At 44.6% G+C, this 56,726-nt stretch overlaps 1 protein-coding gene across 1 annotated transcript; it reads right to left on the bottom strand.

The window, feature by feature from the left end:
• Positions 1-7,379: 7,379 nt before the first annotated feature.
• Positions 7,380-56,467, bottom strand: WDFY1 (WD repeat and FYVE domain containing 1). The gene is made up of 12 exons (XM_064587148.1): positions 56,228-56,467; positions 39,691-39,758; positions 33,794-33,867; positions 27,868-27,922; positions 25,995-26,145; positions 24,253-24,365; positions 22,393-22,519; positions 20,777-20,882; positions 14,605-14,706; positions 12,786-12,916; positions 11,537-11,645; positions 7,380-10,728 (listed from the first exon to the last, which is right to left on the bottom strand). Exons 1-12 carry the CDS (start codon positions 56,362-56,364, stop codon positions 10,669-10,671), a joined length of 1,233 nt encoding a protein of 410 aa, XP_064443218.1. The 5' UTR covers positions 56,365-56,467; the 3' UTR covers positions 7,380-10,668.
• Positions 56,468-56,726: the final 259 nt, after the last annotated feature.

Raw genomic sequence — 56,726 nt, forward strand, 5'->3', positions numbered from 1 at the left:
AAATGAAGAAAATAGTTTCTGATTATGATAAATACCAAGACAATTTAGGCAATGTGACTCAGGATGGGATTAGGGTACAGCCTGTGAGTCTCTGAGGGCAGAAAATTTAAGGAGTCAGGCTAGGCAAGCATCGATTTAATTAAATTATGATCAATTTTAATTTAAATTATAATTGGAAACAGGGAACCAAGATTAAAAAGCCTTGAGGCAGAGTCGGAAGTCCCTGAGGTTTTGCATGCACCCCACAAACCAAAGAGCTTACACTCGCAGTTGGTAACAAGAAAGGAACCATGGGCCTGGGTGGCTCAGTTGGTTAAGCAACTGCCTTCGGCTCAGGTCGTGATCCTGGAGTCCCCGGATCGAGTCCCGCATCAGGCTCCCTGCTCGGCAGGGAGTCTGCTTCTCCCTCTGACCCTCCTCCCTCTTGTGCTCTCTGTCTCTCATCCTCTCTCTCTCAAATAAATAAATAAAATCTTTAAAAAAAAATCTTTTGGGGCGCCTGGGTGGCTCAGTCGTTGGGCGTCTGCCTTCGGCTCAGGTCATGGTCCCAGGGTCCTGGGATCGAGCCCCATGTCGGGCTCTCTGCTCCGCGGGAGGCCTGCTTCTCCCTCTCCCACTCCCCCTGCTTGCGTTCCCTCTCTCGCTGTGTCTCTCTGTCAAATAAATAAAAATCTTTAAAAAAAAAAAAAAAGAAAAAGAAAGGAACCATGGACCCTTCATGGATCTAAAATGGTGTCTATGGAATGGCTATTCCACAATGGGACAGTAAAACATCTGCAGCCCCCTCTTCTCAGACGGGAGGACCTAGGCATCTAACAGAATGGTCTGGAGAAGTTCCCACCCCCACCCTTTGCCTAGGGCTGGACATTCCAACAGGCACAAGCATTTACAGAGCAGGAACAATGATGCTGGCATTTCCACATTTCACAATCTTCCTCCTTCTATGGAATATCTGCATATAATAGAAGCCTAGCGAGATGTCAAAATGTAGTTTTAGCAAGCATTCCTAATTAACAGATCATTTGGCACCAGAGTGAATCCACAATATTGCAACAATAAAATGGTTCCCAAGTCAGCACAACAGAGATGAAGAGAAACTATAGGTAACTCACATACCTCTGCTTGGAAGCCTAAGTTTTTACCAGTAATTAGAAATTATGTATCAATAATTAGAAAGCTACAGGTAGGACCAAAAGCAGCCTGCCTTCAACAGTCTTTGGCAGCAATGTTCAAGCTGCATCAGATGATAAACAAAAGAACAGAGTGCCGTTCAGACTGAATAAATAGGGTAAAGGAAGTCAAATAGGTCTGTAGGTAGAAGATACTGAAGTATCTACTGACTCAGGAGAGGGGAGGCTTAGAAAGCTGGGACACCCCTTGATCAATAATTAATTTTGTCTTCTACAACAACTGGGCAGTTAAGGAACACATTATGAAAACAAACCAGCAAATAGTAACAAGAAGTAACAAGACAGAATAACAGGCCTTGGGGGTGACATGGGTTTGCGTCCTGTCCTCGCTCCTCCGCTTACCAGGCTGGGCAAGTTCTCTGAACGGAAACTTCTCCGAACCTCACTGACCTTTAGTTTCCTTCACTGTAAAACGCAGATGCAGCCTCATTCATGGATGTGGTATGAAATAAAAAAATGCGTATAGAGTTTCGGAGTATTGGCTTGGTACCTGGTCGGTTCCGAACATGCTGCGTTCCTTTTCTAATGCAAATTTAGACCAGGGTTCCACGGCATCTACTTCTCAGTTCAACAACTGATCCCTGGTAATAATCCTGAGCTATACGGCAGCTCCACTCTTCCAGGTGCTTGGGGCAAACCTTGGAGTCCGTGTTCACTTGCCGATTTCTCTCGTACCTCCCATTCAGGGCCTGAGGAAGTCATGCTGGCTCCTCCATCAAAGTATGTACAGAATACAACCACTTCTCACCCCCTCGACATCATCGCTCCTGGGGGAGCTGCTGTCATTTGTCCTGGGTCACCCCACAGACTCTCCTGCAGCCTCCACGCCTCTACTCTTGCCTCCATGGGGTATGCACAGCATACCCTCCTAAGGTGCAAGTCAGATAAGATCACTCCTCTACTCACAGCCTTCTGATGGCTCCCACCTCACTCTTAGTAAAAGCCAATGTCCTTGCAAAGGCCTGCCAGGCCCTACGAGATCCAGCCCCCACCACGCTCTCACACCTTCTGTGCTAAAACTCTCGCCTTCCCTCATTCTGCTGCAGCCACTCTGGGCTCCTTGCTTTTCCTCGGACACATCCGGCTCACTCCTGTCTTGGAGCGTTTTGTCTAGCTATTTTCTCTGCCTGGGACCCTTTCCTTGATTTTCATTCCACTATCTTCCTCACCTCTTTCCAATTCTTTGAGCGTGTATCACCCCAATCACTCTAGTTGGCAAACTGCCCCCCACCCCTGCCCATAGGCATCTCCATTTCCAGGAACCTTTTTCTTTTCTCCATGGCGCTCATTACCTTCTAGAATACTGTAGAATCTACCTTTTTTTATTAGGCTTATGGTTTATTGTCTGTCTCCCTCTGCAAGAACGTGAACTCCACAAGAGTGGGGGTCTCTGTTTTGTTCACTAATGTTCTTTTAAGAATCTATTAGAATACCTATATATAAGTACTCAGTATTTTTTCTATGAATGGTGTTACGTCAATAAAAGCACTTTGTATGAAATAATAAACATCACACACAGTATAGGTATGCATCAGTGCTTGGAAACTGAAAATTCTGTTAATTCAGAACCTTCCATGCCCTAGTCACGGTGTACAGCTTGTGTTTACAGAATGCACAAAAACATGGAAAAATGTGAGCACCCTTAAATATGGCCGATATAAGAATCTAATATGCTTAGTCCAGGCTGGGTTAGTTCAAACCAAATTCAATGTGGTCAAAAGGAAAACCTCAAATAACAATTTGGAGTGGAGGCAGCAGGATGGCCATGGTGGACAGACACATGGAAGCCTGAAGAAAATAAGGAGGACCATGACTTATTGGCTACAGGCCCTTCGAGTACCCTTATGGGAAAATAACTTGCTCCTGAAGAAGCTCCCTGCTACGCTATTGCCTCAAGTTCATATCACTTCTCTTGTGTGGAGGTGGTGGGGAGGGGGCAGCGCTCTGCCCTTTGGCTCCCAGATGGGAACCTGGGTCCAGTGGCCCACTGCTCATGTTACTGTTGCTGTGAAAGAAATCACTCCACAACTTAGCAGCTTATAACAGCCATTTTATTTTGTTCACAATTTGGTGGGTCAGAAATTCAGGAAGGGCTCACCTGGGCAGCTTGGGGTCTCACCTGGGACTTGGGGCCTCTCCTGCTAATCCAGTGGTGGGCTGGATCTGCAGCCATCTGAACGCTCAACCGGGCCGATGTCCAAGATGGCACTCACGGGGCTGGCAGTTATGTGGGCTGTCAGCCAGAAGCTCAGCTCCACTGCTGACCAGGAGGTCTCAGGGGGCTGGCTTCCCCCAGAGAACCAAGTGGAAGCCACATGGCCTCTTCTGATCTGGTCTAAGACATTGTAGAGTCACTTCTGCCATATCCTATCAGTGGGTCACTAAGTTTGGCCCAGATTCAAGGGGGGGAACAGAAATCCCACCACTTGATAAGAGTGAGAATTTGCAGAAATAATTAAAACCTCTACACCCATCAAACATGAAGCTGCGAACTGGGGCTGTCTTAAAGTAGGTCTTAGGACGCTCAGACACCCAGAAGTGGCGTTTGAGGTTGCAGGAAGACAAGAACATCTCATCATGTCCCTTGTGTAACGTATTCTCTATAACCTCCCTACACTTTCCTCCAGGTGCTCCTTTCAGCCTCTGGAAATTTATTTATTTATTTATTTATTTTTAAAGATTTTATTTATTTATTTGACAGAAAGAGACACAGCGAGAGAGGGAACACAAGCAGGGGGAGTGGGAGAGGGAGAAGCAGGCTTCCCGCGGAGCAGGGAGCCCGATGCGGGGCTCGATCCCAGGACCCTGGGATCATGACCCGAGCGCCGAAGGAGACGCTCAATGACTGAGCCACCCAGGCACCCCCAGCCTCTGGAAACTTAAAAGTGGCTTGGTAGGTGGTGTGTGACGGGTGGGGGTGATGGTGTGTGGGGGGCAGCCGCCTCCCACCACAAACTTAAGGCAAATTCACACAAGTTCATTTATGCACATAGTACCCAAACTGTACACGTACAAGCATCATTTGTTAAGTACCTACTATATGCCTGACACTGAGCTCAATGCTATTGTGTGAACAACTGCCTCATCCCAATAGCAATTAGGAGGAAAGTGAGAACTGTGAGGGGAGATAGGAGGAAGCCAGAACACAGATATCGGGGAAGGAATGATGGGCCATTTTAGAACTTGGGCTTCGACTGAGTGGGATGAACTGGGAGGGTTTTGTGCACAGGAATGGCATAATCTGACTCATGTTTTAACAGGCGTGTTGGGAACAGGATGATAGGGGCAGGAGCAGGGAGACTGGGAAGGCTAATGGAATTCGGGGCACCTGGGTGGCTCAGTCGGGTAAGCGTCTGCCTTTGGCTCAGGTCATGATCTCAGGGTCCTGGGATCAAGCTCCGCATCAGGCTCCCTGTTTAGCGGGGAGTCTGCTTCTTCCTCTCCCTCTGCCCCTCCTCCCTGCTAATGTGCTCTCTCAAATAAATAAATAAAATCTTAAAAAAAAAAAAAAAAAAGGGAGGCTAATGGAATCATCCAGATAACACTGGACTGGACCATGGTAATAGCAGCTCAATGGTGCAAAGGGGCCATGTTGGGATACATTTGGAAGGTAGAGCCCATAGGCTTGTACTGAGGTTTGTCTGCAAGCTTGCCTGTTTTCAGCACACATGTGCAACTTGGAATCCATTTGATAAATGCTGCTAGGACTCCTGCAGCAAGATACTAAATGTCACATCTGTCACAGAGTCTACTGGAACTTTTGGGTGTGGGAAAATACGCCACATTGCCTTGCTAATGCTGTAACCAAGTGTCTATTACTATATCTTTCTCCAGAATGTCAAAACTCAGGATCTAAAATTACCTCAAATATGAACGAGCTGGATGGGGTAAGAGAAAAAAGGAGCATGGGCTTTGAGGTCAGACAGACTGAGCTGGAACCTTCAGTCTCCCAGTTGGGTTTGACCTGAGAGGTCATCTCAGGCCCCAGCTCTACATTATAGATGACAACACTGAAGGTGGGCCCAGAATGTGTTTGTCTGCTCTCATGAGAAACTGTATGTACCAATATGTAATGGGCTTCTGAGGGATAGTTTGCATGTACAGTGCAAAGATACAGAGAGAGATCTAAGGTATAGTCTTAAGGAACTGAAGAGTGAAGGGAAGGAAGGCTGGAACTCCAATACTTGAACCACTCCCCTGAGCATGCATTTTACAGATGAATGGTAAGCCAGATGAAATCTACAAAGGGAAGGCCAGAAACAAGAACTTGCTCATGCATTTCCACTGTCCAGCAACCTTAGCAATGAGCCCATCAGGTTCTCACGATGGCATCAGTCATCTAGCCAACCTTTCTCCTCTGTGTCCTTGGCTGTTAAGCAGCCTTCCAGTGATGACTTGGGTTCTCTCTAGACTGTCCTAAAGTTACGTGGTCTGGGGGCACCTGGGTGGCGCAGTCGGTTAAGCATCCAACTCTTGGTTTCAGCTCAGGTCGTGATCTCTGGGTCATGAGATCAAGTCCGACATCAGGCTCTGTGCTCGGTGCAAAGTCTGCTTGAGAGTCTCTCTCCCTCTCCCTCTGCCCCTTCTGCTCGTGCCCTCTAATAAATAAACAAACCTTAAAAAAAAAATACATGGTCTGTTTGGTAGACAGAATTCTTATTGTAAATTAATAAACTGGAATTCCATATATTAAGACATTAAGATGTGCCTTTTTATGCCCTATTCAAAGGAAGAAAATTCAAGTGCTGGCATGGTGTGAAGATATTAGCAGTAAGAATAAAAAACTTAAAATATGCATATTCTTTGACCTAGTAATTCCCATGTTGAAGTATTTATCCTATGAAAATAATTGGAAAAGTGGGCAAAGATGAACATACAAGCATGCTGAATTTAGTATTTCTAGTGTTTTAATTAAAATTATAAATATCCTAAAAATACATGGTCTAGCTTCCACATGGAATTGGTAAAATACTCGACAGTTTAGCCACACAACAGAACGATGGGATACTGCGGTCCAGGCTAGGTGATGCCGCAGGGCACACACACACGCACGTGCACACGCACAGACTCACGCAACCTCAGTGGATTGAAACAACAAAGATTTACTGATCTCCTATGCAAAGTCCACTGTGGGTCCAGGGCAGTCGGGCTCCACGGGATCTTCTCTATCAACATGCACTTCTGTGACCCCGGTGGGAAACCCATGGAGGGTAAGCCTCTCACCTGCCATTAAACGCTTCTGCCCGCACTTCACTGGCTAAAGCAAGTCACGTGCCCTCAACGACCCTGGAGGCGCTGGAGACCCGCGGCCTCAGCGCAGGTCCGACCACACGGAGCTCGCATCCACCACAACTGAAAATGCTCCCGTGGAGCTCTATTTTTTCATGCGGGCAAACGATCCATAAGACATCAGGTGGGGGGAGAAGTACAGCCCCTTAAAACTGTATCCATAGGTGTCTTTTACAGATGCATGCATGCATTTAAGAAAAACACTGGAAAGACATACAGCCCAGCTTTAACAGTGTTTTCTTTGGGTGGTGGGACAGAGGGCTTAAAACAAATCTTTTTAATACTTTTTGGTATTATCTTTTAATTTTCATTTTCTTTTTATTCTTTTTTAATTATATATTATTACATATTATTTATTAAATGAAGCTATATTGCTTTGAAGAAACACAGTAAACTGCCATGCTGGTTTCTAAGAAATCAACTTCCTATCAGCTAAGCGAAGGAATAACTTCTCCTGGGTCTGAACCACCCTGTGTTTATTCACAAAACTGAGCTGCTGATGTGGAGAACTGGGGCACAGATGCTGGTGTCCCCATGTGACTTGGGGAGCCTAGACACCCAGAGCAATTGGACTGGGGGGCTTCACAAACTTCAAAAGAGATAATAATACCTGACCCCTAACCCTTACAGGAAACACTCACTACACTCTAGCACGTGAAAGCAGGTGTATGGAGAAGGCAAGTGCTTTCGAGTCAGACAGATAAACGGACAGACGGACAGGATCTTGTTAGTTTTCTCACCTGTAAAACAGGGACAGTAATGCCCTGCGGAAGTGTTGCCAGGATCGAACAGCAGAATGCAGGTAGAGCACTCAGCACAGAGTGTGCTGAATACATGGTGGTTACTATTATTGCCCTATGTCCGTATCAAACATAACAAAAGCTAAATTAAGCAACAGAGTAACAAGCAAGGAACATTTTATTGTATATGTATATTCTCAAAAAAAAAAACACAACAACACAAAAACAGAACCCACAAACAGGAGCAAAAGAACAGTTTTCTAACTCTCTGGGATACACGGGGCACCATATCTTATAGAAACATAGCTAGTACAAGACAAAATGTACTAATCAACATTGCCCTTTGCTTCCCCAGTCAAAAAGGCTATAGAGTAAAACACTTTAAATTGTATTCTAATATAAATTTGTTGCACAATGAAACGATTTACTCAAAGAGTTACTGTATAGTAAACTGCAGAAAACAGAGTAGGCATTCAATAATCTGCTCACAATTAACAATTAAGCAATAGACACTTGAATAAATGGAGCATGTATTACTTATTTGTTAAATCTCACATTCATAATGAGCAGATGGTTTATCATTAATAGTAACTGGTTCCTTACATTTTAGAAGACACCAGATCCAGTATCGGAAGTAGTAAGTAACTGAATGAAACCTCATTTTAGAAAATATTTCCTCGGGTCTGAGTCACTATGGAATTTATTACATATTTAGGCCAGTTTCAACAGTTTAAAAATGTAGGTACAAGCAAACTGAATTCTTTAGGGGAGAACCAAGTGCGGCATTCTAGAGCACTATTTTTATTCATATCCTCCAGGCAGCAGGACAGAAGTAGGACATTGTAAACAGAGATTTACAGTATACTGAATAACCTGTTTCCAGCTAATGCCATGGGGGTGTTTCTATCATTTGCACTAAAAAAAAAAAAAAAAAAAAAGGGCAATCTGAGAACACGTCATGAATGAAGAATTGACATTTCCTTATTGCAGACATACTAGATCTAAAACGTAAGGATCTTCTCTAATATTCTGTACTTCTTAATCCCTAGTTGTAGAAATTAGCTGAGTATTCAGGAATGGAAAAACCATGAACTGGTACTTGAAGAGCTATTTTAAATGACCGGTTTAAGAGTAACACAGTCAAAATAAGGCAATAACTAGAAGCCTCACTGGATCGTCCTTATGTGTCCAGTCAGCAGAATTGAGAAAATAATTTTTGCCCACCTCTATAAAAAATATTACCCCATTTGCTCCCTTGTGTGTAGTAGAGACAAGACAAGCCCGCTACATGAGTTCTTAAAATGAAAAGTGCTAAGAGGCTCTGGTGCAGAGAAAAGTTAATTGAAACATTCTTTCCTTTTCCGGATGCCCCTCTCCAATTCTTCCTTACATAATGCCTTTCCTCTTTGATTTATATTAGCTTAACCCCTTAGGAGGTGCTCTCACAACCTTATATTCTCTCTAGAACACTGGGTTTTTCATTCAGAATTTTTTAAAATAAAAGAAGGCTAAAAGCTACAGTGTGAAATTGTGCTCAGTCTACCACAGACATTATAAAATCACATTTTACAGAAGTTAAAGGCAAACAAAACCACAGTTCAGTACTCATCAACATGGCAAGAAACAGATCATATCCTATTTTCCTTTCAGGATGTCATGAAATCCCCAGGATAGCACCTTTGTGTAAGCTGGACCATTAACTGAACAAGAGCTAACACTCAACACTGCCCTGTAAGATCCCATCCCCCCAGTGTCCTTCCAGCCTGTATTAGTATCCTACGTTTTGCAGAGAGCTGACAGGAAGTTTTTAAAGGAAACACCTCTTTCAGATGACAGAAAACAAAAATGACACAGAGAAACAAAACCCTTCAGTCTTACTCCTGAAAGCAAGTCAATTTTTAATGCAGATCATTCTAGAATATGAGGTGCCTGACCTCCTTTCCTTATTATTTGTGTCACTTGGCTAGTAAGATATCTTAGTTTAATTACCTGTCTTAAACATTATAGTCCCTCTCTGTTGTTAAAAAACAGATTTAATCCCTTCGTGGTATCACACATAACAACCATGCTGTCTTGATATGATCCCAACACAGTGACGCAGTAGTGAGTTTTTATCAATATCCACTAGTAAGACTAACAAAAATACAGTTGCTATCTATTTTAAAATTTGTCTTTAAGAAAAGTAGGCCTCTCTCCACTCACTCGCATAGCCCTAAAGTAATAGGTATGTGTACTATGGTTAAAAACAAAGAAATAAATATGGGAATATTAAAAGACAGGCTCTCCCATTCCCCACCTCTTCCCCATCTTGGTACTAAGTGGCCAAAAACTTTTAAAATGCCATTTGCTACAGGAGAATTCGCTAGTGGCTAGGAAAGCAATTTACAAGTTAGGAATGACTGCGCAGGACCTGCTTAACGCTTACTGCTCTGGGTTACTAATTCCCTTCTACGAGATGTTAATAATATTCCTTACAACAAAAAGTCAACATAGTTTGGAAAGTTGTGGAGTTCTTTTCTGAGGTGTATTATTATTAAACTGCCACAATACCGCAGGGGCCCATCATCGTGGAACTACAGACAGAATGCGTCCTTTTGGGACTGGGCCGTCCCATGGAGCAGCCTGATCATCTCCCTTCACCACCCCGAGTCGTTCCTGCCAGCAGTGAGACAGTCGGACGGCTTGTGTGACTCCCACGTTAACAGCACCATAAAAACGTTCTGTCCTCACAGCACACTTGGGGGAAAGGGAAGGATGCGCGCCGCCTCGGTTAATGCAGCAATTTTACGGCTCACTTAGTAACAACTGGGAAGGCTGGCCCCTGGCTTACTGGCTGGCCGGGAAGAGGAAATGAGCACTCCAAATACCAAGTGCAGGGAATGGTGCTACCTGCCGAGAACAGAGATCTTCAAGAAGAATCACTATGTGGAGAGAGGATTCTCATACTGCCAGCGGGGAAGGAGAGATCTCTGGGTTCTTGGGGTCCTCCTGCACCCCTCAAGAAAGAGACAGCAAGTCCTCCTCCCCTGAATCCCTGCTCTAACCACAGAGCCACAGGCGCCTGGGGAAGGTCGGCAAGTCTGAGGGGAGGGGTGTTTGCACTGGGAACTGCTTTAACACTTTCGTTCAACAGTTTTTCCTCTAAAACTCCCATTTGCCAAATGACTCCTTGAGCACACGTGAGCTCACTGTTCATGAGGAAGTCTCGCTGAAGTCATTCCTTTCCTCAGGGAACCACTACAGATGAACTTTTTTTTCCATATTCGTCCCCACAGGTAGTTCCACAAATGCCCCCAAACACACCTTACATTTTTTTCTCTTTAAAAATGTTGCTTTGTTTTTTTAGTGGCTACTGTCCGTTCCCGTGACTGTGACCGCGGAGCCACGGGGAAGGGCTGCGTTGGTAAAGGGAGCCACGGGGAAGGTGCAGACCTCGCCCAGCTCCCGGATCAACGTGGGGCAAACCCAGTTGCCAGACTGCAGCCCACCACGGGCGTCATGTCCCAGATCTGCAAGAGAAAGAACACGCCAGAAAGCAGCGCTCATCACAGGGTCCAGAAGCGGAGTTCACACCAAACCGCTGTTAAACGCGAAAAGGGGACAAAAGAACGCATTCTCTCATTCTTTCACTACAAAACCTTCTCAAGATCTATAGACGAACCCCTTAGTGCACTAAAATGTGAAAAAAGCTTGTGAGTGGTATCTTGACACCTGAAAATGCTGTAATAATGATGCTTTACTATAAATTTAATTTCATTTTTAGTAAGAAGCCTACTGGGAAAAGCCCCTATTTAAAAAAAAACTACGAAACAAAGTGTGTCATAGTTTCACAACTCTGGAGTGGTACTCAGTATAAAACACTTGCTTTTCGTTTCTGTATTAGTGACCCGAGGGATTTAATGAAAAAATGTGTGGTTATTTCCTACAACTAGGAAACCTGTCCAGGCTGAGGGGAACACCAGCCGGGGAAGGATGACCAGGGACAGGGGCCGGCTAAGCCCTGACCCGCTGGGGAGGCAGGACTGCCGGGCAGATGGCAACCCCCAGGTGTCAGGCCAGGCCCCAGCAGCGACTCTGAGAGATGGAGATGGCGCAGGAAACACCCCCGGAAGGAGTGGCCACTGCGCGCGGGACACCCGCAAGCATGCAGTGTGTTCCTCGGGGTCTTCATCCCGCTTCAGGCTGCATGGCTGCTTATAAAAAGGGAAGGCAAGCCTGCCGATGAGAAAGTGAGGCTGGACGAATGGCCGTCTGCTGGCAGCACAATCACGGAGCCCTCTATACACGGACGCTTGTCGGGACACGCGAGCAGGTTACCTTCACCATGCGGTCGGTCCCACAGGTCACCATCAGTCCCCGAGCAACGTCCATGGACATGTGGGAAATGTTATGTTTTCCTTCATGAAAGGTTGCTAGAGAAGTCCGACTGACAAAGAGAAAAGAGAGAAAAGAGACACCACTGAGAGCTGACTTGCAACATAAAGGAAACACAATGACAGTGTTAAAATTTCCTCCTAAAAATGTGGCTGCAGTTTGGAAAACTGTCAGGACAAGCTGCAAGATTGTTTTATATAAGGTTTGACAAAACTCTCCAAATAATGGATTTTTATTTTTTCAGTGGAAAGGCTGGTATATTCCTAGACATAAGACAAGGGCCTTTTTTTTTAAAATTTAATTTAATTTTATTATGTTATGTTAATCACCATACATTACATCATTAGTTTTTGATGTAGTGTTCCATGATTCACTGTTTGCGTATAACACCCAGTGCTCCATGCAGAACGTGCCCTCTTTAGTACCCATCACCAGGCTAACCCACCCCCCCACCCCCCTCCCCTTCTAGAACCCTCAGTTTGTTTCTCAGAGTCCATAGTCTCTCATGGATGATCTCCCCCTCCGATTCCCCCCCTTCATTTTTCCCTTCCTTCCCCTAATGTCCTCCATGCTATTCCTTATGTTGCACAAAAAACCAAGGGCCTTTAATTGTGCAGAGGAACTGCACCGCAGGAGCTCCTACTCCATGGGCAAGACCCTCGCGGGGAGGCTGCAGGCTCCCCGAAGCCTCTCTGCCCTCGGGGAGTGGCTCCTGGCATTGGCTCTCGCTCTGCTCCTGCGCCCGCAGCCCCAGCCTCCTCATGAGCGCGCATGGACTGACACAGTGATGCTGACTAGCCTTTCCAGGTGGGCCTCGGCCAAGGTTTGCCAGGCTAGCGCTTTCTAAGATGATTCAAAGGGAAGGCAAAGAAAATGAAATTCCCAGGCACGTGTGAGCCAAGGCTGGAGCACCGGATGGACCAGCTTGCCACTGCATCAGTGCGCTTTGGCCCTGACCCTGCGGGGGCTCAGGGATGCCCACTGCTCAACTGCCGCACCGGTCTTAGCAACGTCATTCCTCACACTGTTTGGGAGAAACTCGCTGAGGCCGTACAGCGAGGACAGAATTCCTTCCCCAGGAACGATTTATGAAGCTGGGAAGAGACGGCAGGTGGGCAGAAATACATCCTGTCATTTCTCAGGCTCTCCTCCCTGCGGGCACCCAGGAAGACAAAGACCCACACACACTCACTCCTCGTCTTTGATGGAGTCGTAGCAGGAATCGCACACGCGGACCTGGAACTCGAAGCCCATGACAGGGTAGCTGGAGCGCTTGCTGCTGCACTTCCCACACACAGCCTGCCCACATTTCCGGCAGTGATGCTTCAGGACCACCGAAGGAGGAAAAGGGGGAGTTTAGCTTTTGCTGTGGTGCTCCCGGCTTCCCTTTAGGGCAGGGGGTGGGAGTGCAGAGGAGTCGCCTTGAATTATAATCACCCCATTCAGTGTACCCGTTAACACAAAAGGCAGTGTCCACTCGTCAAGGATTTCCAAAGACCCTTGTCTTACTGGTCCAACACTGCTTTTTATTCATTCATATTATCTGTCTAGATGTCTACAAACAGCATTATTAAAACCAACTTCAAGTTCATTTAGGAGCTCAAACGACTAGAGGTTGCAGAAAAAAAATCTATTCCTATGTCAGAGAAAAGTTTTGAAATAATGTAGTATGCCCTCCTTAAGAAATAAATATCCAGGGACGCCTGGGTGGCTCAGTGGGTTAAGCATCTGCCTTCGGCCCGGGTCATGATCCCAGGGTCCTGGGATCGAGTCCCACATCGGGCTCCTTGCTCAGCAGGGAGCCTGCTTCTCTCTCTCTCTCCCTCTGCTTGTGCTCTCTCTGTCAAATAAATAAAATCTTAAAAAAAAAAAAAAAAAGAAAGAAATATCCATAATCATATGTTTTACTATTTCTTATAATCTTTCAATCACTCTGGACATAAGCTTCAAGAACCTTCAAAACAGTCCAGTTATTAATTTTGTCATATTCTTTTAACACTCAAAGTTTAGTGACCCCTACCTTTCCCCTCTCTTCTAGTAGTTAATTCATAAGATGGAAATTAATTTCTTCATGTTTCCCGTAGAAGCAGGGATTATCTGGCCCACCAATTATAATGCACTAGTTATCAGCAGACATGCATTGCGGGAAGCGGGCTAACCATGGAATTCGGGTTCCATTTCTGAGCATCAGAATGTTATAGGAATGCTAAGATCTCCCCTGTATTGCCTGCCGGTCTCCTATCAGACCTTGTGGGACAGAAGCTTTGTAAGTAACATTAAAGAAAGTTTATTAACACACACAGACTTTAGGCCAATCCCTCATAGAGGTGCAAAGAAATGAAATTAGCATTCTTTATTACTTACCTGCACCAATTCATATTCAATTGGAGTAGGCTACCTTCAAGGTTGCTGTAGAAATATGTTTTTTGTAGAACTTTAGAATTACATGAATATCTAGTGATAAGGGTGTCTCTGAAATCTACAGGCTATTTGGGACATGTTTCTTTAATCAAAAAAAAAAAAAAAAGAGTACCAGAAACATGCTTAATAAAAATGTTCCAGGTACACTTATATGGAACAATCTGTGAATAAGTTAAAGTTCTTAGTGTCACAGTATTCCAGTGAGGGCCAAATTGTTACATTTTTAACAAATAGTGAAAGCATAAGGTTTACAATCATATGACCGGCTTCACTCTTAGCACAGAACACTGACTTGAACAAGCAATACTCCTAACTGAAGAATCTTTCATGTATTTACAAATAGGCTCTCAGTGTTTTCCGTGCATCCTGCTTTTCCAACACTGGACAAGGGATGGAACACTTAAGTAATAATCTCGTTGGCCTCAGGAAAGGTCCCACTCATGGTTCGTTACACAGAGACAGTGATCTCAAAAATGCAGGAGTTCACAGCACTTACAGGAAAAAGTACGATTCCATACAAATGACAGATTAATGCCACAAAGAACAAGATACGTGATTAACCCAGTGACAGTTCAGTGTTGGCTACTCACCTGTCTCAACCCCAGTGTCTTTGTGTCCCACATCTGCTTTATATTCCAGAAAAAGGGCTGCTCGCATTTCTGGCAAGAATCACTCTCTAACCACTGAGGAGCCTGGGGGAGGAGAAAGTCGAGGCCATTGGAGCACCTGCTTGTTTACTAGGATTTCTCAGGGTTAATACAACAATTTCAGACCTTGTTGGTTGTTAGCATTTTTAAAAAACCCCTCAATACGTTATAGCTGTTGCCGTATTCAATATTATGTGTTTTCAGTAATCTCTATCATTTTAGCAATGCTGACAGGACTATTCGATTTTTAATCTATAGACAGGAAGGAGTAATTCAGTTTCCACTGTGAACTCCTCAGGGTTGTCTTCATATATTTCTTTTCTGTGCCAGAGTTGTTTAGTATCTATATCCAGTTGAGTGAAAACCCATTTCTTACAGAATCTGGTGAACTACCACTTGGGAAGTCTTGTGAGGTCACAGGGTGACCAACAGGAGAGTTCTTCCAGGTGCGTCTCGTGTCCGACAGATTTGTGCGCCCCCAACCCCCCGTTCCCAGGAATGGCACAGTCTCCTGTATGCACACACCTCCCCCAGACCTCCGCTCCAGCACTTGCCTCTCTGTGCTGTCATCCTTTACGCACACTTCCTTTCTACCACTAACCTGTTACTCACCACGCTCGCTCATCTTTGTGTAGGGATAGCCTGTCACAGACTAGGTTCTCAATGAATTTTTATTGAAACAGGATGATTAAAGTCTCAGCATTACTTTAACAAGAACTTAGAAAATATTTCTCTAAATAAACCATTACAAATTGTACCTGATTAGGGGCACCTGGGTGGCTCAGTGGTTAAGCGTCTGCCTTTGGCTCAGGTCATGATCCCAGGGTCCTGGGATGGAGCCCCATGTCACTGTTGGGCTCCCTGCTCATTGGGGAGCCTGCTTCTCCCTCTGCACCTTGCCACTCCTGCTCCCTCTCTCCCTCAAATAAATAAAATCTTTAAAAACAAAAAAAACAAAAAAAATAGGGGTGCCTGGGTGGCTCAGTCAACAAGCATCTGCCTTCGGCTCAGGTCATGATCCCGGGGTCCTGGGATCAAGCCCCACATCGGGCTCCCTGCTCGGCGGGAGGCCTGCTTCTCCCTCTCCCACTCCCCCTGCTTGTGTTCCCTCCTCACTTTGTCTCTGTCAAAAAAACAAATAAAATCTTTTTTTTTAATTTTTTTTAAAGATTTTATTTATTTATTTGACAAAGAAAGACACAACGAGAGAGGGAACACAAACGGGGAGTGGGAGAGGGAGAAGCAGACTCCCCGCCGAGCAGGGAGCCCGATGCGGGACTCAATCCCGGGACTCCAGGATCATGACCTGAGCCGAAGGCAGTCGCTTAACCAACTGAGCCACCCAGGCGCCCACAAATAAAATCTTAAAAAAATAAAAAAACGAAAAAAACAAATTGTTCCCTATTACAAGATGAAACTGTTCAAAGCTAATATTTAACCTCAATCACTTATCATTATGTATGTGCAGTAACAATGGAAAACAGGCATTTCTATCAATTAAACCAAAGACTATGACGAAATAATCCTTTTTTGATCTTGAAGTTGGGATGTCAAGAAAAATATCTGTGGTAAGAAGAGACAATGCTGGGAGAGCAGAGACCGTGCATCACATCAACGCTTCTAACACAGGCAGTAAAGACAGAGGGCTTTCAACACTCAAAACGGGATGTCTGGGGACTTCAAGGACCAGTGCCCCTACTTCCTTATTTTGCTTCCTATTGCATCAGAACTTTGGGCTTTCCTATTTCTCATTTTAGCTATGTCACTAGAAATATTTCTACACATGACAGCCATGACAAAGGTGTTTCTTGGTGGGGGCAGGGGGAGCACTCACAAATCGCATGAAGTGGGCTGAGACAGGAGAAATGTCCCTTTAAATGACCAGAGACACACTGGAAAGAAGGGAGGACAGAAAGAGCAACAGAGATGTGCACCTCCATGAGAAAGAGTACCGTCTGGATGCAGAAGCACCGCTTTGTTTCCGTGGTCCACAGGACAGGGAAGGTGGTTTGGGAACAGTGCTTGTGCACAACGTCCCCCACGGTGGGTCCTGTGGCCAACAGCACAGGGGAGGACATGCAGGTCCCACGGCATGGTCTCACGTCTGGGACCCACGCCGGAGGGACTCCCACAGTACCACACGCGTGTGGGACAAAGCGCAGGACGTGTTCACGGCAGCAAGATTCAAGCAGGAGTATCCCCCTTGCAAGGGTGTGAGGAGGGAATGAGTAAATATGGGCAAAGTGCTCTGCACGATGCCTGGTACGCCAAGTATCATCTAAGTCCAGGCCACGTATTGAGGATCTGCTATGCCTTATTTCACGCGATCTTCCACACAACCCCAGGAGATACGGAGCAACATTATCCTCATTTTGCAGGTGGAGAAACCGTGGCTCTGATCCTGGAGCACCTGTGCATGCTGAGAGCGTAGGTGGCGACCCCAGGAGACACCGCAGCACCGCCTGAGCCCCTCGGCCTGCCTACCACACTCCACACAGCAGCTGCACGTGGGGCTTCTGGGTTTGAACACGTGAGGTCTCCACATGTGGTTCTGGGGCGTGACCACCAACAGAACCAGGTCCTTAGCCTCAGGAGCATCATTCTGTCTAGGGGTTTCGGCAAGAATATTACTTTGCTGAGCTGCAGGGGAGAGGGACTCAAAGAAAGAAAGGTATGCTTGAAGTAATTTGAGATAACAAAAAACATCAGAAATAAACAGGCTTTCCGGAACAGTTTATTGCAAGAAATACCCGTCACTTTGTTGCTTTTAACAGGATGAAGTGCTATGCTCTACACTGTCAGGAACCATCCTGTTATATGCTTATTCCCTACAGAGAAAAAAATGTTCTTTCTGAAGAAGAGCAAAAGAGAACATTAATCAAGTATTTTTGTTTCACTCTTTTCTACATCCTGTTCCATCTGCCTCATCTGATCAAAGATGATGTAGCAAGAATAATTCCCCTGCCCCGCTATTAGCAATTGCTGCAATAATCTACACTGTGCTAATGTATACCATATACACTAATGTATGCCATTATACATCCTGTGATCTACTAGTTTAAAAGTTCTCTTTTAAAGAGGATTCATTCTAGGGGCACCTGGGTGGCTCAGTCGGTTAAGCATATGCCTTTGGCTCAGGGCATGATCCCAGGGTACTGGGATCGAACTCCGCATCGGGCTCCCTGCTCAGCGGGGAGCCTGCTTCTCCCTCCGCCTCTCCTCCTGGCTTGTGCTCTCACTCACCATTTCTCTCAAATGAAAAAAAAAAAAAAAGAGGATTCATTCTAATTAGTACTTGCTCATTTACATTTCACGCTTACTTCCAAAAAGGAGCCCCTCTAATTATGATCTGGCAGGGAGGCAACTGCCTCAATCAGTATTTCCAGGTGACTCAGAAATTCCAAGCAAGCAGTGTGGGGCTAGAGAATTTGGGACTAATTCTGCATGCCTTTGCCTAAGGAAGTCCTACAAATTGTACAAACCCTAACCCAGGGCCAAAACCTTATAGATCACAGGCTGTTTCCCTTTGCACTATACTCAGCTGGTTAAAAAACTTAATAAGACTACTAAAAATAATGCATTTTTAAAAAAGATTTATTTATTTTAGAGAGAGAGTGCGTGTGGAGGGGGAGGGGCAGATGGAGATGGAGAGAGAATCACAAGTGGACTTCGTACTGAGCACGGAGCCCGATGTGGGGCTCCATCTCAGGACCCTGAGATCACAACCTGAGCTGAAACCCAGGTGCCCCAATAATGCATCTTTCTGATATAATCTGCTTCCCCACCAACACTGTCAACTACCGAGAGAGAAAAGCTAGTAGAGTGCGATGTGTTACCAGCCAGCACGCGAGTGATCTGGGGTAATCTTGCACAAACAATTAAAAAGAGAATCGTCTACACAGGAAGCAGCCTGAGTGATGGGGCTGTCTTTTCTTTCCCTAGACATACAAATAAATTCCACAATTGTGTAACCCTGAAGGTGGGAATCTTGCTTTTATTTTGTCCCTTTTCTCCCCTAAAAGAATTTACCAAGGATAAGAACAGTGGATTGAAATCCAAGTGGGTAAAAGCCCTTAGGAGAACCATCAGCAGCACTGGCCCCAAGGGTCGCCCTCCCATGTGAGCCAGGGACACAGCCTCTGAGTTTTCTGTGTTCTCAGCAACAACAACACAAACAGGCCAAGGGTCCAGGAAACCGAACAGTATACTAGCTGTTCTCCATGCCTGTACCTAGCAGCTTTTGCAAAACACACTTAAAATAAAGCTTTGTAAGGAAAGTGTCCATAATTAATATTAAGCCAATGTTGTCTGTATTTAATAATGAGTTACCTAAGTCTTACCAAAATATTTTGCCAGCACACAGGTAATCAAGATTTCCTCTACTTAACTCGTCTCACAAGGCTCCTAGAAAAGCTAACAGTTACTACTTCTCCACATTATGGACTTCATTTTATTATTTATAGGACAGTCTATTTCCTTCATGAGATTACAAGCCTAGAAAAAGCAGGCACGAATCTGCATAAAGAGCATGGCAGCCATAAAGCCTGGGAATGAGTAATGTTGCCTGGATTATGTCTTCTGTGGTATGCTAAAGATGGAGGTTTAGTCAGTGAAAATGACACTCCCAAGCAATTGGAGGTGACACAAAACGGACGTATGCTCAGTGTGGTGGGAATGGCGCATCCACGCCTGGTGTTTGCTTCGATGGGCGTACCTGGTCTGCACCGTTCCTGTGACGTCACAGCACGTGTATGGTGCCATGCAGCGTCATAAGCCCTTTATGACGCATATGTACCTGCTTCCGGACCTGTGAGCCACCCTGTAGGGGCTCAGGAAATGTCTGAAGTTAAACTGTAAGTCCTTCGTCCCCCACACTAAAATCTCTCCTGAATCAACAAAAAGTCAACTCTTCTGCTATTTACATCACAGGTTGGAAAAGACAGATAATACCCATGCTGGTGGTCATGAGAATGGAAATCCTGCCTGGAAGTCATCTGACAACATCTATAAAAAGCCTTAAGAATGTACATCTCCCTGTCCCAGAAGGTCTATATTCAGAAATCTGTCTGAAATAAATAATTGAACAATCACACAATGACAAGGTCAAGAATGCTCACTGCAGCACTATTTAAAATAGAAAAAAAGACCGAGTTGCCCACGGATAAGAGAACAGACTGGTGGTTGCTAGAGGAGAAGGCTGGAGGTGGGGGAAATGGGTGAAGGGGGTCAAAAGGTACAAACTTCAGTTACAAGATACATAAGTCCTGGGGATGTGAAGTACAGTATGCTAAGTAAAGCTGCACTGTGTATTTCAAAGTTGCTAAGAGAGTAGATCTTAAAAGTTCTCATCACAAGAAACAGAAGTTTTGTAACGATGTGCGGTCCTGGACGCTAACTGGGCTCACTGTGGGGATCAGGTCCCAATACATACGAATGCTAAATTGCTGTTTCCACCTGAAGCTCATATAATGATATATGTCAAAAATTTCTCAATTTAAAAGATGATGGCAAGGTTGTTTAGACAATCAGCGTATCTGTCTCAAGAACTAGAAGAGGCTTTGGAAGTTGTGTCACTGAATGATTCCACTTTATGGATGCAGGAATGGACACTCAAGAGAGATAATGACACTCCTTTGAACAAGGTCTCACAACTAGTTAGTGGCCCCAACAAATGAGAACTCAGGGCTCCTGAGAAGAACACCATGTCGACATGAGCAGAGGACAGAGATACCCTTCCCCAGGAAAACGTGAGGCACCTGGCAAGGTCCCTGACACTAGTCACAGCAGGCCTCCCAGAGCTTTGGGTAACAGGGATGCCATGGGGCCACGACAGTGCTTCCCGGGGCTGGGCACAGCGCGTGCCCCAGTGACATGGGGGGCTGTCTCCAGACTGAAAACAGCCCACATGCTCCGTCTGTGGGCAATGCTTGTCACTGTGGAAACTCTCACATGGGGAGAGGACATGGGGCAGTGACACGCAGGACCTTGTTAGATGATAACCGGTAAGCACAAGGGAGAGGGGCTGGGGCTGTCTGTGAGCTGGTCAGCATCGAGAGCCAGCAGGGTGGGAAGCCAAGAAGCCAGGTTCTCAGCCTTGCCCTGCTCATTCTCTTACCTCCTCTCTGCTAACGTCCATGTTCCACACTGCAATCCCACCATCTGAGGAACAGGAGACCAGCTGCCTTGTGAGCTGCAGGTAACACAGGGACTGCACTCTGTCACTGCAAACAACACACATCGGTCACTTGTCTCAATATGGAGAAACACGGACTCTGTCTTCACTTAGGCTCTAATCTCCCCCCTTGCTGGAACCAGCCACTGGCATTTTATCACTGACAATTTGGTATGGTCTTATGGCTTCTAGTCTAAACTTGAATCAGCATTCTGTAACTTATTATACAGCTTAATAGTTTCTATGAAATAGACACTACTTTCAAGTCAGTCACTCAGAATTGCAGGCCACAGATAAGACGATGGCTACCGTTTTCAGGGCCAATTGCTGTGGTCCACTCCTTTTCAGGTCTGCAAGATTCACCTACCTGTGCATAACGAAGAACAAAGGAGGGGCGACTCCCTTACTGGAACACAACCCATAAGAACAGGTGATGAGATGCTACAGAGACTGATACACATACACATGCCCGTGCACTCACTCGTGCGCGTGCACACACACACACACACACACAAATGATGGGGCAAAATCTGCCCCCTTCCTGTGTGCTTGTCGGACTCCTCCTCTGGATGCCCTACGAAACAATCTCCTGCCCTGCAGACTTGGGTGAAGAATCTTTCCTTGGACGCCTGGGTGGCTCAGTTGGTTAAGCGTCTGCCTTCGGCTCAGGTCATGATCCCCGGGTCCGGGGATCAAGCCCCACATCGGGCTCCCTGCTCCGTGGGGAGCCTGCTTCTCCCTCTCCCACTCCCCATGTTTATGTTCCCTCTCTCACTGTCTCTCTCTGTCAAATAAAATCTTAAAAAAAAAAAAAAAAATAGGGGGCGCCTGGGTGGCTCAGTCGTTAAGCGTCTGCCTTCGGCTCAGGTCATGATCCCGGGGTCCTGGGATCGAGTCCCGCATCGGGCTCCCTGCTCAGCGGGGGGCCTGCTTCTCCCTCTCCCACTCCCCCTGCTTGTGCTCTCTCTCTCTGTCAAATAAATAATATCTTAAAAAAAAAAAATCTTTCCTTGGCTACTTTTCAACCTGATTCTGCTTATGGTAAATAGCAACAGCCTAACCAACGGGGAGGAAAGGAAAGGCCAATGTCCTCTTCCTCTCAAAACCAGAAGGCAAGAGCCTGGGCATTATGTTGCCCTAGCTCCGGTAACTGTGTCAAACCACACCCACACGTCAGAATAAAAGAACAAGTCGGGCACCCAGTTCGAGACAGGCTCAGCATGGCATTCCACGCAGTCTTCCATGGTGAAAGTCCTCATCTGCCCTCCTTAACCCGCCTGTGCCCTAGGCAGGTATTTTAACAGGGTGACTCCTCGGGAGAGGCAAGTGGCAAGTGCTCTTTGGACTAAGAAGGAAGAATACCCTGGGCTCTGTTTTGCTCTACAACATCAGACACTCAGGACTCACAGAAGAGCTATTAAAAGGGCCTGAGTGAGCCCCAGCAAATGGTTGTCTTAACAGATGGGGGTTTGAGAAAGCAGTAGCAGAATACGAATGCTGCCCTGCCCCCCCCCCCGCAGACTCCAATTCTGTCCCCACCCCCAAAAACAGTCACTCACTGATGGCCTTGCAGCAGGAGCGTGCGGCCTTTCCGTCCGCCGATGTCCCACATGATGATGCTGTTGTCAGAGGCTCCTGAGAAGAGTAGCCGCTGAATAGGGTCCCACCAGAGGCAGGCGATGCTACCTGCGGGGGAGAGAGAGAGGGCGGGGTTAGGTACAGCCCTACACCAGCACAGCTGGACTGAACGAGGACCAGCTGAGCCCCAAAGTAAAAATGTATCTTTGTTGTGCGAAAGGTCATCCAACCCTTTATCACAGATCACTGAGAAGACAGAGCACATCCATCCCTCAGAGTTGTAAGGTAATGATCTCCAACGCACATCAAACTACTTTGCAGACAAAGATGTTTAAAGAAATTTTTCTTCATTCTGTATCAAAAAAATGACACGATAGCTATATATGAGGGGTTAGTTCAGAAAAAGCTTTTGAAGGAAAAAAACAAAGCTAACACTAATGAGAAAAGACAGTGAAGATTACTGTGGTCAACTTAGGTAATCTAAAAACCTAGATTATTCCAGGTCTTCGGGACCTTGCAGGTGTTTTACCTCATGATGCATGTTTAAAAAAATTAAATTGAGGGTCTCAGAAAAAAAATGCTCTGTAGGTGTACCACACAATTATGCCAGAGAATTTATATCAGATTCAATATCCTTGGGAAATCTTTCTTTCTACAGATTTCTCTCTCAACAGATTTCTCTCTTCATAGTCTACTGATTACTGCTTGCCTAGAAAAAATTATTAACAAACTTAAAAACAGAGCCAGTCACACAAGTTAATAATATTTTTGGTGGTTATAGAGAAAACTGATGAAGTCATATTCAAAAGCAAACAACAGAAACTAGTTTCTCACAGAAACTTAAGGTAAGTGAAAAAAGAAGTGTTCTGCAAAACTTGCTTCAGGGAACAGTTAGGCATAAATTTAATCCTGTGCCCCATACACTTCAGCTAGAGGCCTGACAGCAGATAAACATAGGCCTTCGCTATAAACACTACTAAGCAGTTACCAGAACCCAGCCTGTCCTTAGCAACACAGAGAATACTTGGGAGCCTGGGGATCATGAGACCATTAGTCATAAACACAAGTGGTTTCCTTAGGGGCTGTGCTTTCCTGCCCAAGTACATTCTAACTTGCTATTCTTCTCCTCTCTCCTCTTTGCTCTACAAGGTCCCTGATTTGACACACTCGATTTCACCCAAATAAATTAGCTAGGAAGCACAGAGTACCTTTAACTCGTTATACTTAAAACACTGTTTTCATAAATAAGTTATTCATTAATTCTTTGAACAAATCCCCAATTCTTCAATCTAAACCAAACAGTGTCAAAACTTCTAATTTGTTACCCAATACAGCCAACTGAATTTTAAAACCATGAAAACTGGCCAACTCACTGTACTGTAGAAATAATAAAATTCCACCCATGCTTCCCCCTCAGTCCCTAACCAAGCAGAGGCAGAACCAGCCCAGACATTTCTCCTAATTGTATTGCTCCACCAGGTCTTGTTCAGTATCCTAGAAACTGACAAATTAAAAAAAAAAAAAAAAAAAAAAAATTCTTCTAAAGATCTCACCATTTACAAGAAATTTTCAAAGACCCTCTGAAAATAATTTAAACAGGCAAACAAAATAGAAAGTATTATCCACATGAGTAATCTGGAAGGGATTTTGACGACATGAAACCCAGCCCAACACCCGATCTTCAGTTCGCTTTCAGTCCTTTAGATCTAAATCCCACATCTGGCCAATCAAACTGAAACTGACAGGTCATAGGAGCTGATCATTCATGAAGCCGCAGAGCTGAGAACTGAATCTGGATGCCCAAATTAGGTGAAAAACCTGTGGGTGATCACACAGCCTACCTTCATGGCCTTTGAGGGTGGTAATGACTGAACAGGAGTTCTGTTCCAGCTTCAGCAGGGTGATCTGTCCAGAATAATCGCCAACAAAAGCATACTGAGTATCAAAATCGTATCTGTGGAGAAGCAGTCAAGGATATATAACACAATCCATCTAGAAGTTATAAAACAGAAAAAATGTGCATTTTAAAGACATAAGCACAAAACTATGAGACAGGAAGTACCCAACTGAAATTCAGGCAATATGTACATATTTAAGAAAACAAGCTTTCAAGTTGGAAATTTTCTTGGGAAAGTTAACATTCATTCATTCAACAAGAATTCATGGAGTACCTAGGACTATTCTAATCAATGCCCTAGGAATTAGCAGTAAAAAAGGTTAAGAGCTCACAGAGAAGTCAGACATGAAAAAAAGTAGTTATAATCAAATTATAATAAAGTATAAAAAGGTAAAATACTCAATAATGAAAACAGCAAGAAAGAACTGGAACAAAATGGCTGTTTACGAATTACCTCTGGAAATAATGTAAAACTGATAGCAAATACGAACACCTATCTTTCTTTGGCCTGGATGATGCAGCTTTAAATGAAAAGCATGGTTTATTTTAAATTGCCATGGAGAGTTTACTCATCCAAAAGGCAGTTATTTGGGGTAGTGGTAAATTTAAATTTTAAACTAACTATTGATAACAACTCATTACTTTCTCAGTCACTTAATGGCCATAGACATTTGTGGCCAATCTGCAGTTTAGACACATCAGGATAACCATTGCTTTAATTCCAAAACAAAGGTCAAAAGAAACATCACAGGCTGGGTCATGATTCTGTGATTCTGTGCCCTTTTCTATCAATCCATATGTAAAGCCTAATACATAACAGAAAGACTTATTTAGCAAATATCTGAGTGTTTTTCCCTTATTTGATTCTGAAGTGTATGGTACTGCTTTAACGCTTATTTTAAATATCTCATGCTGTGCATTCATTTGTAGCAAACATTTTTGTACAGAGGCTTTCAATGGAAAAAAAAAAAAAAAGAATTTGCTACACCAGACATCCAACTCTGAAAAAGAAACTACTATGGGGTATTTGCCTGTTGTTGACAGCCTTAATCTTGCTGTCACTAAGATAGCTACCACGGGGAGCCCTAAGCAAGGGCAAATTCTCCATGAAACAAATTCCATACACAGGTTAAAAAACTGTGAAAGCAGCAATTCATTAACATTCTGGGGATCCTGAGGCAACTCTGAGAATATGGAAAGGATTATGAACCTTCTCCATACACATTCACACAAACTGTAAAACTCCTGTAAGCCCATTTATGGACTCCAGGGTCACAAATCCTTATTCTATTCTCTTTCAGGGTCTGCCAATAACCAAATAAAAGATAGACTCCTTTTGGTCTTTCTTTATTCAACAGAAAAGTCTTTTCTTTCACCTTAAAATGCAAATACAAAGGAACGAAGGGGTGGGGTTTGCATTAATGAGGTTTAGGTTTCTAAGATATTGTATTAAAAATAGATTGTACCTCCCAATAAGAACAGTAATTCACCTAATTATTATTTTTAATACACCAATTTTATACCAAAGAAAAGCAGATACAGGAAGTCTTGCATTTCATGTGAAATACACAGGCATCCCTCAGTCTTTGGATCTCAACTGACAGTTTATGATCATCCTCAAAGCCAAGCCAACCACTGAGCCGAGGAGGTGCTAGGCAGGAGAAGGTCCAGCCCTTGGAAGGATACTGTAAGCACGAAGCCCAGGAAGTGAAGAAGTGTCTCCCCAGCATGTTCCCACTGCGTGTGCACATCCAGCTGACACACTTGTCGTGGCCGGTGCTGATCACCCACTCGGCGGCCAGGCTGAAGATGATGGCGGACACCCGGTTCTGATGAGCTGCGGGGACAGAAAGGGAAGTCTGCGCCCTGCACGAAGAAATGGGACCTTCCGAATCAAGACTGAGCCTCACCTTCTCCAGCTGCTTGGCCTGGAGACTCACGGTCTGAACAGTCGTACCACAGAAACGCCTGTCCCCTGTGAGCAGCTTTCAGATAAACTGCCCTACCCCACCTCACCACCACAGGCTTCCCGGCCGCCCTGTCTCCCTACCTGGTGGACAATCAGAAGCTGCAGGTCACTAAAGACTGATGCTCAAGGGGGATTCCAATAACTGATCAAAGACCAGGCCTTTTTTTTTTTTTGCTATACTCGAGAGAACATTTTTACTGTGCTCTTACTATCAATACGTTCCATATGGAAAGCAGTAGTCTTTTCTTAAAAGAGCAATGTTTTTTTATAGTCTATCACTTTAGTACTTTGACCTTTTAGAAAACACTGGCATTGTAAGGGCGCTTGGGTGGCTCAGTCGGTTAAACAGCGGACTCCTGGTCTTGGCTCAGGCTGTGATCTCAAGGTCGTGAGATGGAGCCCGGGCTGGGGAAGTGAGAAGTCCTCTTCTCTCCCTCTGCCCCCTCCCACCCTGCTCGCACATCGCTCTCTCCAAAATAAATACATAAATCTTAAAACACTGGCATTGTAAACAAGAGAACTTCAATTTTCCGAAATTAAAAAAAATAGTGTAAGCATTTTGTTTCTGGAACAATTTGTGTGTAACTTTTTATTATTTATAAAGACAAAGTATTTGTAGAGTTCTGTATTCCAAAATAATAGCTGAGAATGAGGAAGGTATTCTATTACCTAACTCCTGAAATGTCTGCATTTCCAGGCTGACTGCAAGCCACACCAGGACCCTGTCTACTTCATCTAGTACAGGACCTGGCATGCAGCAGGCGTTTAATAAACACCAGTCTGATGAATGAAGTCAGAGGCTAGGCAGAGAAGTTTCTGACCTTGCTCTCAGCTGTATAGGTTGCTTTGGAAGAACCAAGGGACTCTTTCTTATAAATTAATTAGAAAATACTACAACTCTGTAGGTATATGGGTAAAATCATGAACAGACATTCACCAAACATAACAAATGATCGACATTAAGCAAAGCTTAAATAATTTATAAATTGACTATTTTGACTATCAAACAGGCAAAAAAAACATTTGTAAGAGCAATGTTGGACAGACTGGATGACCAAATACTCTCAACCACCACTCATGGGACTGTAAAAATTCACAGTAATGCTGGGAAGAAGTTTGTAAAATAAATCTAGAGCATTAAAAAACTTTTTAATGTTTGACCCAGTTACTCCACTTTTAGGAATCTGTCTGACACAGAAGCAACCAGGGTTACAGGATTAGAGTCAGAGTCAAGGACACGTACACACATATGTATGTATATATGAAATATACACTCACAGATATATATACATTGTCATATATGTTAGTGTGTGTTACCAAAAAATGGAAGCAGCACATACGCTCAAAAATAAAATGGTTAAATTACATCTGATAATGCACCCAATGGAATAGTATACAAAAATTTAAACATTGATAAGCAGGAAAAGGATGGTAAATAACTGAAGAGTTGGCAGCATCCTATATAACTGGGGGAAACATATCCACAAAGTTAACGTGAAGACCTAATTTTGATCATGAGACAGTGTTCTCATTTTGTGTGTGTCTACCTACATGCATGTGTATGCAAGTACGTGTGTGTATTATAATTACCTGGGTAGGTCTTGATAAAGTTCATTTTATTAAAATCTTCAGAAACGTGAAATTCCTAAAAGTAAACACATGCAATAAGAAAACAGTTACGGTTTTAAAAACAGGAACTTAACTTTCAAAACAAAGTAAAATCCAAGACTAGCTATCACCAGACGAGGACCTTGAGATTAGCTATAAAATAATAATAATATGGACCCTCAGTTTGTTTTTCAGACTCCACAGTCACTCAAGGGAGACCTGGGTGTTATACGCAAACAATGAATCATGGAACACTACATCAAAAACTAACAATGTAACGTATGGTGATTAACACAATAATTAAAAAAAATAAATGAAGGGCTAAAAAAAAGAGTAATATGGGATGGCTTCTTTCATCAGACTTGTCCTCAGGCCACGATTTCTTCTGGGGACCAGACCGAATAAAGTTGCTGCAGACCAGCACAGCATTTTTGCTCAGTTCTTCCCCCACAAGCCCAAGCTTTGTAGTCCCTTTCCTTCTACTATAAAGGAGGGATCTTGTTAATTTTGCTCTCTTGGTTACACTGAGTATTCCTCAAGATGATACACATAAAGCAAAACTGCAAAGACCCTGTTACAAATAGGGTTCTCAGCTACAGTGAAAATAAGGCATTGGGAATCTCAGCAATGTAAAGGCGAAAATATACATATGTCATATAGAAAACACACAAAAAAGGGAAATTTACAGATTGTGAGTGGTTTGCTTCTTTTAATATTCTTGTATTTACAAAATTTTTATAGACTATGTAATACTTTATAAGTAGGAAAAAATAAAAGTATATGCTTTTTAATGAAAAAATCAGCTTCAGCATAAAACCAAGAAGACAAAACTCTAAAGAAAACGCACTAAATTCTATTGATCAATGCTAACTGGTAAGTTCTTAAGGCTCTAAAAAACATGGACATTATGAATTGTTAAACACACACACACACACACACACAGGAATACTGATTCCTTGCTCTCCATCCTGGTATTGCATAGTACAAATATGTATCAGTATATATGTGTGTATATATATGTATTAATATATATTGACTGTGTGTGTATACATATATACACATATATACATATTGGGGACAGTATAAATATAGCAGTATATATATCATTGTATATATACTGATCTGTTTTGGGTGGAAAATCAAAGATCAATTGCTGACGAACGATACACCGGATTTACATTGCCCCTTTGCACTGAAGAGCTATGAATTTTTATATGCTGTCCTATAATCACAGAGTCTACCCTTGACTCGGGAGCCACAAGTAGGGTCCCTAGAGAAATAAAGTGTGCAACCACTGGACAAACTGCTTCTTGGCTTCTGGTTATATATGTGCATGCACATCACCATGATATTCCTATAAAATTTCCAGAAGGAGAAAGACGAGGACACTTGCATCTACTACTACCACGGTATTTATAACAGTCCCAGGCTGATGGCAAAGAGCTGGGCGAGCCCAACCCTGCATCTGTCACCATCCGCCTACTGCTGAGTGAACTGCTTGGGCACAGAGCCTATCCTTTCCACTGGCTTTTTCCTTCCTGGCACTTAAACACACTCAAGGCTTCTTAGCCTTTAACTTCAGAAACAAAACAAGCAGAAAACAACACAACTCTTTTAGCAGTTCTACGACTTTCCTCAGCTCCTTCTCTAAAGATCAGCCCACATTGACGACCCACTGCACACACGCCACCATCACGGCAGGAAAAGGGCTGCCCTCGCTTAGCACCAGCTGCTAAGTGCCGCTCCCAAGGTCCTTTTCCAGGCCTGACCTCATCCTCTCCCTGCTGCCCCTGACACTGTGACTCACCCCCACGTGAAACTCACTGCCTCTCCGGCTTCCGTGGCCCAGCGTCCTGGCTGGCTCTCCTCCCACTGCCCATTCTGCCTCCGTCTCCCCCATGGGCTCCCAGTCTCTGAATTTCCCTTAAATACTGATATTCCTAGGGAGGGTAACCTTGGCTCTCTGCTCCTCTCAGTCTATCTGCTCTCCCTAGTTGAGGCCAACCACTGCTGCAGTTTTCACGGACTTCTGCATTCAGAGAACTCCCAACCCCTATTCCAGACCAAACCCTGAGGTTCAGGCCCATGTACCCAACTGTCAATATTGACCTCGTCACCTTTCCCTCTACATCACATCTTCTCTGTCTTAGAGCATAGCTGACCACTCACCACCACCATCCTGCTAAAACTCTAGAAGCCATCTTCACACTGTTCTCTACAAAACACCCACATCCAACTAGACATCAAGTCTGCTTCCCAGAAAGCTCTCAAAGCCAACACCTCTTCTCCAACACTACCCCAGCGTTTCACAGTGTCCCACTGGGAGTCCTGAAACAGACTCTTAACTGGGACGCCTCAGTTTCAGCCTTGTCCCCCCAAACTCCACACACTGGCACACTAAGCTCACAAAAACAGAAACCCAACCATTCTGTCGTCCCCCGCCTAATGCTCTTCAATGGCTCCCCCCTAATGCACTTGACCCTAAGGTTCACTGTTGAGAGAGGTCACTGACCTCTCTTGTTGACCCATGAGCTGGGCCCTGGCAGTCAGCCGTCAAGAGGCTCCTCAACCCTTCCCCGTCTTTGGCATGTGTGTCCCACTTGCCTTCCCTGTTCCAGAGGCTGCCCCAAGCACATAGCCTTGACAGTGATGTGGTGTTGGGGCCATCTGGACGATATACATGACTGAACCCAGCTAAGGCCTCTATATAAACTTTTAAGACTCTGGTGGGTGGGGGCAGAGATTTACTCATCTTGCAGCTACTCAAGACAAACTTCATATATAAGCTCCCTTGCTCATTAAACCTCCCACTCAGCAATCTGGAGTGGACTGCCTCTTTCTTCGGTCTCTCCCTGCCCTCCGAGTTTGGGGGCTGGTTTCAGATTTCACCTGGGAAGCTCCCAAGGTTGTGAGCCAACATTCACCTGGAAGACTTGCTAAAATACTGACTCCCAGACCCCCCACCAAGGGATTCTGAAGCTGTGGGTCTGGCGTGGAACCAGAGAACACGTATCCCATTTAGTTCCCTAAATGATGCGTAGGAGTATGTAAGTTGGGGTAACTTGCTTACAGGATATAGTCAGCTCCTTAACACACACAGAAGGATCATGATTTCCCCTTCTCCCTGGTGGGCTTCCCCACTAACCCCACTCCTAAATGCTGTTATTCAGGACACAGGCCTGGGCCCTGTCTCCTCTCATTCATGTGAATGGCTGTAAACACAACCATTCTTACAGCTTAACAAATACCCTACATGCTGATGACCCCCCTGCCCAGGCTCCCACTGGGCCGTGGACTTGTGTATCCAATGCTGACTTCCCACGGCCACTGGTTAGCCCCCTGGTCTCTCAAGTGTACAGTTAGTTGGTTGGTCCCTTGTTGTCCCCTTTCCTTCCAAATGCCCCTTCCCCACACATTCCCAAGTCTTCCTCCTCTCAGTAAATGATACCACTGTGCACCCAGTTACTCAAGCCAGAAAGCTGGCCATCACCCAACTTCTTCTTCTTCCTCCCCTCCGCACGCCCAACCTTTCCCCAATGCACCTCACCAATCAATCTGCTTTTGTCCACTCTCGCTATCACCACCCTTTCATCCAGGTGGCCACAACAGCCTGACTATCCAGCTTCCACTCCCGCTGCTCCCTCCCCCGTAATGATCCATTCTGCACCGAGCACTGGCCAGAGGGATCTTTTAAAGGTGTAAATTCTATCATGTCACTCGCCTGTTGAAAACCCTGTAAGAGCTTCCCACAGCGTCTACAACTAACCTTAAAACACTACCCAGACCTTCCAGGCCCGGCATGACCTGGCTCCAGCCCGCATCTCTCCTCACCCCTCGGCCCCTCCCCGGCGTTCAGCACCATCCAGCATGATAACCTCCACCGAAGTCTCAAACACACAGAGATGTTCCCACCTCGAGTCTTCACGTGGACATTCACTTCTGGAAAACCTACTCTGGTTCTGCTTGGCCGACTCCTTCCCACCCTCCAGGTCTTAGCTGAAATGTCATGGAGCAGCCCTCCCGATAACCCTGTTCAGTGGGGCCGCAAACCCCTCTGGATGGTCTTGCTCACTGCACCTGTTCACGTCTCCACAGCGCTTACCACAACTTGCAACTTGATGCTTATTTACCTGTGTATTATCTGAACTTCCCGCTAGACCGTAAGCACCCCCCAACCCCACCAGCCCAGCAGGACCGCATCTACTTTCTTCTCCACTGGCACTCTGCTCAACACGTAGAGCTGAAGACCGACTCAAATGCAAGGCGTTCCGTGACCCACTCTCGCTGCCTCTTCAGCTGTGGGTGTGTGATGCGCTTCACTGCTGTTCCCTGCACACAGCCCCCCGCCTCCTTGGCGTCTGGAGGTCCTTCTCCACCTGCCCCGCCCGGTGAGCTCCTTGCCATCCTCTAGGACTTGGCACGTTAGTAAGCCTGCGCGAGCCCTCTCCAGATGCTCTGCCTGGAGGACCGTGTGCACACTCACAGCAATTTCTGCCCTCTGTGGGGCTGTACTTACTACGTCATCTTACACTTACTGGACCCCACTAGCGAAGTCTCATTCTTACTGTTTCTATTCTGTAAAGCAGTGCTACTCGGTGTGGTCTGCAGATGGCTGGTCCCAATGAGAAGGGGAAATAGGCAGTGAGTGTTCAGCAACCTTTATAGCAATTTCATATTGTTATGACACCCAAGGATGAAATCTGTGGACTTTCTCATCCAACAATGTAGTATTAAAAACATCAATCCAGCAAGCTAAACCCACAGCAAACAGAAGGAAGAAAATAATAAAATTAGAGTTGAAATAAATAAGCACAGAATAGGAAAAACAAAAGAAAAAAACCAATGAAACCAAAACTGGTTCTTTGAAAAGATGGATGCAACTGAAATGCTGGAGTGACAAACAGCGCGAGGGCTCAAACCGCTAACTTCAGGAATGACGGGAGACCGGACTCCCGACCTTACAGAAACACAAAGGGTCGTGAAGGGCTACTACGCCCATATCACAGTATACCACTCCAGCACAGAAAGGAACGAGGTGCTAATTCAAGCTACAACATAGATGAACCTTGGAAACGTCATGCTAAGTGAAAGAAGCCAGACATAAAAGGCAACACACATTATGTGATTCTGTTCACATAAAATGTCTAAAATAGGCAAATCTCTGGGCTCGGAAAGTAGATTAGTGATTGCCAGGAGTTGGGAGAAGGGGGAGTGAGGGCTGATTGCTAATGGGTATGGGTTTCTTGGGGGGGGGGTGATGATAATGTTCTGGAATTAGAGAATGTTAATGTTTGTATAACCTGTGAATATACTACAAACCCAGTGAATTGCATTACCTTAAAATGGTGAGTTTTATGTGAATTACATCTCCATTAAGAAAACATACATATTCACACACCCACACAATTAGACCCACAAAAATACCTACCAATCTGTAATAAACTGAACTTTTAAATATCTGGTCTTTCACCAGAGTTAGAGAAGCACTGCCTTAAAGAGTTATAGGAGTTGTTGGCTGAATGACTAGTCACTGACCTTGTTCTCCTTCCCCCTCCATTGTTACTTACACTTACACATATACACACACATACACAACGTGCGCATGCGAGCACCCACAGGCTCTCCACTGTGCCCTCCCTGCCCAAGCTAACCCCTCATGGTTCAAGGACGAGGCTGCTGCAGACCATATATTCACTGTATGAAGGCTGAACACCAAACCATCAATCATGAAAGCATTCTGAGCTCCATGACTGGTTTAAAAATAAGCACAAATTAAAATTAATCTAATTAATTAAAAAATTAAACATTTTTTATGCCAATCAGGCATTCACTTTTCTTTATTTAAACTGTCCAACAGGCATGAACACAGGGTGGTCAATATAACGAATACACTCTGAAAACTACCTACCATTACGGCTCCATTATCCTGGCCCACAAATATTCGTCTGCTATCATGATGGTAAGCCATAGCAGAGCAGGGAGCTGCCAGAAAGACAAAGACCATATTACAAGCAAACCTAAGCATTCTAAGTCATCGTTCAAAATACATTATTATACAATTTAAGTTTAAAAAAGAGGGCAAGAATGTTTTTTAGAAAATAATGATGTAATTAACAAGTCAGGAAACGACAGATGTTGGTGGGGATGCGGAGAAAGGGGAACCCTCCTACACTCTTGGTGGGAATGCAAGCTGGTGCATCCACTCTGGAAAACAGCATGGAGGTTCCTCAAAAAGTTGAAAATAGAGCTACCCTACGACCCAGCAACTGCACTACTGGGTACTTACCCCAAAGATACAAATGTAGTGATCCGAAGGGGCACCTGCACCCCAACGTTTATAGCAGCAATGCCCACAATAGCCAAACTACGGAAAGAGCCAAGATGTCCATCAACAGATGAACGGATAAAGAAGGTGTGGTGTATATATATACATACACACACAATGCAATATTATGCAGCCATAAAAAAACCCGAAATCTTGCCATTTGCAACGACGTGGATAGAACTAGAGGGTGTTATTCTAAGCAAAGTAAGTCAATCAGAGAAAGACATGTATCATATGACCTCACTGATATGAGGAATTCTTAATCTTAGGAAACAAACTGAGGGTTGCTGGAGTGGTGGGGGGTGGGAGGGATGGGGTGGCTGGGTGATAGACATTGGGGAGGGTATGTGCTATGGTGAGCACTTTGAATTGTGTAAGACTGTTGAATCACAGACCTGTACCTCTGAAACAAATAATACAATATATGTTAAAAAAAAAAGAAGAAGAAGAAGAAGATAGTAGGAAGGGAAAAATGAAGGGGGGGGAATCGGAGGGGGAGATGAACCATGAGAGACTATGGACTCTGAGAAACAAACTGAGGGTTCTAGAGGGGAGGGGGTTGGAGGGATGGGTTAGCCTGGTGATGGGTATTAAAGAGGGCACATTCTGCATGGAGCACTGGGTGTTCTACGCAAACAATGAATCATGGAACACTACATCAAAAACTAATGATGTAATGTATGGTGATTAACATAACATAATAAAATTTTAAAAAATAATGATGTAAATGGAAAATGTTACTGACGTTCTTTCTTTTAGTTTAAAATTCCAATTCAAAAAATGTTCTACATTATTTTTATGACTTTGAGGGAAGCAAGCCAGCATGAAGTCTCATCTGGTTGAAACTCCTACCTGTAGGCTGCAGAGCATGGGGGCCAGTGCTTAGAATGAGTAATCTGTTACCCAAACTCAGGAGGCCATCCTGCCCCGACTCCTCTTCCCCCTCACAGGTAACAGAGTGGCTGGAATCTGTAGAAAAGGAGTTCCCAGCACCAGAATTCCCATTCGACCGTACATGCGAGCAAGCTAGGAAAGCCACTTTGGGATTACGTGTTCTCTTCCAATGGTGAGGAAAGGCTCCCTTTCCCATGACATACACAACCTCAGTTTGTAGTAAGCAGAGTTGTGAGGTGTATACACGCATGTTTCTTTGTCCACAGCAGTATTATGTGCCTGGAATAGTACCTGCTTCCTCTCGTGTTCATATCCCCTTCCAGGTTCTACCTGTCTTTCTTCCAGAAAGCTTGGGCCAGAGTTTCAGAAAGGAGAAACTCTAGATCATCTCCTTCTGCTAAAAATTAGAATTAAAGTGATTTGGAAAATGGAACATGTGGAAAAAGAAATATTTGGGTTCATTTCAGCCTAAAGAAGTTTGACTATGGGAGAACCACAACAAGGGAATACATACTGTGAAACAAACAAACTTGAGTTTACTTTAAGGTAACACTTCTTCTAAAAAAGTAAAAGAAAAAAATCTCGTAAATGCCGTTACCATTTGAAAACAGTTTAAAGTTTTCTCTCTACAAAGGGCTGATATTTTCCACTGAAGGATGAAAGTAAACTAATGCTGGACCGCACCTGAAGGCAAAGACACAGCGAGCTGCGTGATCAGGTTATGGAAAGAGGTTTTTCTCGGGTGCATTCAGAGAACTACCCCGCTGGTAGGGAGGTGCTGCAGGGTCTGCACACAAAACAATCACACGTGACTGAAGCCTGGACCCCCTCACCCACCACACTGAAGTGGGAGACTATAAAGAATGATCGAGGGGCGTCTGGGTGGCTCAGGCGGTTGAGCATCTGACTGTTGACTTCGGCTCAGGTCATGATCTCAGATCGTGAGATCAAGCCCCGCGGCAGGCTCTATGCTGGGTGTGTAGCCTGCTTAAGATTCTCTCTCTCCCTCTCCCTCTGCCTCTCTTTCTCTCTCTCTAAAAAAGAATGATCGAGTTTAAGAATTATAATCACAAAGGTGTATGTATCTTCTTCATATAAAGTACTCTTCAATAACCATCATAAAATTATCTTTGGCAAATCAAACATGCGTTGGTGATTTCTGATTCATCGTCACCATTTCTGCTTACTTTTAGGTTGGTACAAAAATCTTAATGCTTTAGTTTTCAGCTTCTTTTCAATTCTTTTTATGTCCAACCCTGTAACAAACTATCCATAAATATGTAACATGCTCTCGTGTAAAATTTACAATGTGCTGAGTAGTTTTATGAGGCTAGAGAATTCCCACATTTAAAAAAGAGAAAAAAGAGAAAAAAAAAAAAAAGCTTCCCTAATTTATTTGCTCTGTATGTAAAGATGTCCTGGGTTTTTTTTCCTAGAAAGGAAGCTTCTAATGAGATAAGCAGTATTAATTAAAAAAAAAAAAAAATTGGATATTCATAGTTTTATAAACACGTAAAACACAAATCATCTTTCAAATCAGCGGCCTTTTAAAAAGGCATCATCGCAATCCAAAATCATACGCTTCAAACTCGAGTTTTGTAAATAAAGGTATTTCTGTTTTTTTGGAATACAGCCAGGCTGCTTCACTTATGTACTGTTTATGGTTGCTTTCGCGCTACGACAGCAGAGTTGAGTGGCTGCCACAGAGACTGTTTGGCCCACAGCGTCTAGATATTTACAGGCTGGCCCTTTGCAGAGAACACTGGTGGGCAGCCCAGTTCTGGAATCCAATGGGCATGGACCGAATTCCCACCACAAGCAACTGACTCAACCCCTCTGCCATTAGTTTTCTCACTTACCAAATGGTGGAAAAATCATCTACCTTGTACAGCTGTGTGATTTCATAAAGTGGTATTACCAAAAAATAGGCATGAGTCACAGAGTAGATTACAGAAACTAGGAGTTACCATTCTTCTTCAGCTAAAGCAGATTCTGAAAGTTATTTTTGTTACGTGAGGCAAAGTTATGAAACAACTGGATCGCACAGAGCAATACACTAAGGTCTGGCTTATTGATCACTCTGTTAGGTCACAAGGAAAAGTTAAAACTGGTGGACAGTCACTAAAATGTCCTCAACTGGATAATCTGTAGACAGTTTTTAGAACAAGACACTTCTCATATTTTGAATTCGGTTTTCAATTAAAAGTCATTGTAGAGCAGTCATTTCTCATAATTTCATTCATTCTGTTCTCTGCAGGCAGTGTTCTTACAGTCTCCTCAGTGGTGTAGTTCCAGACAGAACTGTAAGGCACAGTAAAGAAGCATCTGGAAGCAACAAGTTGAGTACGTCTAGGTGCAAACACGTGGGTGTCGGCCACCCGCAACGATGCTATGCCTGTTCTTTCCAGTTGTTGCCGGTCCTTCCAGACACAGCCTTCCGGGAACTGCTTCCAGGGGGTACGTTTAAGCCAAGTTAGCAACTGCTAGGGAGGGCAACTGAGAGCCAAAGCCACGAGCTCAAGACCTAAAAGCCAAGGAAGAGTGCACACTTCTGCTAAATTTGAGGAGAGAAAGTCCACAGCTGTACTAACTCTCTGGGCTAAATACAAACTGAGGAGTAAGTAAACTAAAAATAGGACAAAATCCATCTCAGTCTCTATTCCAGGGAGCAGGAACTCCAAGGTTGAGGATGCAAGGACGTGAAGCTATGCCCGAAACGTGAGGTGTGGAGGAAGGGAGGGGAAGGAGGAAGAAGAGCAACAGCGTGAACAAGACTGTCCACAAAGATGACAAAACACCCCCCCAGCACTAGCAGGACTTCCTCAGGCCGCTGCTACTTCCAGCGGGGAGACCCATCCCTGGGCCACTGGAAGTAAGGAATCATCCATCTGAGAGATGCTCTGCCCTGCTCCGAAACAACCAAAGTTTGATTTGAAAATTTATTCAGCGGGCTCTCTGAGTACACAGACTAAGACACCGGGTCGTCGTCACTGAGAGTGAGTAAGCAAGGTTATGCGCCCCGTCTGCACGGACGCGGGCAGCAGGAGGGGCGACTGCCTGGCACCAAATGTCATGGGTAGGTTTTCAGGGAGGCTTCTCAGAGGGTACATGCTGTAGAACCGTATGGCTCCTTTTGTAATAGTTATCTTCACAGCAGTAGTCCACAGAGTCTTCATGTTCGTTGCTTAACCACCAAGACAGGCAAGGTGAGCAGCCTGCACAAGCTGTCCGGGCAAGGCAGGAAAAATCCAGCTCCTGATTGACTCCTAAATTTTTCTGAATGTGATCACAGGATCCGAACAGTGCATGCACACCGGAACAGATGTACGAAGGAGAAAGCGCCAGCCGAGAAAGGAGGCACTCAGAAGAACGACCCAGACTGACTACTCGGAATATGCTGAAAAATTGGCTGTTCTGGGTTTGTAACACACTCTACTGCCTCTGGACTAACTCTTGAGAAGGCTGGGAACGCTGTCAACAGTGTCTACAACGACCAGCAAGAGTTCTTCCTCGGAGGACCTGACCATGGTCTTCAGAAGGAACAAAGCATCAGGCAGGCCCCAGCGCCTCTTTTCTCCTCCTCAGGGGTCCTCTGAATACTGAAACCCTTAGTTGAGGAAAATTCCTCATTAAGGACCAACACCACACGAGGGAGTGAGCAGAGCTATGGTGCCTTCCATGTGGCTATTTGGGGTAGCAGGACCCAACCCCAGGGTGGGCCCGTGGGGCATCCAGGCCTCCGTCCAGGGCTTTCTTTTCAAGAGAGGAGGAGGAGAAGGGGGGGCAGGGACGGATGGGGGGGCTGTCACATCCGCACGAAGGGCTGGAACTTATAATTTAGGTCACTGCCTCCCAGGGTTCTTTTAAAATCTCAATGCAAAAGCTTTATCTTCTAGATTTATTTTGTGAACATATTTAACTATTGAGAAAATTCTCTATGTAGAACGCGTTATACTTTGGACCCAATCTCTCAATCTCTCAGTAGTACCCGGAAGTTTGTGAAAAGGTTGGGCAGAAGGCTGGTTATGAGGGCATGGGAGTACAGGGCTCTTTTTTAGTGTCAGCCTCAGCCACCGCCAGGTATACAGTCATTATGAATACAGGTTGGCAAAATAAAAACAAAGGAAAACCTGGGGGCAGTGAGGCACGCCCCTCCCCCTGCCTCTTCCCTTTTTTTTCAGTTTTGCTCAAGTCAGCTTCAGTTAAGCCAGCAGACCTGACTTCCTTTGCCAAAGAAAAGTTTTCCTGCAGTTTAGCACAGCCTGTTGGAGTATTAGGCAACTAAGAAACCCATTTTGAAATATAGTAGCACACTTTTAGAAAAAATATTTTATTAATTTATTTACTGGGGGGCAGGGCAGAGGGAGAGAGAGAATCTCAAGCAGACTCCCCGCTGAGCATGGAGCCCCATTTGGGCTCGATCGCACAACTCTGAGATCACGACCTGAGCCGAAATCAAGTCAGACAATTAACTGACAGGCACCCAGATGCCCCTCTCGTAGCACTTTTTAATCAGGCATTTTGAAATTTGAATCACCAAAGGCATTAGACATACGCCCCTCAAGTGGAACAGCTCAGCTACTCACAGGCCATGGTGTGGTAAATGCTGGGCCAGTACTGCCCACTGTCTCTTTTCAGCCATACTCGGATGGTTCTGTGGAGAAAAGAAAAGAATGAAAGAGGAGTCTTTAGCAATTTCATCTTGTTTGTGCTCCAGGGAAACGTAACTATTTACTTTATTTTCAATCCCATTTCCCAACTGACCTTATAACATTAATCAATTGGACCAACTGGAGAAATACAGCAGTGCCCACAGGCACAGCACATAGTACGTTCCATACAGGCCGGGCACACGTGTGCACCCACACGCCCCATATCTAGCTGCAAATCTATGACCATTTATGGCAAGTTATGTGGTAGCTATGAGTCAGAATTTCAAATAATTTTAAAAATATGGAAAATCTTATTATATAAAGATACACAAAGAAAACTGCTGCTTTTCTTAATAAAAAGCAAACTATGCAAACTTGGTCGCCTGCCATCTGAGCCGAACGAGGGAAGCAGAAGACACCAACGGGAAGACAATGCTTCTGGAGGACCGGGAGAGATGTGCGTAGAAAGCAGCGCCCACACCGCTGCTGGCTCCCGATAATTCCCGGCCTTCCTGCCCCCGGGAGGAAATCATCCCACGCCAGGTCTCCAGGCCTCTCCTTTCATCAGAACCCACACGGGGAGATGAGGAAATCCTGCACACAGGCAGGAAAATGGCAAATGACCAAAATAGCCAAAGTTTCATATGCTGGCTTATCATGTCCGGAGAACAATAAGGAACACTGGGGCTCTTCCTCCTCTGCTCGCAGAAGCTCCTCACAGCTCCGGGCCCCTTCCTCCTCCGAATGCCGGGGACACTCCCTGCCTCTCCCCGCACAGGCTCACTCTGCCCCTGCGCTGCGTCCCAACCACCCCACTGCCCCTTCCTGTCAGCTCTGTCACAGTCACGCTAGGATTTCTACCAGCAACGCGGATCCTGGCACACAGTTGGCACTGATCAAATGTCTGCACCTTAAACTAAAATACATAAGACTAAATGTTGACACTATGTGTCTCCATTTTGTTTGACATTCAAGACAAGTGTGACTAGTCTATGAGGATAAATATCAGAATGGTGGTGCTTCTGGGGGAGGAAGACAGAATGTAAAGGGATATGCTGGAGCTTTCGGGGTAATGATAAGGCTCTGGGGAGTTGGTTTCATGAGTACCCGCATTCGTCAGGAGTTGCCCAACTGTAATTCAGATCCATACAGATTACTGTATATAATTAGCCTGCAATAAAGAAAGACTAGATGTTGACCTTCATTCATCCAAATAAGTAAGAGGACCTAGCAGCACAGTGGGCAAATTACTACTTTGTATATGAACTGGATACAGGCCTCAGCGTAGGAGAATCCATGTGTACAACACGCCATCTTCCAGCCGCTGCTGATTGGTCACAACTGAGCCTTTGCCAACTTTCTCCACATCCCACCCCTGATCACAACCGGCTAGACCAGAAATGGGCATCTGATCCTAGCTGGATCAATCAGCTCCTCCCTTGGGAAATCAGAAACAGAGAGAGAGAAAAATAGATCAGTATCTCTAATAGTTGAAATGGCTGCTTCTTGTCATATGTTTTCCAATTTAGACTGCAGAATGTTGCACATCGAAAAAGGGAAAGAATGAAGTCAACCGATTAAAAGAAGCAGAAGCAAGCTAAAGAGGGTCCAGGTGAGAGTCCCCTATGCCCAAGACGGAGCTATTTCCCTAGTCTGGGGTTCTGTGAGGCAAACACCACAGCATCCTTACCAGAAACACTCTCAATAGCTTAAGTCAGCCTGAGTTATTTTTGTTGCTGGCAATCAAGCAGGTACTAATACAGGACATCTGATGACACCAAGAATACCAAACAGTTTCTTCAGTTGAGCATCATTAAACAAGCTCCTATGTGATGAGGTTCACAAGGCAAGATAAATAGGCAGACTTTCTTTCAAGGTACCTGTATTGTGACAGTAAGTTCTAAAAGTCTAAGTTCACATCCAAAATTAAACGAGAGAGGGAGAGCAGAATAAATCATGTAGGAAGGGACCTTTAATGTTTATAGTTTGTAATTCCACATCCTCGTGGATGCCCAGGCAGCTCAAAGGACGATTCCGTGGCACATGGTCTTCCCTCGTGGAAGAAGAGCAATACTCAGTAACAGAGAAGTTGGCCGTTGAGTGGGAAACCCTAAAGCTTATCTCTGCCATCCAATCGTCTAACCTCGAAAAGCCTAATTTTTATTTCATGAAGTTCAGAATGATATTTAAAATAGCCCCAGGTCAACATGGAAACTACCCAGACACCAGCATTTGGGAACACACAATTACTTCCTTTGGAGGACAAACATCAGTATTACAATTTGGTCTGCGCCCAGCTGACCTACTGCGCACCAGCTGCCATAGCAGCTGGAACTGGCAGGACTTAGATTATCTCACATGATGTTTCGTGTGAAAATCGATTACATCCAGACTGAGAGAAGACCGTCCATGCTTGAGAATCAAGTTCCAAAACAGGCACTTGACCTTGATAGTCAGCTCTACCTCTCTGTATTCACATCTTCTATCTGGAGTTCTGTCCCTTCTCCTTTCAAGCCATGCTCTTTCCCTTCCTTCCACAACAATGCTGAAATCTCCCATTTCCAAGATTAAATCAAAACAACATTAAGTTTAACACCTAACTCCAGTACTACCAAGAACCTACGTATTAAACAAAGTTGTATAATTTCTACTAAGTAATATAAGACTTTGTTTTGTATTGTGTTTTGTTTTTTTTTTTTTTTTTAAGATTTTATTTATTTATTTGACAGAGAGAGAGACACAGTGAGAGAGGGAACACAAGCAGGGGGAGTGGGAGAGGGAGAAGCAGACTTCCTGCCGATGCGGGACTCGATCCCAGGACCCTGGGATCATGACCTGAGCCGAAGGCAGACGCTTAACGACTGAGCCACCCAGGCGCCCCTTGTACTGTGTTTAGAATGTGTCTCAATTGGGTAATAAATGGTTGTAAAAATAGGCTTAAATTGGGCTGCTTATTAAAAAAAATCAACAAATTCAAGAGCTCAAAAAAATTTACTATTCAGTAAATTGGAAGTAAAATCTAAAGTTGAAAGCAACACAGTAATACAGTTTAGTAACATTTACAGGACAAAACTACTAAAAACTCTAGCATGTTATTAACAGACCATATAATCACTGAGTGTCAAGATCAGATTGTTTTATTTCTACAAAAACCACAATATTTTCTGCCTAACTGAATGTCTCAGCCACTCTCTCTGAGTTAAATTAAAATATCACAGCTTAACTTTTCCTTTAATATTTTGACAAGTTTACACCCACTCACCTAAACTCATTTTATGCTTTGCTTGCTGCTTATTCTAGCCATTTTTTTATGGATGGGTTTTCTTTGAGATTCCAAGAGCATGCCAATCTGAAAAAAAAAGTCTTTCCTTAAAACCAAGACCTCAGAAACATGTTCACCTTTGCCAGGTTCTATTTTTAAGTTATTTTAAAACAACAGTCTGATATTTTTCCAAAAGGTACTTGGAAAGGAAATGTGTCATTTCTTTCAGAGGCTACATAAAATCTTTTCAGAGTTCTCCATGCTACCATTACCTATACCAATCTCCTCTTGCCCTCGTAGTTAGAGAAGCCTGGGCTTACATATAGCTGCAGTTATTTTCCATGGGTAGGTGAGAGAAGGTATTTCTATGTAAGATGGTAATGTTGTATATGCATCACCACACTGGATGCCCACCACTACCATCACTTTATTTGTCTGTCATTCTTCAGCTAGGTGGATGATCCAGTTATTTTCCAGATAAAGGAGAAGCCAAAGTTGGACTGTATTTTTTTTTTTTTAAGATTTTATTTATTTATTTGAGACAGAGAGAATGAGACAGAGAGAGAGAGCACATGAGAGGGGGGAGGGTCAGAGGGAGAAGCAGACCCCCTGCCGAGCAGGGAGCCCGATGCGGGACTCGATCCCGGGACTCCAGGATCATGACCTGAGCCGAAGGCAGTCGCTTAACCGACTGAGCCACCCAGGCGCCCCTAAATAAAATCTTTTAAAAAAATAAAATAAAATGTGATTTCTTTTTTTTAATATTTTATTTTATTTTATTTTATTAAGATATTTTTATTTATTTGCGAGAGAGAGAATGAGAGACAGAGCACATGAGAGGGGGGAGGGTCAGAGGGAGAAGCAGACTCCCCGCCGAGCAGGGAGCCCGACGAGGGACTCGATCCCGGGACTCCAGGATCATGACCTGAGCCGAAGGCAGTCGCTTAACCGACTGAGCCACCCAGGCGCCCCTAAATAAAATCTTTTAAAAAAATAAAATAAAATGTGATTTCTTTTTTTTAATATTTTATTTTATTTTATTTTTTTAAGATATTTTTATTTATTTGCGAGAGAGAGAATGAGAGACAGAGAGCATGAGAGGAGGGAGGGTCAGAGGGAGAAGCAGACTCCCTGCCGAGCAGGGAGCCCGACGCGGGACTCGATCCCGGGACTCCAGGATCATGACCTGAGCTGAAGGCAGTCGCTTAACCGACTGAGCCACCCAGGCGCCCAGGGATAAGTCACTTCTTAAAAGAATATTGCAGTGAATGGATCAGTAAGAGAGGAATCTTTTTTTTTTTTTTTTAAAGATTTTATTTATTTATTTGAGAGAGAGAATGAGATAGAGAGAGCATGAGAGGGAGGAGGGTCAGAGGGAGAAGCAGACTCCCCGCCGAGCAGGGAGCCCGATGCGGGACTCGATCCCGGGACTCCAGGATCATGACCTGAGCCGAAGGCAGTCGCCCAACCAACTGAGCCACCCAGGCGCCCAGGGACTGTATTTTTTTAAGTATTTCAGACTGCAACGTGTTTAAAGTGTATCGCTGCGCAGGGCTCAGCAAATGAACAATCGAAAACAATAACAAAATGCCATTTCTAGGGCTCTCATAATTTTCTGGCAGCACTGTAAATCAGAACTAACTCTCTGGCAAGAATTTGTTTCACGTACCGAGAAAAACATTTCCTGCCTAATACGGCTGCTGCTACTAATAGAATGACAACAACAAAGTGATTGAGGAATTCCACGCTTGGCAACTGATTCTGAGGAAATTATTTAATATGAAAAAAAAGAACTACACATTACAAAAAAGTTCCTATGAGCATTATTCAGAGGAGTAAAAATTGGGGGGAAATGTTAAATAATGAAATGGGTTAATGGCATATTAATTCAATAGCTCATGCAGTCATTACAAATAGTTCTGCAAATCATGGGTTCAGATAAGCCATTGAATTAGTATGCTTACGCAGTCATTACAAATAGTTGCAAAGACCATGAATCCATGAGAAAATGTTTATGAAATGTTAATTTTTTTGTAAACCGATGTATCTAACTACTGTAATTGGGCTGAGAAGGCTGGGCAGGACAGGTAGGAGAGGAGAAGGAACACACCTGTAAAGCAGACGAGGCCTTCAGCTCCTGGGCTGGGGGGTCGGTCCTGGAGCCTTGAGACTCAGAGAACTGCAGGGTCCCCAACCTCCACTCAGTAAGCAGAAGAACAAACCAACAATTGAACAATTCCTCACGAGTCCTGAGGCACTCAAGGATGTATCTGTTCAACTCAAGGCAGCTATCTAAATGTGAAGACTGGGGGCACCTGGGTGGCTCAGTCGGTTAAGGGGCTACCTTCGGCTCAGGTCATGACCTCCAGGTCCCGGGATCAAGCCCCACGTCAGGATCCCTGCTCAGTGGGGAGTCTGCTTCTCCTTCTACCCCTCACCCCACTCGTGCTCTCTCTCTTTCAATGAATTAAGTAAGTAAATAAATAAATGTGAAGATTGTGCACTCCCTAAGACTGTGTCTGGTAAATCATTCCCAACAAAAGCAAACAAGGCTGAGGAGTAAAACAGGCCTTGGGTCGAAGCCCCAGTGTACATGCAGGCTCCATAATCAGAGGCAATTCCAAGTAGGCTGCAGCCACTTCTCTTTAGAAAGGGAGAGCCTAAGAGGCTCTGGTCACCCCTCACTGAGAGCTCTCCTTCTGAGGTTGGTACGGTCTTCAACAGAAGCTCCTGCCACGGGTGAGGCCTTGAAGTCTGGAGCTGGTCGTGCCCCCATCAAGTCTGGTCAGGGATCTGATGCATCCATGGAGGTCAGTGCAGAGGGCCAAGAACACGCAGAGCTAACAAGGAGACACGGACCCACAGACTGAAACTCAAGGGCTGGAGGCGATGGCTGGAGAGAACCTTGAGAATGTCACCCCCCAGGAGAAGTGAATAGGGGGCAGGTAAAGGAATCAGATGCAGAAAGGCAGGAAAGAGAAGACCCTGAAAGACACAGGGCCATGAGGCCTGAAAGACACAAGGCAATACACCGTGCCTCTTGACAAACGTGTCCCTGCTTGACTTCTTGAATAAGTTCACAGCAATGAACTGCAGTGGCAGACAAAGCGACTTCCCGGATTCTAGAAAACACATCAGGATTCAAGAAAGGCTACTGCCGGTTGAGAACGTGATGCCACATCCTCATGGCAAAGACAACAGCCAAGACCTCCATTTTATACTTAGGGAGGCGAAAGTAAAGGGAGTCAACGTCCTAAAATCAAACAAACCAACATCAGTTTGTTTAGTTGTTTTGTCCAATTTTATTGCTCTTTTATCAGAGGATGATGAAAATTCACATTTCAAAACATTACAAAAGTAAGTAATTCAAAGCAAAGCAGCTTTATATGGTAAATAATAAGTAAAAAATTTTTTTCAAAAAAAAAAAACGCTTTTCAGAAAATTCAACATTGTATCCTCCAAAGCAGTAACCCCTAAACAATAAGGAGACATGAAGAATTAAATTACTTTTTCCCTCCAAACAAATCTAGAGTGTGGAAAAGTCTAGGTCTAACTTCAAAGCTCTCATTTAGTTCAAAAAAATCCTGACTTCTGTGCTAAATAGCAACAGTGACTCTAACAAAACCTCTCTCAATTAACATGCACTTTGTTTGTTTTTGTTTCAAATTTTTATTTAAATTCTAGCTAACATACAGTGTAATATTGGTTTCTGGAGTAGAATTCAGTGATTCATCACTTACATACAACGCCCAGTGCTCATCACAAGTGCACCCCTTAGTCCCCATCATCCATCTAGACCCTCCCCCACCCACCTCCCTCCAGCCACCCTCTCTCTTAGAGTTTCTTGGTTATGAATCTCTTATAGTTTGCTTCCCTCTCTTTTTTTCCTTCCCATATATTCATCTGTTTTTTTTTCTTAAATTCCACATATGAGTGAAATCATAAAGTATTTGTCTTCCTCTGACTTATTTTGCTTAGCATAATACACTCTAGCTCCATCCATGTCATTGCAAATAGCGAGATATCATTCTTTTTGATGGCCAAGTAATATTCTGTTATATATATACACATATGTATGTATGTTATATAATATTCCAATATATATAATATATATATATACACATACGCACATCTTCTTTATCCATTCATCAGTTGATGGGTATTTATTTTTACAATAAAATAAGCTAGGGAAGAGAAAAAGTTATTAAGAAAACCGTAAGGAAAAGAAAATATATTTATAGTACCATACTGTAAAAACTCCACATATAAGTGGGCCTGCATAGTCCAAAGCCATGTTGTTCAAGAGCCAACTGTACTTGCTGTTTTAAGCCACTGAATTTTGAAGCGGTTTGTTTCATAGCAATAACTAAATGACACAATGCTATCTGTTCCAAAAACAGAATACCTTTTTTATTTTAAAGATTTTATTTACTCGACAGAGCGCACACAAGCAGGGGGGAGCGGCAGTCAGAGGGAGAGGGAGAAGCAGACTCCCTGCTGAGCAGAGAGCCTGACACAGGAGCTCAATCACAGGACCCCCGGATCACTGAGCCAAAGGCAGACGCTTAACCCAATGAGTCACCCAGGTGCCCCTAGAATACCTTTAAGAATACTCAGGAGGTGCCTGGGTGGCTCAGTTGTTGGGCGTCTGCCTTCAGCTCAGGTCATGATCCCAGAGTCCTGGAATCGAGCCCCGCATCAGGCTCCCTGCTCGGTGGGAAGCCTGCTTCTCCCTCTCCCACTCCCCCTACTTGTGTTCCCTCTCTCGCTGTGTCTCTCTCTGTCAAATAAATAAAATCCTAAAAAAAAAAAAAAAAGAATACTTAGGATTCTGACCTTAAAATGAAGAATAAAAACAGCACATGGCATTTACTGAGTGTCAAGGATTTAAAAGTACTGAATCAACAAATAAGTCCACTTTAACTTTGAACTGAAATATAGGATCCTCACTTTGCACAGATGCCAATTTGAATCCCAAGAAACTAAAGAAGTTACCGTAAAACATAAATGAAGTTATTACTCTTAATTAAATATTATTCAATATTTTTCATCCTACCAAGGATCAGAATTCTGCGTGTTCTTTTACCTTACTACAGTAGATACATGAAAAGCAGACTAAAAACCACAGGTATGATTAAGAATGAAGTCTTTATTCCAGCAAGACTAGTCTATGATCTTCTCAAAGATATGCCTGATGATCAGAATAGGTAGAGAATCTCCTTCCATTTCTTCTAGTCCCTTTGACTCCCTCCTTGAGGGAGTTAAAAGCAAGTTAAAAATGTAGGAAATCACTAAGTCTATAAAGCCTCATCTGCTTAAGCTAGAAAGAGGAGGAACGAAGATAGATTCCAAGCATGGTTCTTCTTGTGAAAAGCACTGGCTCTCAAACCAAAGGTATCTCGTGGGAGTACAGATTAATACCATTTTTAAACCTAAAACTCCATGAGATCACACATCTGGATTAAATACATTTTATTTTCCATTATGATTACCTTGAAAACCATGCCCACACTTCGATAGATTCAAAAAGCACACCAGTGCTTTGGTAAAATGACAAGGCCAAATTCTGTGTTGCCTGACACATCAGCATTTCTAAAACCAGATCTTTTTTTTTTTTTAAGTAGGCTCCATGCCCAGCATGGGGCCCAATACATGGCTTGAACTCATGACCCTGAGATCAAGACCTGAGCTAAAATCAAGAGGTGGACGCCCAACCAACTGAGCCACCCAGGCGCCCCTTTTTAAATTTCTCAAAAAACACCCTAATTATCCCAAAACAGCTAAATGAAAGCAATTCAACCATTTTTACATTATAAACTGATATACCAGGATTACTCAACCAATTAAAGACAAAATACAGAGGATAGCATATGTTACAAATTAAGCCCAAGGCCTGATTCTTTTAAACTCTTACAATAGTTAAATTTGAGGAAATCTGATTTTCTAGTCACTCTTAGGGCTGCTGATACTATTTCATATCTGGATAAATCACCAAACATTTCTGTTACCTTCAGCAAAAGATATTTTTTCCTACTCTAACTACCTCCAGGGGCTATAGACACGGTGTAATTCTGGGAGCCTCGGTGCTTTCTCTAACATTAGGATGTTAGCCTACACGAGAAAGAAAAGGATATGGTCATCAGTGCAATCTGCTTTTATCAAATAAATAGCAGTTTCCTTTCAGCCAAGTCTCATGAACTCTGCCCTCTTCATTCCTGCTGCAGAAAGAAGCCTTTCTCCTTTGGTAACAAAGGGGGGAAACACTAGATTTTTATTGAATTGACTATCTAAACGGAAAGGCAGGGAAAACAGCCTCTTTTTACCGAGGAGAATTAGATTGGCTGAGAAAAATGTAAATTTCCATCTCCTTCTACAGTCAGGGAAGGAATTCTGAACAGCTTCAACGGCCCATGATGATGACTCTCGGTCTCCTGATTTTGTCACAGGCAGATTTTTATCCCAAGAGGAAGGCTACTTATGTGGCATGTCCAACAGCTCCTAAATGAGGAATGCCTCTCCAGAAGCCAGATGGATGGTTTTCTACCTGCAGATGTTTTCTTTTCTTACTTGAGGAACCATTCCTGCTGTTCTCTGTTCACTGTTAGCATCAAAATGATTTTTTGTGACCTCTGTGCCACTAAGAAGGCTAAAAGCCATCAGAACCTCTAGGAGCAGGAGCAATCCAGGCAGGATGCCGTCAACGTAGGGTCCATGCAACACTTTCTTAACTTACCAAAAAAAAGTTCAAACTCTATCCATAGCCTACATGTCTCAAAACACAAGGTTAAACTAACCCCCCAAAAGCAGAGTTTGAGGCAGTAAGGAAGAGTAGCCTCATTTCCAATGCTGTTCCAGGCTTCTTTCTTCCTACCAGGTCTGCTTATTGATTCCCTCAAACTAACAGTTGAGAGACCACTGTACCACCTGCTTTCCTTCTGGGATTCTGGAATTTGGGCAAGCGCTAGGCAGAGAGTAACAGCCCCCAGTAAAAGCGGTGGGTACAGAGTCTCTAACGGGACCCCTGGTAGACAGTATTTTACGCATGTGGTCATAACTCAATGCTGGAGGAATGGAGCACTTCTTGAGTGACTCTCCACAGGGCAAGGGCTCATGAAAGCTCATGCTGCTCTCCTCTGGACTTCACCCCCTCCCTCTCCTGTCACCGATTCTGTCTGTGTCCCTTTGCTGTAATAAATCAGGGCCATGCATACGATTGTACGTTGGCAGTCCTCCTAATGAATCACTGAACTGAGGGGTGGTCCTGGAGCCCCTGAACTCCAGCAGGGCAAAGATTTTATAACAGAAAACTCATGACTGATATGACTTGTGACCAATATGGAAATGATGAGAAGACACAACTCAAAAACAGTTACAAGAACTTAGGTTTAGAAGTGACTCCCAAAATGGTTATTGTTCTACTTCATACAGAAATTTTTTTTATTTACACACACACACATTCGAAAAGCAGACATCTTTAGCTTCTGATGAGATTAAAATAATTCCATGGGAAATAATAATAGTCAACACATACACAGTGCTTTCCCTGTGTTGGGCACTGTTCAATGCACTTTGAATCTTAATTAATCCAAGTCTCACAAAACCCTGAGGTAGGTACTGTCCCCATTTTGCAGATGAGAAAACTATGGCACAGAAAGAAGAAGCAACCTGCCCAAGGTCACATGGCTGGGATTCAAGCTCAGGCATTCTGGATCCAGAATCTGCTCTCGACTATGCCATAAAAAGAAAATGATCCTCACAATGAAGGGCCACTCTAACAACAGAGAAATAAATGCTTCTTGCCTTCTCACTTCTTCGTTTTATTTTCTAACACAAATCAAAGAGTCTTCTTTTAGGCACTGCGTGACAACAAAAACACAGCAGTTAATACCCCAGGTTTCAGTAAAAGCCAACAGCTTCCAGCTATGCCAGGTTTTCTCCTAAGCATAACACTTAAAAATCAAGCTGTTGATTCAAAATTGCTTCCACGTGAACAGTTAGTATATATATAATTTTTCCCTCAAACTATCTTAATGTGCTTAGAAAAGTCTGAAAGGAAACAAGTGTATCAGAGTAAACAGCTGGTATAACAGCAAGAAAAGCAGATGCTACCCAAATATGTTAAAAGTTGGATTTCTCGGGGCGCCTGGGTGGCTCAGTCATTAAGCGTCTGCCTTCGGCTCAGGTCATGATCCCAGGGTCCTGGGATCAAGCCCCGCATTGGGCTCCCTGCTCGGCAGGAAGCCTGCTTCTCCCTCTCCCACTCCCCCTGCTTCTGTTCCCTCTCTCGCTGTGTCTCTCTCTGTCAAATAAATAAAATCTTTAAAAAAAAAAAAAGTTGGATTTCTCTGGTACTGTTTACCAGTCTAAGTGCAACATCCTACAATATTCCAAACACATGAGATTTGCCTTTGTTTGACTTACGCCAGGCAACTGAGTTCCTCACAAGATCAGTCGTGGCCTCCAGGCCCCTGATGCAACAGCGTAAGCACGCTCATCCTCCAACTGTTTTCCAAAAATGAAGACGGCAGGACTGCAGCCTGATTTCTAAGGCTTTCTCGTAAAGTTTTTTCTTTTAAAAATTCTATCCTTCTGCGTACTCTTATTAAATTTTTGGTGCAGTCCACAGGGGAAAAAAAAAAAGTTCAAAAGGCAAACGTGTCCAGGGAATGGTTTTCTCGTGGTCTTACCACAGTTCAGTTCTGTTTGGAAAGCTGAGTCATTTTTCTGTTCCCACTATCAGGAAAATGATTGCTGTAGTTCTTACCACTCAGGTTAGTACTTTTATTTTTACAGTTTCCTGACTAGAGAGACAGTCTGACTTTATTGATTCAAGAATTTTTTTTTTTTTAAGCTTTACAAAAGTAGCATTTTTGGCATGCTGAAAAATGCCAGTTCCCAAGTTCAGGCAACTGGAAACTAAAGTTAAAAACACAAATTCAGGTCTAGTGTAACAAAAGAGTTTGGGGTAATTATGACTCTAACAAAATCTACATGAATGCACACAAGAGAGTAGTTGCCATTTTCTGTTAACCCTTTGTGGCACAGGAACTTCGACGATTTCAGATCAGACCCCTAAGCTCACGACCCAAACCATTCCCAGTGACTCCAGGTACGATGGTATTAGGCTCGGTATTCCACATGGGTTTAATATTCTTTGAGGGGATTATGTGTATTTAGATTTGTCCTACACGGTTTGGTTTTAATGGGAAATCGATGAGAACATGTAAATAACTCCAGGCAAATATATCCCGGAAACTGAAAGAAAAGAAGACAAAGTGTTCGCTCCCAGTGGGCCTACACAGGCAAGCACCATGACAAGTAACTCTTGTAGAAAGTGGTTCTCAAAGTGGGGTTCCTGGACCAACAGCATCAGCATCAACATCTCTGGGAACCTGGAAGAAATGCAAACTCTCAGGCCCCACCCCAGCCTCACTGAATCAGGATCTGACACATGCTCAAGTTTGAGAACCACTGTCTAGAGAGACCAGATAAATAAGTACATGTAGCCTAAACCAGGGTGTCTCAACCATGGTGTTACTGATATCTGGAGCTGGTAATTCTTTTTGTGAGGTACTTAGCGTCCTGTGCATTATAGGATGCTGAGCAGCATCTCTGGTCTCTACCCACGAGATGCCAGCAATACCCTCCTTTAGTCGTGACAACCAAAATGTCACCAGATACTGCCAAATTGCACTATGGGCCAAAGTCACCCCTCCTTGAGAATCACTGGCCTAGTTTAGAAAAATGGACACTAACTTCAGGTGATCCTCTCATCTTTCACTTTCCTCTCAAAATGCTCTCAAGCCAGTTCTTGCTGCTTTTAGCTTTCATAAAATGAATTAACTTCAGCTGGAGCCTATTTTAAATGTTAAAAGTTACTGTTCTGAGCATTAAAGCAGAAGTTATATAGAAAACGTACAAGCTTTGTTTTAAAAAACAAAACAAAACCAAATCCTGAAAACTAAAAGGAAGGATAACTAAATAATAGCAAAAGGCAGAATCCTAGCATTTTACACTTGCTGCCAGAACAGTCCATTGTTGACGGATACTGCCTGCATTTGGTTTCTCCAAATGTGCAGCAAACCTGGATGCATGGCAGAAAGAACTAGAGCCTCCGAATCAGCCCTGGGTTCAAATCTTAATCCAATCACTTACTAGCTATGAGCCCTTGGGGCGTGACTCAGTATCCTTTGTGCCTCCGTTTCGTAAACCCTCAAAGGCCCACTGCAGTAGGATGCATACACCCACCGTCTGTTCCAAACACCCACAGCGGGGCCCGGGGACAGCACCTGCACTTACACGCACCGCTGCTTCTGCAGGAAAACGCAGGAGCACTCACGCTGCACGGGATAAATAAAGATTACAAACAGTCTTGTCTCTTCAGGGCAAGTTTTAGCACCAAAGAGTTTTCAGGCCCAGTTTACAAACGAACAAACTAACCAACCCACCTTTGACTTTTAGAATACATTTAATTTTGGAGCTACTGATAAGGGAAGTGACTGTACCCCCCCACCTCATGGGGGGATGTGAGGACTGGATGCAGCCCGTACATAGGTCCAATTCTCTATGGATAGAGAGAAGGGACTTTTAGAAGGTTAGCTGTTGTTATTTCCAAAGTATGAATTCTGATCATGTCACTGGCTTTGAAATCTTTGATGGTTCCTCACTACCTGCAAACTAAAGTCCAATTTCTAAGAGTGGTGCACAAGAAAGGCCCTTCCAGAACTGAACACTAGGCCCTCCAGCTCTCAGGACTCTTTCCTGCCATGGCCACTCATATACCCTTTGCTCTGGTCACCTAGAAATAACTGTGGTCCTCTATTGCCTCCTGTTCCTTCCATCTGCCTGGCGCAGGGCTGTGCACCCTCCTTCCTTCACACAGCCCACTACTCTATCCAGTGACATCTCCTGAGGCTTTCCTTGAACCCTGGCCCTCAAGGACACACTTTCCTCTGTGTCTCCCCAACACCCTAGAAGCTGAGGGCACAGGGCCATCTCTTCACCAGTCTGTCCAGCCCTTTGGAAACAGATTTTGGTGTCACTGTCTTTCTACCCCACAGGTCCAGCCCACAGTGTCTAATAAATGCTTGTTTGATGAATAAGGGCGGTCAGTATTCTGTTTCCTTAATATGTTGGTTCTATCAGGTCAAGGGCCATAAAAATCAATGAATCAGAAATCAGGAGGGCAGGTGCTGTGACTTTTGATCCGTGTTGTATTCCCTGAGCCTGGCAATCAATAGGTACAGTATTCCAAATCTATAAACGAACGAATACATGAATGTATGAATGAGTGAATGATCGAAGAGTATGACACGTATCTATGACAATGTAAAGATGCACCACCACATCCAACAACAACAAAAACCCACAGCCACATGCTTTCATAAATCCCATAAAGTAAGGCACCTGCTCAAAAACGTCCTACCTTCAAGGAAGCTCCAAGGGCCTGAAACACAAATTAGAAACATAAGGCTCCAACCCTCACCTAGTCCGGTCATCAGTAAGGGCCCTGCTGTGCCCCAGTGAAAAAGTGAGCTGATCTAAGGCTCCCCCAGAACATTTCAGTCCCAGAGCAGCTAAGTAGTCACTTTCCATAAAACATTTATCAGCACTGCTCCTGGCCAGTAATCTCAAATATTCAGCAATTTACGCAACATGCATGAGTCACGGATATTTTACCAAATAAAATAGCTAAGTTTTATAAAATGTCTGCATCTAATTCATATCATGCAAATATCATTATTGTGTCCTTTGCCTTTTCTTTTCCACATTCCCTTCTTCTCCCTGTGGCTCATGCACCCCCTTCTCCCTTTCCCTTATTGCTTCTGCACACCAACACCCAGGTCCTTCCAGTCGCTCCCCACCTCCTTTGAGATCAGCTACATGCAAATGAACTGGAGAGACTATTGCCTGCTCACAATAAACAGACTCAAAAGCAAAATATATGGGGACTTCAGGTTTTCTGTTCCCACTGAGGACAGGCCGTCAATGGTACTTCGAAAGCTATGACTACAAAAGGCTGGACTGCACTGTCAGCTGAAAGGGGACAGCAAGTACCTTCCACCTTCCAGAGGCCTTTATGACTTTTGGAATATCACCATTTAAGATCACTCACTGTAGCAAGGAAACACAATTTCACTCAGCAAACATCAGTCATTTCCTCCAAATTCCCACGGTAAAGCCACAAACCTTTTAAACGTTTAGGGTTTTAAAAACACTAAAGTTTTAAAACAAATAATATCTCTTCCAATCACACAGCCTTGGGCAGACCAATGAGCTGCAAAGAGACGACTTTAGGTGCATAGAGACATGCTTTAGCGATGAGTTTAATTCTTTATGGCAAGTGATACTGGTTTTCCGTTAACGGTGGAAGATAATGTTTTCTTTGAAATAAAATAACCTAACCTTTTCAAAAATAAGTCTCTTTTACGAAAAAACAAAGCAAAACAACAACTATGTAGTAAATAAAAGTTCAGATGGTTCTAGCAGCTGTAAAAAAATAACCGATCTAGGCAGCCGGTGTTGGGCGAAGAGTTGTCAACCCCAGAGTAAAGCAGAAGTAAGAGAGAGAAAGCCCCCGGAGGTCTGTTGAGAGCCGGGAAGCCCTGGCGCCAGGACCCGCGCAGTGCTCCTGGCTCCAAGGCTTGGAACTGACCGCGGAGGGCCAAGCACCCCCACCCCCACCCCCACCCCACGGAGGTCGCGACGCTTTCGAGGAGCAAGCAAAACCCCACAAAGGAGAGCAGGGACGGGGTCCCGGGCTGGAAGGGGCGCGGTGGGACTGGGGTTGCCAGGCTGGAAGGGGCCAGGATCCCGAGCTAGACAGGCGCGCTGGGGGTCACTGACTGGAGGGGCTCAAGGGGGCGGGGGTCCCCCAGCTGGTGGGGCGGGTCCGGGGTCCCGGGCTGGAAGGGGTAGGATCCCGGGCTAGGGTGGCGCGGTGGGGGTTCCCGACTGAAGGGGCGCACTGGGACGGGGGTCCCCGGCTGGAAGGACGCAGTAGGACCGCGCGGCGGTCCGGGGGAGCGCGGCGGGACCAGGGTCCCGAGCTGGAGGGTGAAGGTCCCGGGCTGGAAGGGCGCGGCGAGATGCCCGGGGGCCCGAGGACGCCCCCCGCGGAGAGGGACGAGGCCGCCGCCCCCACCGCCCCCACGCCCCGTCGCCTGCGGGAGTACGGGCCACCCCCGGCGCACCACCCGCCAGCCCTACCTGTCCTCGCTGGCCGTGATGACGCCGTCCTCCTTGGGGATGAGCAGCGAGGCCGTGACGGCGTCCTGGTGCCCCTCGATCTTGCTCAGCAGCACCGGACGGCTGCTCTGCGGCCTGGAGTGGATCTCGGCCGCCATGTTCGCGCGGCGGCGGCGGCGGCGGCGGCCTCCCGGGCGGGCGGCCCATCAGCTGACGGCCGGGCGGGCGGGGACGCGCCGGTTCTGCTCCGGCTCCCGGGGCCGCGTGGGCGCCGCGCCGCCGTAAGCTCCCGAGTGCTGCCGCCCGCGCCCGTATTGCCTAGGGAAGCCGCACAGCGAAAAACTCCGAGCCCTGAGAAGGGTCGCAGAGCGCGTCTGCCGCGGACTGGAAAAGCGATAAAGGTTGAAAAGTGAAGGCATTCACCCAGAATGGATTGAGCCGTTGGAGGGGACGAGGAATGGTCCCCCAAACCAGAGCCTTCTGGAAGTACTAATACTACATTGTGTTTACTCTAAGAAGC

The sequence above is a fragment of the Mirounga angustirostris genome, unplaced genomic scaffold, assembly GCF_029215605.1.
Source record: "Mirounga angustirostris isolate CCGP_5_RB_7025 unplaced genomic scaffold, mMirAng1.0.hap1 SCAF_3, whole genome shotgun sequence".
Taxonomy (NCBI): Eukaryota; Metazoa; Chordata; class Mammalia; order Carnivora; family Phocidae; genus Mirounga; species Mirounga angustirostris.

Coding starts and splice junctions, on each gene's coding strand:
- WDFY1 (XM_064587148.1), bottom strand. CDS start 56,364: ATGGCGGCCGAGATCCACTCCAGGCCGCAGAGCAGCCGTCCGGTGCTG. Junction 12,917..14,604: donor AGACACTGGGGTTGAGACAG/GTGAGTAGCCAA, acceptor GTGGTCCTGAAG/CATCACTGCCGGAAATGTGG. Junction 11,646..12,785: donor GACTCCATCAAAGACGAGGA/GTGAGTGTGTGT, acceptor TCTCTTTGTCAG/TCGGACTTCTCTAGCAACCT.